Source organism: Triticum aestivum, chromosome 5B (assembly GCF_018294505.1).
Source record: "Triticum aestivum cultivar Chinese Spring chromosome 5B, IWGSC CS RefSeq v2.1, whole genome shotgun sequence".
Taxonomy (NCBI): domain Eukaryota; kingdom Viridiplantae; phylum Streptophyta; class Magnoliopsida; order Poales; family Poaceae; genus Triticum; species Triticum aestivum.
Window position 1 is genome coordinate 73,244,360 of NC_057807.1, and position 71,637 is coordinate 73,315,996.

Sequence of the window (71,637 nt, forward strand, 5' to 3'; positions counted from 1 at the left end):
TGTATCTCTAATTTGACCAAACTTATAGAAAAAATATAAACATTCACAATGCCTAATCAATATCCTTAGATTCATTATGAAATGCAATTTCATAGCATATATATTTGGTATTCTAGGTATTGATATTTTTTTAAATATAAATTTGGTTAAGCTTTGTAAAATTTGACTTGCCACAAATCTAATACGCGTAGTAAAATGTATTGGAGGGAGTACTTACCCATATATACAAGTACACCCGATTTGGTCTCGTACTGCCTATACACTTCTGTTTTCCTCATAAATTGGCATCCGATCACTCGATAGAGCGGCTAGAACCTGACAGGCGAGGTGGGACGTGTGGGTGGGAATATTTCGTATCGCGCATATTTTTTCGACCTCGTCGTCTCACCCTAGCGCACAAGATAGATTCGTGGTATGAGTCAAGACCAAGTGGTGTGGGAAAAGAAAGTCATCACAATGTTGATCTACCGAGAGCAAAACGTTCGCGCCTTCACGTGGCAGCGCGACCGGGGGATCCTCAATCCAAGCATTCCCGTCGCATGGTCGTCGGACCTAACGGACGACGGCACATCGTGCAGGAAATTTTTTATTGGGCAAGTGCTCGATCAATTGGTGTTGCATTTGAAATCTATCCGGAGGGCAAGAGTCGCATAGATAATCAATAATCTGGCATCAAACAGCCAGCGACCGGATATAGAAGGAGAGTGAACATTGGGTAGTTAACAACGGTGAAGAGGTCAGTTTAGGGCTGGAAAAAAAGCTCGAAGCTCGCGAACTAAACGAGTAGCTCGTGACTCAGCTCAAGTCGACTCGAACTCGAAGAATAACGAGTCGAGCCGAGCTTTAGTTTAAGATCGTTTATATACTGAGTTAAACGAGTCGATCTCACGAGTACTCGTGTAACTCGTTAGGCTCGGTACAAGAGATCAGCCATGCATCCCGTGTCCCAGGCGCACAACACAAGGCCCAGCCACACAAGGCACCTTAAGAATATGATAAAAAAGTATTACTTGCGAATGTAAATTGTACATATTAAATATGTACAATGTTCAGAAACAATGTTCATTTTTATCATATTTGTAAAGTTTTATGTTTATATCCTTAACGAGCTTAACAAGCTAAACGAGCCAGCTTGCGAGTTACACGAGTCGAGCCAATCTTGGATTTGAGATCGCTATAGTAACAAGTCGAGTCGAGCTAGCTCGTTAACGAAACGAGCTTTTGTGAGTCGAGCCGAGCTGGCTCGACTCGGCTCGAAGTCCAGCCCTAGGTCAGTTAGATCAAAGAAATGAAGCATATTGGTCTTCTGTGAAAAATAAATGAATCATAGTATGAGTGAACTACAAAGAAATTGCATATACGAGGGAGGTATTGATCCCAGGACCTTCTTCCACTACACAGGGATATGTAGAGTACACTGTTTTTGGTTTTTTCGTGGTGACACAACGACCAATGTAAAATGTATATTCTACCAGACCAGTTTCTTTACCCCAAAAGATTAACTACAAGACCATTTTCTTTACCCACAAAAACTAACTACAAGCTATACATGATCTTGATCAACTGTAACCGAAGAACACTCTGCTTTCGGAGGCATCCTCTTGCCGGCCAAGCCCGGCTCGTCTGATTAGCAAATCTTCTAGGCATCCTTGCCGGCCGTCTGCAAGAAAAGTAATATGAAACAAATAATAAGATTAGTAACGAAATACAGTAAACTAACAACAAGCGTGCAGTTGCTAATTGCTATTCGATCGAGGCGCGGTGCAGCCGCGGGTTAAGCAGCAGCAAGCTAGCAGAGCAAGAAAAGGCAGCGCCGCCGCCGCGCGGCACTGTGAGCGGCGAGCGCGGCGCACCGAGTCGCCCTCGCTGCCGCTCTTGTCGGCCCACCGTCGAAAACCTGCGCCGTTGTCCCCGAACGCCGCCGCAACGCCGAGGTGGCCGAACGTGGGGATGCCGTTCTTGTTCTTGGAGGAGCTCTTCCCGGCCATCCCCGTGAAGCTAAACGGAGATTCTAGAATGTTCGGGCCGAGGAAGCAAACGGAAGGATTCTTGGCTAGTTTCTTGGCGGCGGCGCGGCATACCAAAACCGTCCGGGACCGGGATCCGCCCTCCGCTCGTCCGCGACCTCCATTTTCCTACCCTGGCCGCGCGTTCTTGGGTTCTTGGACTTCTTTCTACGCAACAGGACGGAAGAGGAGGAAGAAGGAAGGAGGGGCGTACCAGGACAGGAGCTTTAGCGGGTGGGATCCGTCGATCAGCGCGCCAGTGAAGAGTAGTACCAATACACCACGGCGAAAATAAAAAGGCCGGCAATGGCGCCCGCGACGGAGAGGAAGACGAGGTAGAGGCGGCGAACTCCCCACGCACGGCCACCTGCTGCGGCATGTCCGCGTCCCGGTCGGCGTCGCCTGCGACTTCTGTGAGGGGGATGCACCTCTGCGCCCACGTCCTGCTCGATGTCCTCCTCGTGGCTGCTGTTGGACTCGGTGGCGGTGGCGGCGCCGACGTGCTCCCCGTCGACAACCTCGTCAGAGAGAGGACCGAACTTGTTGAGGATACCCGAGGGCATGAACCTCACATCCTCCCGTCCTACCGCTGGCCTGTTCCTCGCGTTGGGGGCGGTGAGATCGCCGGTGGGAGGAACAATGTACGCGGGCGCGGCCATGGATGCTGCGCCTGCGCGGTGGTGAGGAGGATTGCGAGAAAGAGAGAGAGGAGGAGAGGAGAGGGGCGATGCTATATAGCGCCCGCTGCGCTCGGGTGGCTCACACGCGCCTCTCCTGGGCCAGCCCAAGCAGCGCCGTTTCTTTCTTTTTCTTGTTTAGATTTTTTTCTTTTTGTATTTCACCTTTTTCAATAATATTTTCTCTGGGTTTTTAGGTAAAATAAACTAGTAATATTTTCTAGAGATGCATGAACAAATTTTTATATAATATTCTATACATAATCTATTTGTGTTACTAATCTATATAAAATTAATTTCAGAATAAAATTAAAAATTATTCATGTGTTATATAAGATTTCGCACATACAATAATTCAAAGATTTTTTGGCACGCCATTTAAAATTAAAACAACATTAATTATTAAAAAAACTATTTTTATAAAGTTAGACTGGACAAAAGAAGTTAATGTTTTTTTTGCCACATTGTAGTTCTAAAGTTTTGACAATCTGGAAAGTTTAAAGTCCATATGTTGTTTCATGCGTGAGAAACAGAAAAGAGAAACTTTCATCTAGTAATAAAGTTAGTTGGCTAGCACATATCTCAACACAATGATGGGCGGTGGATTATAGATTCTATGGGGATAATGTTTTTCCCCTTTCTAGGCTAATTCGTCGGGTTGTGTCTTGTATATGCCAGTATGGTTGTGGAGTAATCCCTCCATGCAGACATATAAGTTCTAATACATATTTTGAGATTTACTTTGACCATCACTTAAACCAATAATATATGATTTGTATGTCAAAAATTATATCGCCAGAGTTTGTATTTGAAAGGATTTTCTAGTGGTATGATTTTAGCATACATATCATTCATTATTAATTTTATCAATGGTCAACGGAATTCTCGAAATACATATATTGGGCCTATATATCCAAATAGAGGGAGTACATAATTTCATAAACGGGTACTTGAAAAATATATGAAATTAGAGTTTCAACTCGTTCGCCAAGTCGATGTCTATGTGTACATAGTATATTACATTATTAAAGACGAATGTGGTTATGACAAATTCCGACTAAAACAGATTGCAAATCATGTGGCATAGGATGCGACACACAATCGGATAGGTATCTGAGTCTAATTGATATGATACTATATAGGATACAATATTACTAGTATATAATGATGTAGGATAATTCAATTTTTCTAGTTGAATAATTCATCATTTCGAATATGTTTTCTAATGTATTGATAACATTTTAAGTACACCCAGGACCATTTTAGTCCAGGCATAGGCCTAGACCCACATATCAAGGAGGGAATTTTAGACTAGTTTGTCCTTGTTCGGGCAGGGAGGGCCGCAACGGTTTAAGCATGCAACCGATTTGAAGCGCTTTACTTGGTACATGTAATAGATTGGTTAAACACTGTCTATCCTTTCTCGTATACTAATTTTTATAGCTGGAGTTTACTCCCACGAGCGGGTCCTCGCATATGAAATCTGCATGGGACCCGAATAATTAGGGGCAGAATTTGAAGGCGACAAAGAAAGTGGCTAGTACGCAGACAGAAAGGGAGAAAAGAGAAAAGAAATGATACGCGAACTACAAAGGATCAGAGGGAGTATAACTAGTACTAGTTGATCCGTTGCGCCAAATGGCGCAGAGACCTGCTGAAGACATGCTGTCGATGAAAATAGTTTCATGCTGCAAGAACCTTCAACTAAATCATGCTATTTTTTAAACATGTTTATTACGTTGTTAAATAGTCTGGGAAGAGGGAAACTTTGCATAATATGAATATGTTAAGTTTGAAAATATGGCCACTGTGATGAGAGAGTAAAGTTGGCATGGTTGTATTTTTTTACCAAGTTTACTAAGAATATGGGCAGTTTGAATATGTAGTACTTTTCTGCTTTGTTTACTAGGAAGCATCTGGCGGATTTCATCACTACTCCGGTTGATGGGGTGAAGATCAAGCTATCATCTGGACGCTGTGTAAGGCGTGTTCGCCTTATTAATGGTGTGGACAACAGGGCTACCATAACACACAACTGGGGTGACTTTGTAGAGAAAGCAAAGCTGACAAAAGAGGATATCTGCGTTTTCTCCTTTCGAGCTCGCAAGGGGAAACCAGAATTCACCGTTCACAAGATCTAAAAAGGTTTGTATATGCACTGTGTTTTAATCTGTAGAAGGATTGCTGTTTTATTGCACCGTTGACAAAAACTGGCCCGTTACGCCAAATGGCGCAGAGACCCGCTAAAGCCATGTTGTCGATGAAAATAGTTTCATTTTGCAAGGACATTCGGTATTGATAGTAGAAAGCCCATGTGTTAAATCATGCTATATTGAAAATATGTTTATCACGGTGAAAAATGTGAGTTTAAAAAAATCATATTTGTATAACATGTACAGACCAATTAAGGAAGCATTTTTTTAGTTGAAAATATGGTTATCACGCTAAGAAATTTGAGCTTGAAAAAAACATATTTGTATAAGATGTATAAGCAGTTAAGGATGTATTTCAACTTTTCAGCAACTCTGTGCTTTAGAAACTACACTCGGCAAGAATTTAGATCTTAGTCACATTGGAAACCATATGGCCTTAGTTATGTTGTTTACAGAGACAAATGGTGTATGTAGCAAGGACTTTTAATAGACTCATCATCAGCAGCTCTCACAACCTAGGTAAGTCTTTCTATCAAAAAAAACATAGGTAAGCCTCAGTTATGTATCTACTCTAAACAGAAGGATAATAATAAACTGAGGCTAACCTATGTGGCTAAGGTAAACAAAAAAGGAGAAGAACACACCATAATTCTTAAAGTATCTATCCTAGGATGCATTTGACCGCGGTACCAACCTAAAAGTCCTTCCTGATGCTTCTTAGCTTCTTTCCTTAGCTAATCACCCTGTTTTTGAGTTTTCACTAATTTTAACAAGGTCCCTCTTACGCCCTTCACATAATAGGTAAGAAGGTAAGAGTTAATCAGGGACCATGTTAAAACTGCTCTTTAGTTTTTGTGACACCTTCTCAACCCGATAAGAGTTCCATTGATAAGCTGATCTATGGGTTTAATACCCATCAATGTCAAGAGAAAAAGATAATGTGATGCACCTCAACTGATTGATTGTTTCATCTCTGCTAAGTCTTCAGAAGGTTGTGGAGCTCTAAATTTCTCTGGAATAGCCGCAACAGAAAAGAATAAACCATACCATACTCAAGTTGACCGGTGCAAAGTTCATTATAAAATAGAAACTTCAAAGGCCATATCAGGTAATATGCTGATAGGATTTAGAAAACAATGGCTGGGAAAACAAAAATATTTCATAGTACGGAACAAGCTAACAAAAACATTTCAACACTAAAGTAAAACTGCAGCAAGCACAATGGTTACACTACACTGTTTAGATACCTAATTGCTAATTCAGGTTATGCGGCTGATGGAACCAAACAATATATAAAGAATCTATTTTCAAGTACTCCCTCTGTAAATGGTCCGGTCCTATGAGGACATTACACATCAGTCAGAGTTCCATGGAGACGGTCTCCTTTCCTATACCTAACCTATGTATATATACCTCCATGGAGATGGACGAAGACGACACGACCCACATCACGACAACACGATTCTAGTTTCCTTGGTCCATCCCCTTGCTTCTCTTCAGGTCTCTACCTTGGTGTTGTCATGATACTCCTGCATTCCAATCTAACATTTAGCTAATATAAACTCACTGCTCTTTGTACAACAGAGCAGTAATAGGGTAACGAAGAAAAACTGGAACTTCACTTACTCACTGAAGTGTGTAAAGCCCAGCTCTAAATCTTTGGTTGCACCGCTCATCATCATCCATCTCAGAGAATAGGCAAAATCTGCAACGATATAAATGGCCTTAGAATTAACTGTTGCGAGAATAAAGGATGTACATCTACAACTACAGTATGAAAATAGTGGCTTCACAGTTTGTATTCTCAGCAAAAAAAATTGTCAAGCCCGACCAAAACTCATACAAAAAATTATTTTTGTGGACATCAAGGCGATTATAAAAGAAGAAAACAACATTTGGTACATGTTGTTGGTGCTGCCTCCGGTGATATACGCCGAACAGCCTCCGGCGACAAACGTCGGGATGTGCCTCCGGTGACTCGAACACCAGATGGAAGAGACAATCAACACGAACTAGAGCTGTAATTCTTCACCAACTTATCAAAGATTCTTCTAAAAAACCAAAGCGACAAATCTTGTTATTGTACATATGAGATAGCTGAAGTCCAAAGACTACATCAGGCAGTGGCGCCTTTAGCATGTCATTGTCTAATGGAAGCGAAATTTCCAACGGTTCTACTAACTCATCATCAACTTCTTGAACATTATTCCAAAAAACCAAAGCAAATAATTTTTTCATTATTGAAAAAATGAGATAACTGGTGGCAATACAAATATAGACTATCCTAGGCGGCAAAGTGTTTGGCATGTCAACATCTAATGCCAGATGGCGCAAGCCATTTATTTTAAGTGGGTTATTTGCATATCAAGGCATTTTATGCACAACTATAAGTTTTATATAGCATTTAGTAGCACCGATCAACAGCAGGAACAAACCACACAAATATATGTAATTTCCTTAATCACAGTTGCTCACCTTCACGTCGCCTGCAAAAGACCCATTAAAATTTGGGTCCAGAAATCAACATGGGTCTACAGCAAAGGAAAATATGCATGTAATTTTGCACAAGATCTTGAATGAAAGATACGATAACATCAAGTTACAGATACTACTATGTATGGATTAACAACACTAACAACTATATGTCTGAGTGAAAAACTAAAACTAAATCCCACCAAATGCCGCATAGACCTGCTAAAGCCATGTTGTCGATGAAAATAGGCTCATTTTGCAAGGGCATATGGCGTAGAGACACTGAATCCATGTGCGCGCTGAAAAAAAACATGTTTTAGTTGGTTTAATTTTGGGCATTTGTTAGTAACTTCGGGTTTTAGCAAGCACTAGGGTAATTCTAAACCTTTTATAACAAGAAATATTTGCATTTGTTAGTAACTTCGGGTTTTAGCAAGCACTCGGGGTAATAATTGTAAAACTTTTACATGTGAAATACCTATATTCAAACTATATACTTTAGCATGTGACACTAATAAAAACCAAGAATTTGCATGATATGATATATAGGCATGGTTTACAGGTCTTTTGGGTTTTTGCTGTGCTGGATGCTCTATGATGAGTAAAAGAACTGAATTCTTTATCTCAGAACAAATGCTAAAGATCTCACACGGAGCTCATGCGGCCGACAGACGTTTGATGGGCTGGGCCTAACCAGTGAAAAGGGGCTATCAAGGAAAATATGATATATATATATATATATATATATATATATATATATATATATATATATATATATATATATATATATATATATATATATACCGAGTCATTTTTGTTTATGGCTTCGTCTTCTTCTCTTCCATATTGGCTGGTTAAAATGAACAGCGGTGTCTTCGATAGCGGTTAGAGAAGCTCCATCTGCAGTGTCACTGTCAACCTAACACAACAATAAGAAATTCAGGTACATCAAAGAAACATGAGTGCATACAGGAGACAAATGGCAGAAAAGGAGCCTAACCTTGGGATGTTCCTCGGCAGGAACTATAGGCTCAGCTGCCGCGTTTATCTTCTTGGTAGTAGTGGAATAAAACACGTCTGGCACCATGGGTATTGTAAGGCGATATACTATTAAGAGGGCAAAAGCATGAATCAAAGATTTAGTACAAAAAAGCAAGACGAATTGAAATCAAAAGCCAAGTCCAGACATAGTACCCTGCAGTTGCAGCTGCAGCTTAGCCTTGTTCATTTTTAAGTGGGTATGCATGACTACATACACAAATGAAGAGGGTGAGAGAATAAATAAGTTGGAGACCAGCAAGTTGTGTGGATCAGCACAGACGCAGAGCATCACAAGAGCATACCAGAAACAAGGAAGGGAGGAAACCTTGGTGAACAGACCAAAGAAGCAGTAGTCTTCGAGACCGTACAGACTAAAACAAGAAGGATATGTGGTCAGAACTAAAAAAATCATATAGCCTACTCCAACATGACTGAATTGATGTATCCCAAGCGAAAATTTGCAAATCTACAACAACACAGCCGGATATCAAGATTCTTAGAACCAATGCGTAGAATGAAAAACCCAAAAAGAATCATACCCTATTCCAAAATGACTGTATACACATATCAAAACTGTCAGGACAAACGCCTAAACATAAGACCAAATAAACATGGCTTACATAGATCATTCTTCCCCTGTCAGCCTTCTGGGATTTTCGTCGAACACCTTGTAGGGTATAGAAATAAAATCTGCACAAGCACAGATGATCCATGAAAGTTACTAACAAATGCAAACATAACTTCATCATCTAATAACAGGATATTACATAGATAAATAATTATAAAAGAGATTGATAAGAAATGCAAATCAATTAGTCTCTTTAGTTTTTCACAAAGCACACGTCGGCGCTCCTGCGGGCATGTCTCCTTCTCCGCCCACCCCCTTCTCCCCTTCACGCCCCTCCTCGTTCCTGGTTCTCCACTCGGCGGAGCATCGGAGCTGGCGATCAGCGGGAGGTAGGGACTGATTTAACCAGGCAATAAAGAACGCCACTCTTAGGCTTTCCGGTAATGAACTAAGCTAAACAGAATCCTTTGATTAATCCGACGCAGCCACCAGCCCACCAAGTTCCAAATAGCAACAGAATGATACACGGAGAGAAAGATATAGGCGGCATGTGTGTCCTCACCATGAACTGGTCGAGCTCGCGTCATTATCTCCAGCAGCACGGTGAGAGCACCGATCATCATTCTTACTACAGTATTCAAGATCAACAATGAGTCTGCACCTACACCTTGACTGTTGGTGAACGTAGTAATTTCAAAAAAAAATTCCTACGCACACGCAAGATCATGGTGATGTATAGCAACGAGAGGGGGAGTGTATCTTCATACCCTTGAAGATAGCTAAGCAGAAGCGTTTATCAACGTGGTTGATGTAGTCGTACGTCTTCACGATCCGACCGATCCAAGTACCGAACGCATGGAACCTCCGAGTTCTGCACACGTTCAGCTCGATGACGTCCTCGCCTTCTCGATCCAGCAAGACGGGCGAAGTAGTAGATGAGTTCCGGCAGCACGACGGCGTGGTGACGGTGTTGGTGAAGAACAATCTCCGCAGGGCTTCGCCTAAGCACTAAGGAAACTATGACAGAGGATAAACTAGAGGGGATGGGGTTGCCGGCACACGGCTTGGTTTTTCTTGATGTGTCTTTGGTGCTAGCCCTGCCCCTCTATTTATATGTTGAGCCTTGGGGTTGAAACTTGGAGTAAAAGCCTCCACAAAGTCGGTTTCACCCGAAAGGCAAGAGTCCTTCTCGGACACCAGGGCTAGACGCCAGGGTTCCCGGCGTCTGGACCCAGACGCCTGGGACCCTGGCGTCTGGCCCCTGGACTCCGCAAAACTTCCTTTTGCGCTTTCCAAAAACCTTGTGGGCTTTCCCCTTTGGCCCAAATAACGTGTTCTCGTACCCAAACATTTCGGGAAACATCCGAAAACCCTTCCGGTGAATTCCGGAACCCTTCCGGAGATCAAACACTATTATCCCATATATCAAACTTTATCTCCGGACCATTCTGGAGTTCCTCGTCATGTCCATGATCTCATCCGGGACTCCGAACAACATTCGGTTACCAACATACATAACTCATATAATACTATATCGTCAACGAAACGTTAAGCATGCGGACCCTACGGGTTCGAGAACTATGTAGACATGACCGAGACACATTTCCGGTCAATAACCAATAGCGGGACCTGGATGCCCATATTGGCTCCCACATATTCTACGAAGATCTTTATCGGTCAAACCGCATAACAACATACGTTGTTCCCTTTGTCATCGGTATGTTACTTGCCCGAGATTCGATCGTCGGTATCTCAATACCTAGTTCAATCTCGTTACCGGCAAGTCTCTTTACTCGTTCCATAATACATCATCCCGCAACTAACTCATTAGTTGCAATGATTGCAAGGCTTTAAGTGATGTGCATTACCGAGAGGGCCCAGAGATACCTCTCCGACAATCGGAGTGACAAATCCTAATCTCGAAATATGCCAACCCAACAAGTACCTTCGGAGACACCTGTAGAGCACCTTTATAATCACCCAGTTACGTTGTGACGTTTGGTAGCACACAAAGTGTTCCTCGGATAAACGGGAGTTGCATAATCTCATAGTCATAGGAACATGTATAAGTCATGAAGAAAGCAATAGCAACATACTAAACGATCGGGTGCTAAGCTAACGGAATGGGTCATGGCAATCACATCATTCTCCTAATGATGTGATCCCGTTAATCAAATGACAACTCATGTCTATGGCTAGGAAACATAACCATCTTTGATTAACGAGCTAGTCAAGTAGAGGCATACTAGTGACACTCTGTTTGTCTATGTATTCACACATGTATTATGTTTCCGGTTAATACAATTCTAGCATGAACAATAAACATTTATCATGATATAAGGAAATAAATAATAACTTTATTATTGCCTCTAGGGCATATTTCCTTCAGTCTCCCACTTGCACTAGAGTCAATAATCTAGATTACACAGTAATGATTCTAACACCCATGGAGCCTTGGTGCTGATCATGTTTTGCTCGTGGAAGAGGCTTAGTCAACGGGTCTGCAACATTCAGATCCATATGTATCTTGCAAATTTCTATGTCTCCCACCTGGACTAGATCCCGGATGGAGTTGAAGCGTCTCTTGATGTGCTTCTCTTGTGAAATCTGGATTCCTTCGCCAAGGCAATCGCTCCAGTATTGTCACAAAAGATTTTCATTGGACCCGATGCACTAGGTATGACACCTAGATCGGATATGAACTCCTTCATCCAGACTCCTTCATTTGCTGCTTCCGAAGCAGCTATGTACTCCGCTTCACACGTAGATCTCGCCACGATGCTTTGTTTAGAACTGCACCAACTGACAGCTCCACTGTTCAATGTAAACACGTATCCGGTTTACGATTTAGAATCGTCCGGATCAGTGTCAAAGCTTGCATCAACGTAACCATTTACGATGAGCTCTTTGTCACCTCCATAAATGAGAAACATATCCTTAGTCCTTTTCAGGTACTTCAGGATGTTCTTGACTGCTGTCCAGTGATCCACTCCTGGATTACTTTGGTACCTCCCTGCTAGACTTATAGCAAGGCACACATCAGGTCTGGTACACAGCATTGCATACATGATAGAGCCTATGGCTAAAGCATAGGGAACATCTTTCATTTTCTCTCTATCTTCTGCAGTGGTCGGGCATTGAGTCTTATTCAACTTCACACCTTGTAACACAGGCAAGAACCCTTTCTTTGCTTGATCCATTTTGAACTTCTTCAAAACTTTGTCAAGGTATGTGCTTTGTGAAAGTCCAATCAAGCGTCTTGATCTATCTCTATAGATCTTAATGCCCAATATGTAAGCAGCTTCACCGAGGTCTTTCATTGAAAAACTCTTATTCAAGTATCCCTTTATGCTATCCAGAAATTTTATATCATTTCCAATCAACAATATGTCATCCACATATAATATTAGAAATGCTACAGAGCTCCCACTCACTTTCTTGTAAATACAGGCTTCTCCAAAAGTCTGTACAAAACCAAATGCTTTGATCAGACTATCAAAGCGTTTATTCCAACTCCGAGAGGCTTGCACCAGACCATAAATGGATCGTTGGAGCTTGCACACTTTGTTAGCTCCCTTTGGATCGACAAAACCTTCCGGTTGCATCATATACAACTCTTCTTCTAGAAATCCACTCAGGAATGTAGTTTTGACATCCATCTGCGAAATTTCATAATAATAAAATGCGGCAATCGCTAACATGATTCGGACAGACTTAAGCATCGCTACGGGTGAGAAGGTCTCATCGTAGTCAATCCCTTGAACTTGTAGAAAACCTTTCGCAACAAGTCGAGCTTTGTAGACAGTAACATTACTGTCAGCGTCAGTCTTCTTCTTGAAGATCCATTTATTCTCAATGGCTTGCCGATCATCGGGCAAGTCAACCAAAGTCCACACTTTGTTCTCATACATGGATCCCATCTCAGATTTCATGGCCTCAAGCCATTTTGCGGAATCTGGGCTCACCATCGCTTCTTCATAGTTCGTAGGTTCATCATGATCTAGTAGCATGACTTCCAGAACAGGATTACCGTACCACTCTGGTGCAGATCTTACTCTGGTTGATCTACGAGGTTCAGTAACAACTTGATCTAAAATTTCATGATTATTATCATTAACTTCCTCACTAATTGGTGTAGGTGTCACAGAAACCGGTTTCTGTGATGAACTACTTTCCAATAAAGGAGCAAGTACAGTTACCTCATCAAATTCTACTTTCCTCCCACTCACTTCTTTCGAGAGAAACTCCTTATCTAGAAAGGATCCATTCTTAGCAACAAATGTCTTGCCTTCGGATCTGTGATAGAAGGTGTACCCAACAGTCTCCTTTGGGTATCCTATGAAGACACATTTCTCTGATTTGGGTTCGAGCTTATCAGGTTGAAGCTTTTTCACATAAGCATCGCAGCCCCAAACTTTCAGAAACGACAACTTTGGTTTCTTGCCAAACCACAGTCCATAAGGCGTCGTCTCAACGGATTTCGATGGTGCCCTATTTAACGTGAATGCAACCGTCTCTAAAGCATAACCCCAAAATGACAGCGGTAAATTAGTAGGAGACATCATAGGTCGCACCATATCTAGTAAAGTACGATTATGACATTCAGACACACCATTATGCTGTGGTGTTCCGGGTGGCGTGAGTTGCGAAACTATTCCGCATTGTTTCAAATGTAGACCAAACTCGTAACTCAAATATTCTCCTCCACGATCAGATCGTAGAAACTTTATTTTCTTGTTATGATGATTTTCAACTTCACTCTAAAATTCTTTGAACTTTTCAAATGTTTCAGACTTATGTTTCATCAAGTAGATATACCCATATTTGCTTAAATCATCTGTGAAGGTGAGAAACTAACGATATCCGCCACGAGCCTCAATATTCATCGGACCACATACATCTGTATGTATGATTTCCAACAAATCTGTTGCTCTCTCCATAGTACCGGAGAACGGCGTTTTAGTCATCCTGCCCATGAGGCACGGTTCGCAAGTACCAAGTGATTCATAATCAAGTGGTTCCAAAAGTCCATCAGTATGGAGTTTCTTCATGCGCTTTACACCGATATGACCTAAACGGCAGTGCCACAAATAAGTTGCACTATCATTATCAACTCTGCATCTTTTGGCTTCAACATTATGAATATGTGTATCACTACTATCGAGATTCATCAAAAATAGACCACTCTTCAAGGGTGCATGACCATAAAAGATATTACTCATATAAATAGAACAACCATTATTCTCTGATTTAAATGAATAACCGTCTCGCATCAAACAAGATCCAGATATAATGTTCATGCTCAACGCTGGCACCAAATAACAATTATTTAGGTCTAATACTAATCCCGAAGGTAGATGTAGAGGTAGCGTGCCGACCGCGATCACATCGACTTTGGAACCATTTCCCACGCGCATCGTCACCTCGTCCTTTGCTAGTGTTCTCTTAATCCGTAGTCCCTGTTTCGAGTTGCAAATATTAGCAACAGAACCAGTATCAAATACCCAGGTGCTACTGTGAGCTCTAGTAAGGTACACATCAATAACATGTATATCACATATACCTTTGTTCACCTTGCCATCCTTCTTATCCGCCAAATACTTGGGGCAGTTCCGCTTCTAGTGATCGGTCTGCTTGCAGTAGAAGCACTCAGTTTCAAGCTTAGGTCCAGACTTGGGTTTCTTCTCCTGAGCAGCAACTTGCTTGCTGTTCTTCTTGAAGTTCCCCTTCTTCTTCCATTTACCCTTTTTCTTGAAACTAGTGGTCTTGTTGACCATCAACACTTGATGCTCCTTCTTGATTTCTACCTCCGCAGCCTTTAGCATTGCGAAGAGCTCGGGAATCGTCTTATCCATCCCTTGCATGTTATAGTTCATCACGAAGCTCTTGTAGCTTGGTGGCAGTGATTTGAGAATTCTGTCAATGACGCTATCATCCGGAAGATTAACTGCCAGCTGAATCAAGTGATTATTATACCCAGACATCTTGAGTATATGTTCACTGATAGAACTATTCTCCTCCATCTTGCAGCTATAGAACTTATTGGAGACTTCATATCTCTCAATTTGGGCATTTACTTGAAATATTAACTTCAACTCCTGGAACATCTCATATGCTCCATGACGTTCAAAACGTCGTTGAAGTGCCGGTTCTAAGCCGTAAAGCATGGCACACTGAACTATTGAGTAGTCATCAGCTTTGCTCTGCCAGACGTTCATAACATCTGGTGTTGCTCCTGCAGCAGGCCTGGCACCTAGCAGTGCTCCCAGGACATAATTCTTCTGTGCAGCAATGAGGATAATCCTCAAGTTACGGACCTAGTCTGTGTAATTGCTACCATCATCTTTCAACTTTGCTTTCTCAAGGAACGCATTAAAATTCAACGGAACAACAGCACGGGCCATCTATCTACAATCAAACATAGACAAGCAAGATACTATCAGGTACTAAGTTTATGATAAATTTAAGTTCAATTAATCATATTACTTGAAATCACGTGATCCAAATCACAAAACATCCCTCCAATCCTCTAAGTGATCACGTGATCCAAATCAACTAAACCATAACCGATCATCACGTGAAATGGAGTAGCTTTCAATGGTGAACATCACTATGTTGATCATATCTACTATATGATTCACGCTCGACCTTTCGGTCTCAGTGTTCCGAGGCCATATCTGCATATGCTAGGCTCGTCAAGTTTAACCTGAGTATTCTGCGTGTGCAAAACTGGCTTGCACCCGTTGTAGATGGACGTAGAGCTTATCACACCCAATCATCACGTGGTGTCTGGGCACGACGAACTTTGGCAACGGTGCATACTCAGGGAGAACACTTTTATCTTGAAATTTAGTGAGAAATCATCTTATAATGCTACCGTCAATCAAAGCAAGATAAGATGCATAAAAGATAAACATCACATGCAATCAATATAAGTGATATGATATGGCCATCATCATCTTGTGCTTGTGATCTCCATCTCCGAAGCACCGTCATGATCACCATCGTCATCGGCGCGACACCTTGATCTCCATCGTAGCATCGTTGTCGTCTCGCCAACTATTGCTTCTACGACTATTGCTACCGCTTAGTGATAAAGTAAAGCAATTACAGGGCGATTGCATTGCATACAATAAAGCGACAACCATATGGCTCCTGCCAGTTGCCGATAACTCGGTTACAAAACATGATCATCTCATACAATAAAATATAGCATCACGTCTTGGCCATATCACATCACAACATGCCCTGCAAAAACAAGTTAGACGTCCTCTACTTTGTTGTTGCAAATTTTACGTGGCTGCTACGGGCTGAGCAAGAACCGTTCTTACCTACGCATCAAAACCACAACGATAGTTCGTCAAGTTAGTGCTGTTTTAACCTTCGCAAGGACCGGGCGTAGCCACACTTGGTTCAACTAAAGTTGGAGAAACAGACACCCGCCGGCCACCTGTGTGCAAAGCACGTCGGTAGAACCAGTCTCGCATAAGCGTACGCGTAATGTCGGTCCGGGCCACTTCATCCAACAATACCGCCGAACCAAAGTATGACATGCTGGTAAGCAGTATGCCTTGTATCGCCCACAACTCACTTGTGTTCTACTCGTGCATATAACATCTACGCATAAAACCAGGCTCGGATGCCATTGTTGGTGAACGTAGTAATTTCAAAAAAATTCCTACGCACACGCAAGATCATGGTGATGTATAGCAACGAGAGGGGGAGTGTATCTTCATACCCTTGAAGGTCGCTAAGCGGAAGCGTTTATCAACGCGGTTGATGTAGTCGTACGTCTTCACGATCCGACCGGTCCAAGTACCGAACGCACGGCATCTCCGAGTTCTGCACACGTTCAGCTCGATGACGTCCTCGCCTTCTCGATCCAGCAAGACGGGCGAAGTAGTAGATGAGTTCTGGAAGCACAACACCGTGGTGACGGTGTTGGTGAAGAACAATCTCCGCAGGGCTTCGCCTAAGCACTACGGAAACTATGACGAAGGATAAACTAGAGGGGATGGGGTTGCCGGCACACGGCTTGGTTTTTCTTGATGTGTCTTTGGTGCTAGCCCTGCCCCTCTATTTATATGTTGAACCTTGGGGTCAAAACTTGGAGTAAAAGCCTCCACAAAGTCGGTTTCACCCGAAAGGCAAGAGTCCTTCTCGGACACCAGGGCCAGACGCCAGGGTTCCCGGCGTCTGGCCCCAGACGCCAGGGACCCTGGCGTCTGGCCCCTGGACTCCGCAAAACTTCCTTTTGCGCTTTCCAAAAACCTTGTGGGCTTTCCCCTTTGGCCCAAATAACGTGTTCCCGTACCCAAACATTTCGGGAAACATCCGGAAACCCTTCCGGTGAATTCCGGAACCCTTCCGGAGATCAAACACTATTATCCCATATATCAAACTTCATCTCCGGACCATTCCGGAGTTCCTCGTCATGTCCATGATCTCATCCGGGACTTCAAACAACATTTGGTTACCAACATACATAACTCATATAATACTATATCGTCAACGAAACGTTAAGCGTGCGGACCCTACGGGTTCGAGAACTATGTAGACATGACCGAGACACGTTTCAGGTCAATAACCAATAGCGGGACCTGGATGCCCATATTGGCTCCCACATATTCTACGAAGATCTTTATCGGTCAAACCGCATAACAACATACGTTGTTCCCTTTGTCATCGGTATGTTACTTGCCCAAGATTCGATCGTCGGTATCTCAATACCTAGTTCAATCTCGTTACCGGCAAGTCTCTTTACTCGTTCCATAATACATCATCCCGCAACTAACTCATTAGTTGCAATGCTTGCAAGGCTTTAAGTGATGTGCATTACCGAGAGGGCCCAGAGATACCTCTCCGACAATCGGAGTGACAAATCCTAATCTCGAAATACGCCAACCCAACAAGTACCTTCGGAGACACCTGTAGAGCACCTTTATAATCACCCATTTATGCTATGAAGTTTGGTAGCACACAAAGTGTTCCTCCGGTAAACGGGAGTTGCATAATCTCATAGTCATAGGAACATGTATAAGTCATGAAGTAAGCAATAGCAACATACTAAATGATCGGGTGCTAAGCTAACGGAATGGGTCATGTCAATCACATCATTCTCCTAATGATGTGATCCCGTTAATCAAATGACAACTCATGTCTATGGCTAGGAAACATAACCATCTTTGATTAACGAGCTAGTCAAGTAGAGGCATACTAGTGACACTCTGTTTGTCTATGTATTCACACATGTATTATGTTTCCGGTTAATACAATTCTAGCATGAACAATAAACATTTATCATGATATGAGGAAATAAATAATAACTTTATTATTGCCTCTAGGGCATATTTCCTCCATTGACATACCCCTACAACAGAGTCATTTATCATGAACAATAAACATTTATCATGAAAGCAATCAACCTTAGCCCACTGCAACAGAGTCATAGCTCCATGAGCAGATAAATTAAGCACTGCAACTATATGTGTAGGAAAAAAGTAGAAGTAGAAATAAAGTAGGTGCAGAAATAATTTAAATTTAAGTACAGAAATACAGTAGAAGCAGAAGTAGAAGCAAAAATAAACTGTAGATGCAGTAATCAAACTAAGTACTCCCTCCATGCTAGGAAAGAAGACACACAAGTTTGTTGGATTAACTTGGTCAAACTTTACATTGTTTGACTTTGACCAAAACTGACATGCCTTCTTTTAAAGAAGGGAGGGGGTATTAAATTTAAATATGAAATGGTGTTGTGGTAATCAACAAAGTGAGCTGCAAGTACCCAGGACAAAATACCTTCCAACTCATTGGTGAGCAACCTCACTGAAGCTCCTACGAATAGGAAAATGCTAATTTCCGAAGGGGGAAATGACACCAATAACTACCAGGCATAACTTGTAAAGTGGCACCATTTCTACATTTAATTGTATTCCTCTGCTTGACAAATAGCTTCTTATTCAAGCGAAACACCAAACATCTAGCACAACAGGACACTAATGTAAAGAGTGGGCACATGATACTTTCCCTAAACACATGTTGTTAAACGCTGACACCAACCCTTGATCTGAAATAGCAACCTCCAGTCTTACATTAAGGTACTTCTCATCTCTAACAATTAAACTGTCCATAAACTGAAAGGAGGTTGAACTCTAGGAATTACCTAATCAACCAGGAAGCTTGTTTGCTAGTAAAGTAAGCACATCAAGCAACTGATACACGAATACCTGCCTATCTGCTAGTACCATGATGAACTGAAAGGAGGCGTCAAAAGGCATCAGACACACACGCACACACACACACAACCAAGAGATAGATGTTGAAGATTACCACAAGGTCAATGCTTTATGGAGCCAATCCATCTTAGTAGTTGGTTTACTGACCACCAGTATATGAGGTAACTTGACTCCAAAGAGCATTGTATTGTCCCTTCTGAATATAAGCCAAGCAAAATAACATGGGCTCTTTAACCTGCCCCACAAAAAATGCACTATAATTTTAACAGATTGGTTGAAAGAAGAAGCCAAGTAACCTGAAACACAAATATGAGGTCACCCACCAATTTTCTACAAAAGAGAGACGAACATTCACACGAGAGAGAGTTGGTCACCTTGTTCTTCACCAAATCTTCTATTGGATTCTTCTGTTCATCTTCTTTCTCAGACCTGGAAGATTGTGGTCTTTAGATAAATCGTATATCAGGAAATCAAGACCAATGACAAGAAATAAACAGGTAAAGAGAGAACCTAAAACTGTTCTTCCACACGAGCACCCCCTCTTTTCCGCCCCTTCAATAGGAGCTACAGGTCACCGCCTCCATCTCCCTCACCCCTGCATATCACCGCCTCTCGCCCTACCTCGACATCCGAGCCACGGAGTAAGGGATGAAGGATGGAGGCGTACCAGGGGTCGATGGTAAGTCGAGCAACGAAGGACAAGGCCAGCCGCATGGGGGAGGGATGAGGACCAACGAGCTCAGCGGGTGGGAAGCCATGAAGGAAAAGATCTCACCGCCTCCAACTCGAGCTCGTCGGCGAGCCGTCCTCTCCTACCCCGCCTTAGCACCTCCATCGTCTCGAGCTCAAGCTCCCGCCGGCCGCTGGCAGGTTCGCGAGGCCCCACCCTGCCCCTTCCCCACGCTAGGATCGCTCACCTGCTCATTCCCCGCTGTTGCTTGCCTTCCTCGCCACCGTCCGCATCCCACCCCTCCCCTACATCCCCACCCGCACAGCGAAGACCCTGCCGCCGCTCTGGATCGACAGCGATATGGAAGAGGACCGGAGGAGGCAAGCAGAGAAGAAGGCCGGCGGTGGGATCAACGACGACATGGTAGAGGAAAGGAGGAGGCGAGTGGAGAGACAAGGTCGGTGGCTGCGGGCTAGGAGAGGATCGTGGGGAACTGGGGATCGAGGGAGGGGTGCGGCGGCTCGTGGGGATCAAGGGGAAGGAGAAAGAGGGCTAGGGTTCATTTGGCGGCTGGGGTGGGAGTGGGGTGAGACACGAGTGATTGAGTGCGGGCGCGCGAAGCTGATTGGGCAAAACCAGTTGCACCTCAACACGGGTAACCCAGCCAACCAGCGTGCGGCGCGAGCCCACCCGTCATTGGACAACGAAAATGACCGCTAGGTGAAAATCAGTTTTAACCGCCGTGGAGATCCAACGGCTTGGACGCACTTGAAGAGCAGATCTGACGGCTAACGAGTGCCCAATCGGGGGAGCCTTCTGGAGGTGAGTTAGCTAGCCTCATTATTGTTTGAAATTGCCTATTGTGTGTGCTTGTTAGTGGGTCTTTTGGATTATTGTAGTACTTTGTCATTTCCATGTGCTTAGAGTGTATAAGTATTAATATTTGCCCATTATTTTTCTACAATTTCAGTCCATAGATGTGTATATTCCTCGTATATGCATTTTCTATATGCTCGTTACTAATCCAAGTCTGTTCCATTAACGTACCATGTCCAGATCTAACATAATGCGGTATTCAAATCCATATACCCACGCGTCGAGTATTTAACCAAAAACTACCACATTTGCCGGAAACGTGACAGAAAACTACCACTCTACGTTTTTGTGCGAAAAACTACCAAATTTTTCCTAAGCCGTGGCAAAAAACTACCAACTCGCGTAATCGCTCGCTTTGCCCGCGCTAACCCCTATTCTGACCGGTTGGGCCCGCCAACAGTTGCCACGCGGGCTAACTGACGCCCGGCGCGCGCGGACGGCCTTTAACGGCCCATCCCCTGTCGGAACGGCCGCTGTCGGTCGGGTCAATAAGTGAGAGCGAGCGAGCTCAGCCACTCGCTCATTCTCTTCCTCCTCGCTCGCTCTCACTCGTCCTCATCCTCTCCCCTCTCCCTGGTGCTCTGAGCTAGGTCAGGCTGTCGCCGTCGCCGCCGCGGCCATTGCTGCCGGTAGAAGTTGAGGATGCCATCCTGGAATGACGAGGAGAGCTCGGACGAGGACATCAACATGGTTTCAATGGATCCTCAGCTCTTTGTAAGTGCATAATGGTGGAACAGAGTTAGGGTTAGGGTTAGTTCATCCAAGTTGGAGATTCCAAGTTGCTTTAGGTTTGATTCGAAGTTTATGTCAGATGCTAAATATAGCTGTTAACTGAATTTATGTCTGATGCTAATTCAGAGAGCATATTGATGTAGGTGTGAACTTTGGTTATCTGTACTAAGTTTGTTACTAAGTGATTTGTGCTTAATTATAAATAATTGCTTCTGTAGGATGTAGGTGTGAACTGTGGGGTTGTGGAGTGGGTGGATGGTCCTTGGCCAAGGAGCAAAGGTGCATTCTTCAAAGCCAAGCAGATATCATTCAGAACATGAGGAAGGCCATGAAGGAAGTGGAGGGGGACAGGGACCTACTTAAGAAAGAGAAGAAGAAGCTGGAGTATCTGATTGCTGATCTGGTCAATGCTGGGCATGCCAGCAAAGATAAGCTGGAGAGGATCAAGGCAATTATGAATGAGTGAAGTGCTTGGTGTGTGGGTTAAGTAATTAGTAGGCCTATATATATAGCTGGCCTTGGAATGTCATGCATGTTAGGTGTATATTTTGGGAAAGTTTTATGTGCTTTCAGAATGGTATGAGGGAGGGAGGTACTCTTATGGTTTAAGAACTAGTTGGTTTTATCTATGATGTAATGACTTTTATGTTAAGACCTACTATGCTAAGTGAGTACTCATGCTAAGTTAATTAAGTAAGAATGTTTTATCTATGATGAGTCTGTTTTACTCTGCATATATCATGTGTGGATAACTGACAGTAGTGACATAGTTGGAAGTAGAAAGCAGCAAGTAACATATATAGCAGAGTGGAAGTAGCTTAGATAGTGTGACAAATAACTTAACATATGTAGCAAGTAGCAACTAACATATATAGATAATCTGACATAGATAGATAGTACTACCATTCATAGTCTGACATAGATAGCAACTAGTAGTAGATAGTGCCTGACATAGATAGCAAGTAGATAGTGCTGACGAAACTGAGCCTAGGAACTTACTGAACTTATGAAAGTCCAGGACTGACGAAACTGATTTTTTTTGCACTGAACTAACTGAAGGCAGCACTTCACTCCTCCTTCAGATCTTCAGGCGATGGGAGCGGCGCACTGCAGTCACGGCCGCCCTCTTCTTCTTGCCCGGCGCCGGCTCCACCACATCTTCCTCGCCGCCATCTTGTTCTTGCTTCACCACGACGCCTTCTGGGAGATCGACCTCCGGCAGCGCATCCACGTGGATTGGGAGGTTCCTGTCCCCCTCCACGGCGTCGAGGACGGGAGCCAGCAGCTGCACTTCAGGCTCATCGTCGGAGAGGACGACGACCTCATCCACCTCGTCAGATTCGTCAGACGACTCGTCCTCATCATCTTCACTGGACTCGTCGTCTGAAGACTCGCCGTCAGAGTCATCAGAGGGGCCAAGGACCCATGGATTGCGCCTGTCCCAGTAGGCGTTGTTGATTGGGGCTGGGAGCGCGAGGACGGCGTCGGTGAAGTGGTCCGCGGCGGCCGGCGGCGTGGTGGATGAGCGGTACATCCACCATCGGGCGCGTTGCCTGGGGTCGGGGGAGCGCTCCACCTCGCGCATCGCCCACAGCAAAAGGGACGGCGGCGGGATGGTGCGGCCGGCAGGGAAGGCGCGCTGCTTTTCAGCAGCTGTCATCACCTTCACGAGGCCGCGGGCGTGGTTCCTCATCATCGCTAGACTGGGGAACCAGCGCGCGATCTCCCTGTACTGCGCGCGTATCTCCTGGTTGTTGCCGGCGAGAGCTTCGATGGCCAGCTGCCAGTCCATGGCGACGGCGGTGGCGGTGGTTGTCGGCGGCGATTTCGACAGGAGAGAGGGGGAAGCGGAGTGGGCGGTGCGAGCGGCGAGTGGGCGAGTGAGCAGAGAGCATGGTGGGTGGACACGTAATAAACTCGTAGAATCCGAAACGGCTGGGTTTATTCCACGACGTGGTGGGCAACATATAATAAGTTTGGCCGATGTTATGCAAACAAATCACTAGCACTAGCCCATTGGTATTGAACGCATGGTTACAACCAACTGGTCCTGGGTTCGAGCCCAGGCCAGACATTTTTTGTGCATATTTTTTTTTCTAAAATGAATTTGGCAGTCACTTCTGAACTGTACAAAGGGCAAAGTAAAACAAAAAAACAAATTAAAACATGCACCTAAACTGCACAAATGGCAAAGTAAAACAAATAAAACAAACTTAACCCATACATTCAACATTGCACATTGCACACAAGTTCACATGTCTGAATTTAAGCAGTCTAGTAGCAGAGCACAAACTTAGTACCATACAATCAAACTAAGTAGCAGAACACATTGCCACAAATTTAAGCAGTCTAGTAGCAGAGTTTCAATGGTTTCCACTAGCACTAAAATATAGTGCAAACTTGCTAGGGGGTTTCCTCTTCCTCTTGCCTGCTAATATCCCTGATTCTGCAGTGGATGCTCTTGGTGCATTGAATGTTCTTGTTGATGCTGATCCTCTTGGAGCTCTTGTTGATGCTGATCCTGTTGGAGGTGCTGGTGAAGACCTGGCTGCTCCTGCAGAAATAGTTGATGCTGAAGCTCTCTTATCTGCTGCTGTTTTTCTGTTCCTCACTGCTTTAGGAGGTGGAGTAGATGAGGCTGGCCTCTGTGAAGTTTGGTGTTGATGTGGTGGTTCTGGAGGTGGGTGACTAGCACTAGAGGAACCCCTAAAAATTTTCTCTATTCTCCTGCATGACAGAATTAAGATAGTTAGTACATAATTAAACAACTATTAACTAAACAAAGAATGCAACATTTTTAAATGACCTGGTGTAAGTTCTTTCTCATCTGAAGACTTGGGTTTAGAGCTGTCCCACAGTAAGTAAATCTATGGCCCTGTAGACCACAATTGCTGCATGTAATTGTTCCCATCCTGCTTGTGTCTTTTGGTGCAGGCGCCTCAAACTGGCCCTTTCTCCTAGCTGTTTGTTTCTTCCCTGCTTTTTCTTTGAACACTGGTGGCTCAATATCCTGAGTATGGGTGTCAGGCCAGAATCCAGGACCAGGGACAGGGTACACTATGTCTTTGTATGCTTCAATATATAGTGGTTTTTTGAAAATTTCATGCACATAGTCCTCTGGGTGCATGTGAATCTTGCTCATTGCTGCTATTGCATGACTGCATGTCACACCTGTCATGTCCCACCTCCTGCAGTCACATGAGTTAGTAGCTAGGTTGACACAGTACTGATTTTCCTTACTAGACACTTGCCAAATGTCAGGACCAGCCTTATGTGCCTCACAAAATTTGGCATACTTCTTATTCTCCTCTAGTTTCTCTGAATAGTTGGGTGTGATCATCCACCTGCTGTTCTCTGTTTTTTCCCTGGTCTTCCGCCTTTTGATCATTTGCTTAGTCCTTATTCCTTCAAACATAGTTCTAATTGGTTTGGCCCTAACATCAAGGATCATTTTCACAGATAGTTGGGTGTGATTGTAGAGTAACAAAAGATATATCTGACTCATATATAACCCTTTTCACAGGGTTTCTTCCTTCTAAATGAAACCATATCTCCCACTTCTTGTCAGCAAAATTGCAGAAATAGGTGCTCATGAATTCAATTGAAAATGACAGAGCTACAAGTGCAATACAGTTTACTACACATGTCCAACAAGCTCTAACAAACACATATTACTAATTTGCCAGATTGAAGCAGCTAACCAATTCATGAGCAGCTAACCTGTTTGGCAGATTGAAGCAGCTAACCTAGCAGATGATATTTTCCATACCTGCAACCCATTGGCGATGACTGGGCGAGCTGTGCCTCCTGCTGCTGCGAGCTGGCCTGCGTCGAGAAGCTGGTGCTCCGCAACCAATTGTCGACTGAGCCCGCAGCGTCCAAACTTGTGCCACCGCCGCCTGCGTCGCCGCCCCCCCCGCCACTACCCATATCTCCGACGCCCCCCTCCGGAACCACCGCCGCCATCGTTCCGCCGCCGCCGCCACCTAGTTCAGAGAGAGGGAGAGGACGGAGAGAGTGCAGCGAGAGGGGAAAGGGTCAGATCTTGACCCGCAGCGACAGGGGACGGGCCGTTAACGGCCGTCCGCGCGCGCCGGGCGTCAGTTAGCCCGCGTGGCAACTGTTGGCGGGCCCAACCGGTCAGAATAGGGGTTAGCGCGGGCAAAGCGAGCGATTACACGAGTTGGTAGTTTTTTGCCACGGCTTAGGAAAAATTTGGTAGTTTTTCGCACAAAAACGTAGAGTGGTAGTTTTCTGTCACGTTTCCGGCAAATGTGGTAGTTTTTGGTTAAATACTCCACTGCGTCTCATCCCGCTTTTGAATTCGAATATGATATTGGCATCAATTCTCCTAATCTTGTTTCACCCCTACACAATAGTTGTATGTGCTCTAGCAGGCCATTCTTCGGCTCCAACAGGGAGCCTCATGTGGGGGTGGTTCCCAACGAGCCTCTTCTTGAACCCACAGAGTTGTTTGGGGTCCGGTTTTCACGGACGATATAGTTGATTAAGCGCACACACATCACGTAGTAAATACTGAGTGTATTGTAAGAAAACTCCACGAGCAGCTTACATGATCGCCAGAAAGCTCGTTGAGTACTTTACATGATTAACTAGTCCTATCCTTCTTGCAATGTTTGATCGAGCTCATATGCATCTCGTGACTTGATCTTTATACATGACCAACATCAATGGTTGCATAGATCTTAGTATGCGGTAAACCCAGATTTGGCTTGGTGGACACGTTAATCTGTTGGTTTGTTTGGCATTAATTCGAATTGCAGGGTCCATGCATATGGAAGGTTATGAGAGCGAGGAGCACTATTACAAGGTGGTCCCATCATATGGAAGTTAGATTTTCTAGATTATAAAATGTCTGGGCATGCCCCCCTTCCGTTTCGATGTATTGTCGGTAGCATGCAAAAGAATATCTAATTCAGGAATATTTTCACCAAGTCTTCGACAAGACATACGACTACAAAGGGCAAGTATGCAGAAAATTATGGGGATAGATGGGCCTTAGTTTATCAAGAAGAGCAAGAAGTTGAAAAACCATTTCTCGAGAAACTTGGAGAGTATGACCACTCGGGAACAACTATAATGCCCAAGCGATATCAAGACCTAAAATGAGAATTTGTTTAAGTGCAGGAATGAACAACTTTATGGTGACCATATGCCTCTATCAAGTTTATCCCATTGGCGAGAACCATACTCGGCTTACGTTGTCTATGCCGAGCTCACGTGGTTCTATACTCAGCAAAGATAAAGAAACTGGGCAACAACCAATTTTCCAGTAGTGTAGGGACTCATGTGTCTTAATATTTTATTTCACATTACATGGTTTATTTGGACCCTATATTATGTTGAAATTTTAATTTGAAATTTAGAATTATGAATCTATTTTTGTTAATTCTATTCAGTGGAAATATAAAAGTTTGGTGGCTAAACAATCTTGGTGCTGCTCCTTTGTATGGATTGCATTGCTAATATGTATTGAGCATGCTCAGCAAGCTAGCTATAATAGTATACATAAGTCAATGACTAGCTTTTTCTGTGGTAGGCAAGCCAACGACAGAGTAATTCGGGCTACAAAAATCCAGTACGACACTAGTTGAGATCTACATAAATATTTGGCATGCTATAATTCAGAAGATTATGTAAACTTATGAAAATAAGCATGTTCTCCTGCTAATTAAAGGACTTGACAAACGTTCAAAACTTTATGTAAAATAGAGAACACGCAGGTGCGATCTTCACAAAGGTAAAGTCATGTACAAACACAATAGACTGCTTTCCCCGATTGTTGTGCTTCACTTGTTTCAAACAATACTCTAAAATTTCCTTATGGTTAAAATTAGAATTTATAATCACCATGACCTTACAAATACATATGGATGGATGATACATGTTGAAATAATAGTTTGCTACTCCCACATGTGTCAAAAACGCTCTTATATTATGAGACGAAGGAGGTAATATATCTATAGTCAATTTGCCAACTCATATTCCAAGACATCGTGTATTTGCGAGCGGGAGAGGGTCCACCTATCCTTGACGAGTCCCTCTGTCGTTGCGACGAGACACCATGCACACAAGCAGAAGACCAGCAGCGGCAACAGAAGCAGCAAACTGAGGTAGAAACTCCCGACCATTATCCGCCGCGCCAAACTGCAGCAGCCCATGAAGACGACCCCAAACGCCAGGAAAGGGTAGACCATCCCGTGCTTGTATCGCGCCCTCAGGTACCGCTCCGTGGTGCTCGCCCTGAGCTCGTCCGGCGCGGCGTCCCAGTAGGCGTCCATGAGCACGTGCTTCCATCGCGCGATCTCTCTCCTGGCACGCTCGTCGTGCTCCGGCCAGTCGTTTAGCCCGAGCCTGTGCAGGGAGCGGTAGGCCTTGACGAGCGGAGCGAGATCTGCGGCCAGCGCGCGGTAGCTGTGGTGGCGCGTCTTGCGGATGTAGCGGCGAAGCGCCGTGGAGTAGACGCCGGAGCGGTCGACGATGAGCAGGCTCGGCCGGCTGCTGCCGCGGAAGCCGGTGAATCCTGCTCGCTCGCGGACCCCGAACCAGTACTCCAGTACGGTGCTCTCCGGCTCCATGGCTGGCCTGAATTAGTTTGTGTTGTTCTAGGCTTCTAGTTAGACTAGATTCCCGGTCCGCGCGCGCTAGATTCGAGCTTTGCACGTATAGGTAGAAAATCCCGTCACAGCGCGCGTGCACGTATATATAGATAGAAATCCTGTCCGGGTGCGCAGTTAGACATTGATTCGTTTTTCTCCGAGTCCGAACGCGCGCGCGATCCAGTCGATCGGTCGGTCATGACGTGACAACGCGCGACGTACGGTCCGTCCAGGAAACAAACCAGCTACTATACCCCGGCTGCAGAACCCAGCTCCCGTGCCGCTCCCTGGCGGCACCGGGGCGTCCAATCCTAGCCGCCAGAGGAGGGCCGTGTTTGTGCTCGCCCCGCGCCGCTGCCGCCGGCGATGGCCGCGGTGGCGGCGGGTTCCTGCTCCTAAGGTGCGAGGGCTCCCGCGCGCTGCTCTTAGCGGCGGTTCTGGTGGCTGGAGCGGCGGTTCCAGATCCGGTCGTGTCGGCGCTCTGGGGGGCGCATCGGTGGGCTGGTGGTGGTCTCCGTCGGCTGCGCGGGCGGGGACGAGGCTGCTGGTGTGCTAGGCATCCTGTGGCGGCGATGGGAGGTGCTGCCCGGCGAGATCCGGGTGCTACCCTCGTTCTACTGGCTGGGGCGGCCCGATGGTGCAGGACGGCGGGCGCGCCCAGGTTCCGGCTGCGCTGCGACTGCTGGCCTGGTGGTCGCGCAGGACGACCTCAGCGGGTGCGGGCGCGGACGGGAGGCTCTCCCCTTGCTGCTCTCCGGTGATTTGTGGGCGGTGGTTCGTGGCCGGCCGGTACCGACAGTCGGTGGTTGAACTTCACCGGGAGAAATCCTTTCTCCGTCGGATCCAGCGTCGGCGGCACTTGCTGGCGTCGCACACTTCCTTAGAAGCGTCGTTGTTGTGTGGTGCTCTTCCTCTCTCCCCATGGCCATGGCTCCTGAGGGAAACCCAGATCCGCGGGATCGGGCGATGAAGGCGTCCTCACATCTTCTTCCTTCTTGGGGGCATCGTCTCGGAGCTGGCTGCAATATCGAGACCAGTGGATGGCGGCACCTTTGCGCTTGGTTTTGCTGAGGCGGCCGTTTTAGGGCGCGGATTTCTGTTTGGCAACGATGCTAGCGTTGAGAGGAGCTCGGGTCGCGGCTCGGGCTTCGGTAGTCGGATCTTCCCGGTGTGTTTGAGGTGCTCTTCCGTGGTTGCCTCGTTGGTCTGAAGTCGAAGTTGGGTGGAGCGGGTCCAGGTGGTGACGATGACAGACTCTCGGTGGTCGTTTACGGAGGGCATGATCGGCACAAGTTCTACATATTTCCCTTGCAATGCTCGCCGTCAAAGTCGGAGTTGTCGTTGTTCGCGTGTATGGCTTTCGGTTGGCTTGGCCAGGGTAGCCGATGGTGCCCATGTTTGGGTTGAGACGTATTGGTTTTCGCCCGGTTTTCCGTTAATTAACCTGGACAATTCTTAGTTCTTCTTAATCAATGAAAATGACAAGTCTTTTGCCTTGTTTCAAAATAAATACCCCGGCTACAAAGAGAAAATAAGGCTGTCAAGTAAACATACGAGTCGACCTCCTGCGAGGCCTCAAGTACATTGTTTAGTACGTAAGTCATTAATCGGCTAGAGTTTGTTGCAAACAAATTACCGAGAAATGATGAAATGATACCAAAGCAGAACCTTATGGTAGTTTTCTACAATTCTCTCCAAAACCTGCTTACCTGGCAGTTTGTTGCAAACCCGGTTACCTGGCGGTAGCCTTTTCTCTAAAAACAAAATACCTAGTTACCTAGCAGTCTTAGAAGCAGAAGGTGGTGGGCGTATCAAAGCTGTGAAGCAAAGTACATCATTGCCACAACTGCGGCATGCCAAGGAGTGCGGCTGCTATTTGATCTGCTGGAAGGTGATGGTGGGGGCGGCGGAGTGGCCACAATTCTGGTGGACAACAAGTCTGCAACACATCTCTGCAATAATCTGGTTTTCCATGACCGGAGCAAGCACATTGAGGTCTGGTTCCATTTCATCCGCGAATGCATCGAAGACGGCAAGATCTTCATCGACTACATCACCACCGGTGATCAGCTCGCAGATATCCTCACCAAGCAACTCGCGCGTACACGGTTTCTTGAGTTGCGACCTCGCATTGGGATGGTTGAGATCTTAGGGGGGGGGGGGGGGAGGTTAATGTTGAAAAACAAACTAGCATGACAACAGTAATCTAGTTTCGCTGCTCTGGCAGCGATTTTGTGCATGAATGATTTTTTAAATTACATACTCCCTCAATTCCCTTATACAAGGTCACAAACTCAAATTACAGAAACCAAGGTAAAATTAATGATTGTTTTGCAGGCCAACTTTTCTTCTTGTTAACCGGGATCATTAATATGCCCGCATGCATGCAAGAAGGAATGGGAAAAAAGTAACATAGTGTCATTATGACTACATGCATGCAAGTATTAAACAAGTTGCTAGTATGAGAAAACATCATTAAATTTTGGCTTGATTACTGTTAGTGGCCTTGTATAGATGCAAAATGTATTTTTTATAGTGGCCTTGTATAAGGGAATGGAGGGAGTAACATTTTTTTAAGTCACAAACACATTTTAAATGACACAAAAAAATAGAACGTGTGAACAATTTTGTGTGCGCGTATTAGTTGTATTTGGAGTGTGATCAGGTTACACGTATGCACACCCAAATTTAATCTCAATGATGTAGCCGCATTAGAGCTTATTGACTGTGTTATATTTTTGCTCGGGAAAAAATGGAAGTACATCATTCAGAGCACAAGCTGCGAGGATTCGCCTTGCTTGGGAGTAAACCCAAAAAATGGAAGTACATACAGAAATAATTTTGTGTATAACCTAGTTGATGCTCGACATCTCTGAATCCTCGCTGTTATTTTATTACTGAAAGCTGCAGTGCTGCACCGATATAATATTTGATAACCTCTTTTTTTTGGTGTAGCCGCATTAGAGCTTATTGACTGTGTTATATTTGGTCTTTGTTGCGGATTCTTGTATTTGTTCTATGTTTGAAGCAATCATGCATCACAATTTTCATTGGAATGCTTTTTGTCTACAAACTCTGAGATATTTTGAGACCAAAAAATTATGAGAACTTTGATTCAGTTATTCCCTCTACTACAGATGGCTGATCAACCATTGATGGGGCGGGTTCATCCTTCTCAACCAAGACCCACACAAATGTCCTCAGAGAAATATGGGGCAGGGCATGGAAAAACCAAGAAACGTGACCGTGACGATGGGTTTGCTGCAATTGAGGAGAAGATGATGGAGGATCCATCCAGCATTACGAAGTGTATCAGAACAATCGAAAAGTTACAAGATCTGCAAGTAGATGATATTTTAGTGGCAGCAGATATCTTCAAAACTAAGGAGAACAGGGAAGTTTTCTTATCCTTCTCTAGAGATGATCTTCGCTTGGCTTGGATTAGAAGGGAGATTGCGCGCAGCCAGCCATACAATCGGAATTAGGTATGATTATATATTTTGTACCAAGAATTGTGGTGACACATTAGTGAAGCTTTTATTCAGTAGGTAGCATGTTATGGCGCTGCTAGAAGGAGGGCGCGAGAAGGCCGGCCGGGGGGCCTTTTTGCCCACGACCGGGCAAGAGGGAAGGGATTTCCTTCTTAATTCTTGCTTGATTAGATTGATACATCTCCTCTCTTTTTATAGAGAGGTTTACTTGACTCCCAAGTAAGGCTTATTTGACCCAAGCGACCCTTATCTCTAATTAACCCTAAAACTAACAGGCCCATTAGGCCCATTACGTACTCTAACATAGCAATACTTTTGGCTATTTTAATCAGTCGTATTACTAGCTTAGATGTCAAATATCTATTTTGAAAGTAACTAGGTGTCAGAACTTACATTTCGTTACCTTCATATCTAAGGCTCATATCATATCAAGGTGTGAGAACATTATATACATCAACGCATTATGTTTCGAGTACAAGAATGATAATGGAACTAGTGTCTCATATTACATTTCTGCCTGCATCTAACTTGCACCTGCCACATAGTGTTGCCAATGTGTTAACTAATTGATTGTGTGGCGCCGACCGCAGCTTAGAGTCCTCATCTGGGTTGGAGCAGCAGCATTGCTTTGTTCACTATGGCTAGGTAGAAATACTTTGTTTTTTAATAATGAAAACTCATCTGTACTGCAGGTCATCTGTTCACATTGCTCAATTCGTGACCTATTTTTCAGTGACTGGAATACCAACATCTGCTTATGATGGTGAGTGTGCGCTTGGAGCAGGTGCTAAGAAAGTGTATGCATTGGCTTAGCATGTCGGTGTAGTTTCCGGATTGGTTCCTCCACCCTCGGTAGGCATTGTATTAGTTGTGTGCGCTATGTACTTAGCCTACTTTTCTGTGCATGTGTGTCTGTTGGCTGTGTGGACCTTAACTATGCAGAGGCCATGTGTCAGGGTTTTGGATTTCGGACCGAAAAACCGAAAAGTGGCCGAAATCCGCCCATTTCGGTTGGGCCCGGTAAATGTTCAATCCGGTCAAAAAAATTCGGCCTCGTTTGAATTTCCAGCCCGGCCCATGGTCCAGTACAGCCCATAGATAGAACCTTATGCTATAAAAGCTCAAACTAAACCCTACCGTAGCCCTAATTTCATTTTCTCCACTCTCCACTCCTCTGTGCGGCGGCTGCAGACAACGAAGCCGAGTGAGGCGGGGGCGCGGCGCCGTCTCTGCCCATCTCCCTCCTCCCTGTCGCCTCGAGAGATCACCACTCCCTGTCCCTCCCCATAGTCCGTTCTCCCCTTCTTCCATCCGCGACCATGGATGAGGAAGGCTTTCTCGACAGCAGCCGTCCGGCCGGCGACCCAGTTGGCGGTGGCAGCCATAGAAGATCGAGGTCAGGGGGCGACTGGGTCGACAATGAGGGAGCCATGGGGCGTGGCCACGTCCGGCCGAATATGGGGCTGGACTTGGGCAGCGGCTTTGGAGCTGCCGATGCACAAGCTGGGCAAGGTGAGCCTTTCAGCCTTACTGTGCGTGCATGTTTATTTAGCATTTGCGTTAGCATATAGTTTGTAGATAGATTACGTAATACATGTGGTTGCTAGCTTTTGTAGCAGTTTTACTTTCCGGCCGGCCGTCCTAATTTGAATCAGTAGATCTTCTTGCGTAGTTTATGCTAGCTTATGCTACGTAGATGTTTAATTCTAGCTTATGTAAGCTATAGCTTGTAAAAGTTCTTCTTGATGAAAACTAACACCGGTATTTTATAGGCTCCTCTCGTAAGAGGGTAGGCATCGATGCTAGAAGGAGTGATACTGTCAACTTAGACGATGAAGATGATGGTCTGATCAGGAATGGTTCAGCAACAAGAGAGGCACCTTTTAAAGGTTGATACCGTGTTACTCTTGCTTTTTGTATTTCTCTTTGTTCCCTATGTTTTACCCCTGTAATTTGTGAAGCACCTAAATGATTTTAATTCTACCTGTTCTGTAATTTCTTACTAGCACTACTTGTACTTATTCTAGTTTTGTTTAGTTTTTTAATGCTGATTTTACCTACGCATATTTTGTGGAAATCTAATTCCATTTGCTTGCTTAGTTCTGTTTTTGCCAATGCATTTTTTACTTGTGCTTAATTCTGTTCTGTCTATTTTTGTTTAGTTGTTTAATTCTGTTTTTGCCTATGCAATGTATGCATTGTTTTTGCCTATTACAAGAGTGGTTTATTCGTTTCATTGTTAACATGGTGCTTTCATTTTGAAATGCAGGACTTAAGACCAACGACATACATCATGTGTGGAACCATGGCCCCAAGCACGGAGGAGGATTTCATTGTCGGTATTGCAACATGAAGAATTCTGGAGGAGGTGCAACCCGCTTCAAAGAGCATCTTGGCAAGATAGTAGGTGAAGTGAAGGAGTGCCCAAATGTTCCAAGAAATGTGCATGATATAATGAGGAAGGCCGTGCTTGAGATGAGGAAAAAGAAGAGGGAGAAGGAAAGTCGTAAGCTTAGATTTGAACGTGAGTTGATGGATGAGATGTACCAGAGAAATGGTGTGATAAATATTGATGATGATAAAGATGAAGAAATTCATATGGCACTACGGGAGTCACTAAGAGACAGGAATGTTCTGTTTTTACTTTATTTTGTCTTATTCTGGTTTTACTTTATATCATGATGCATTTAGAGTTCTTTGTATTATGCCTTACTCTTGCTTTACTTGATATCATCATACATATTGAGTTGAACTTTTTTTACTTATGTTTTACAGGAATGTATCTCGTGCAGTTGAGAGGAGGCGTGGTAGTGGCAGTGGTGTTCGCGTTTCCCTTGGGAAACAGAGTATCACAGCCTACTTTGACAAGCAATTGTCGAGCAACAAAGTATCAATGCAACCCAAGATCAGCACTGCTATGGATAGCAGCTCAAGGGATGCTGTTGGCCAAGCTTGGGCGAAGTTTTTTCATGCAAATGACATCGCTGGTCGAAAAGCTGACTGTCCATATTTTCAGGCTGCCATGAAGATCACTCAAAATCTTGGTGCTGCTCCTATTCCAACTGGAAAAGAGATTGATGGGAAGTATTTAGACAAAAATTATGAAGAGTCTCGAGAGTGGCTGAAGCTATTCAAGCAAGATTGGAAGAACTATGGTGTAACTGTTATGTGTGACTCCTGGACTGGGCCTACTGGCATGAGTCTTATCAATTTCATGGTCTATTGCAATACACGGATGTTCTTCCATAAATCCATTGATGCTTCTGGCCAGTCTCAAAATTCAGGTTAGATTTTTTGAGAAAGGGTTATTTCTGGTTAATTATGACTATTGCAATTCTTTCTACTATGATGCTCTATATTTCTGTTCTGTTATTAATTCTAGCATATTTGTTCTGTTTTTATTTGATATCATGATGCATTTCAAGTTGAGGAAGCCAAACGTTTATAATAGAGTACTTTGTCTACGTTGCAGAATTTCTCTATAGAGAGATTAAACAGGTTGTTGTTGAAGAGATAGGCCACGAAAATGTAGTTCAGATTGTTACTGATAATGGCTCAAATTACAAGAAAGCTTGTAAAACTCTTGTTGAACAACCAGAATTCAGTCATATTGTTTGGCAGCCATGTGCAGCCCACACGGTTAATCTAATGCTTAAAGACATAGGTAAGTTTCCTGAGGTTGATGTGATAGTCAAAAGTGCCAAGCAAATCTGTAGGTTTTTTTATAATCACAACAACCTACATGATAGCATGAGGAAGAACGTTGGTGGTGAGCTGATTAAACCGAATGCCACCCGGTTTGGAACTGTGTTTATGTTCCTTGAGAGTTATTTGGAGAAGAAAGATAAATTTAGGAAATGGATGGTGTCCGACGACTGGAAGAACAGTATTTGGAAGAATGATGCGGACCATGTGTTTGCTGAAGATTTGCTATCCAGTAACATGTGGTGGACAGCCTTAGAATGGGTTCTTGATTTGCTTGAGCCACTCTATGTAGCCCTCAGATATGCTGATACACAAAAGAAATGTACTCTATCTGGTTTCAAGAAGACTATGATGACAGCCATACAAAAGATGAGTTCTCATCTTGGTGGTGGGTCACAGATGTTAGATAGAGTCATGAGCAAGGTGTCCCCGAGGATGGAAGATATGCAAAATGAGACACTAATGGTTGCAGGTAGATACTAAGTTAATGAAACTGAAATTTTGTTGCTTTTTTTCTTATGGTTATTAACTTCTCTTGATTCTCCTTTTCTTATACAGCTGCTGTCCTTGATCCGTTCACACATTATCGGGTGAATTTGAGCAACCTTCCAGAATATGCTTCTGCACTAACGGATGCCATCGAGAAGATAGCAGACCCTGAGAGCGCTCTTTTGGCTATCAATGAAATCAGCACTTATAGGGAATGTCGTGGGAGGTTTAGGCATAGTTTGGCACGCTCTTCCGCAGAAAGAATGGCACCAAGTAAACCACGATACTTATCTCCATTGATTAGCTCTATTGCCTCATGTTGCAACTTCATTTCAGCATCTCTAACTTTGTTTTAACCATGCAGCTGAGTGGTGGTTCCAGTTTGGAGGGGAAGTTCCTAATTTGCAGAAGTGGGCATTGAGAATTGTTTCACAGTGTGTCTCTTCAAGTGGCTGTGAGAGGAATTGGACTGCTTTTGCCTTGGTCCACACGAAGCAAAGAAATCGCCTTCTATACTGCAAGCTTCACAAAAGTGTTTCTGTACGCTACAACCTGAAGGTATGTTTGCCATGGTCTATGCATAAAGTCTCAACTTAGCTATGCTACAAGTATTTACTTTGCTAAATCTTGGGTTCTGTTTTTATACATTGTAGTTACGTGCTGAAGAAGATGAAGATATTGTGAAGCTGAGTTATAGGGAGAAGGAAATTGATCCATGTGCAGTGATGATGGATACAGTTATGCATGACGAATCAAACCCAATGATGGAGTGGCTGAACGAGGATGAAGAGCATATAGTCCTTGATGGATCTGATGCTGCTACTGCTGTGTTGGAGGAAATACGTCGCCTTAACTCAAGGAGGAAAGCCTCTCATCTTGGAAGGAAGGAAATTAGCAGGAAAGGAAAGAGGGTACGTGAAGATGAGGAGGATGAGTTCATTAGCAGTGAGGATGATGATGAAGCGAATGGATCCATGGACATTGATGATGGTGATGATGGCCAAGAAGAGGATGATGAATCTGATGGAGAAGGTTTGCCAAGACAAGCTGAAAAAGATGCACGAAGCCAAGTGAATGATATTGAGGTAACAAGGGATGAAAATATGGTGAATCGTAGATCTGGACGGCAAGCCAAGAAGGTCAAGGACGTCAACTCCCTTTACTATTAGGTAACAAGTTACTTTTTCTTATATGAGCTAGCTTCTGGTTGTATATTTTTCTTCATACTGCACTCATGTTTTTGCGTTAGTAATAAATAACATGGTAGAAGCTTACTGCCTGGACATACTTTGCAATGCTAGCATCCATGCCGTTTATATAATTTGTAATGCTAGACATTTTTGTTTCATGTACACATAACTGATGTTTTGTATTGCAATATTTATGAAGCCTCTGACCATATTTGCATTTTTGTTTCATGCAAGACTGAAGACTGGAAGAAAATTGAAGTCTACCTGATGTGTTTTGGAGGCGCTGGTTTGAACTTCGATTACTTCTGCTCTATGACTTGTGGATTGTGAATCTGGACTATTGTGTGTGTATTTTGGACTCGTAGTAGGGATTGGTGTGTGGGTATTTTGGACTGTAATTTGAAGTTCTAATATGCACTGTTATGTGTGTACCTTGGGCTAATATGGACTGTTAACTAGCCTATTGAGTAGATCTGGACTACTGGATGTTATATCATGCTCTGAACCGATGTTTACCATTGAGATGGAGTTCTAATCTGGTATAACATGTAAATTGCTGCTTTGTGATTCTATATTTTGCTTGTACATGTTTTCTTGTGGCTATTTCAAATTTCTGGGCAAATTTCGGTCAATTTCGTTCAAATTTCGGTCATTTTTCGTCCCAAAATTCAAATTTTGGTTTGTGCTTTTCGTCCGAAGTTTCCCGAAATTTTTCTGAAAACCCGATTTTCGGCCATTTCGCCCTGGGGCGAAAAATTCTGCAAACCGAAATCCAAAACCACCCTGACGGCGACCCCGAACGCCAGGAAAGGGTAGACCATCCCGTGCTTGTATCGCGCCCTCAGGTACCGCTCCGTGGCGTTCGCCCTAAGCTCGTCCGGCGCGGCATCCCAGTAGGCGTCCATGAGCATGTGCTTCCACCGCGTGATCTCTCTCCTGGTACGCTCGTCGTGCTCCGGCCAGTCGTTTAGCCCGAGCCTGCGCAGGGAGCGGTAGGCCTTGACGAGCGGAGCGAGATCTGCGGCCAGCGCGCGGTAGGTGTGGTGGCGCGTCTTGCGGATGTAGCGGCGCTTCGCCGAGGAGTAGACGCCGGAGCGGTCGACGATGAGCAGGCTCGGCCGGCTGCTGCCGCGGAAGCCGGCGAATCCTGCTCGCTCGCGGACCCCGAACCAATACTCCAGTACGGTGCTCTCCGGCTCCATGGCTGGGCCTGAACTAGTTTGTGTTGGTCTAGCTAGACTAGATTTCCGGTCCGCGCGAGCTAGATTCTAGCTTTGCACTTGCACGTATAGGTACGGGGGTCACAGCGCGCGTGCATGTATATATAGACAGAAATTTCCTGTCCGGGGCGCAGTTCTGACATTGATTCGTTTTCTCCGAGTCCGAACGCGCGCGCGATCCCGTCGTTCGGTCGGTCATGACGTGACAACGCGCGATGCACGGTCCAGCAAAAAACCGAGCTATACACCCCGGCCGAAAGAAAACGGATTTGCTAATTCTCATCTAGGTAAGAATTAGCTATGTCACGTCTACGTTGTCCACCACATGATCTAGTTGCTGAAAAATTCGTGCAAAACTTTGATCCCGCGTCTCGCTGTGTCTTATTCCGTTTTCCGTCACGCGCTGTGTACCTTCCCTTGTCGGACTGTTTTCCCGTCGCGCGTTGCCGCGTTGGGGCCTGTGCCATCGTTTTTTCTGTTTGCGTTGTGTTTCTATGGCCCTGCGCCTTTTTATCGAGTTGTTGTTTTGCTCAACCTTTTTAAGAAAAACTTGTCTATTTATGTTCTATACTCAGATGTTGTTGATTTCGCTGACTTGTGTATTCGAGTCTTTGTGGCCCCGACTTGTAATTTAAAGCTTTACGTTTGTATTTATGTCTAGAGTTGTGTTGTGATATCTTTACATGAGTCTCTTATCTTTATTGTGTACATTTGCGTGTATGATTAGTGCACAATTGAGTTGGGGGCGTCACAGGACCAGACCGGTGGCGAGCAAGTTGACAAAGATGGGAACCGCGTCCTCATATGCTTCCTGGCCTCCCGCCGGCCACAGCTCCATGTGCCCCACTCGCTCCCACGGCCGCTAACCAAAAAGCGAAGCATCTTCGCGCTGTCGGTATCCACGAAATCCAACTCGTGCAAAGCCGGCTCCGGCGGTAGCGACGCCGCCTCCTCCTTGCCTTTCTTCCTCTTAACCGCGGAAGGTATGGATCTATGCGACTCCATGGAGAGAGATCCCGGATGGGGGCAGATGCGAGGAAAAGGAGAAGAGCTTGGGCGATGTCGGAGAGAATGGATGAGGGGTGAGAGCAACGGAACGGACTAGCATCACCCCGACACCCCTCCCTTATAAATCAAAGGGCAGAAGCAAGGGAAACCGCCCGCCTCTCGGCGATAACTGCCCATGCTCCCCGCTTTCCAAGAACGCGCCGCGAACATGGGCAGGAATTGAGGTGCTCCCCTGGTCTGACAAAAGTGCCCCTCAAGCTATCCTTCAATACAACGCAAAAAGTCTCCATCGTTTGTTCCTGTCATGTGTGGCCATTTGCCAAACGTTAAGGCTCTAGAAAAACATGGCCCCATCCCTCGTCTTGATCCCTGCAATCACCAAGACGGGTAACGGGCCTGGGGGCTACTGTCAGCGTCAGTAAAACCAGGGTATTACTAACCCGGTAAGAAGAGCCTTGGCGTCGAGGACATCGATGTTATTCATCCAGGGGAATATCGCCCAAGACCTCGATACATCCATTGGACCATGGTCTGGTTCGTCAGGAGACAGGTCACAAGGAAAGGGTGGACCGTTTCCTGGAAGCCCCTCACGGGACTTCCCGGGATGCCACAACGTCATGACGCCTACCCTTGCGGGGGAATGAGTCTTCTCTCCTTAAGGGAGTAGGTAGTATGTACCCCGAGACACTACAACTTGCATATGGATGGAGACAAAGGGCAAATGGCTAGCCCTTGCACATGGGCTCTGACAGGACCCGTGCGGCTCAAGCTATACACGGTGGTTACACTAATATTCACCTACTGCTTACACTGCTACAGTAGTGATACCTCATCACCGCCCAACGAATACCAAAGGGGAAGCGAGGTATTTAGAGGGTAACGCTTTGCCCCAGAAGGACGTTATCATCACACGTACAAGCATGCCATGAGCGACCATGCCACCGAAGTACAAATTGTGTTAGCCTACACCAATGTATATTCTGCCAATCAGAGCCCCCGGCAAGGCCTCTCCCTGCACTATAAAGAGGGGAGACCAAAACCTCACAAGGGGTCGAGCTTTTCATCTTGTAACAGACACATTGTAGCTCTCTCCATTGAATACAAACAAGGCAGGAGTAGGGTATTACACCAAGAAGGTGGCCCAAACCTGGGTAGTTCTTTGTGTTCATGTGTAGTTCATCCACATATCTCATCCATGACTTAGGATTGTTGGACGCGTTCAGTTCCTAGCCAAACTCTCAAAGAGTTGTTGCTCACAACTCATATGTAGGTTCTTACAAACCGACAGACTCAATTATGGATTCTATCAGCACCATTGGGATTTGATCAAAGATGGTGTTACAAACGCAGTTCTAGATTATCTAAACGGCGACCATTTGTTGAATATGTTAAAAAACAATAATTATCTTGATTCAGAAGGTAAAACACCCAAAGAATATCACCCAATACAAGCCTATTTCTTTATGCAATGTTATATACAAGCTATGTTCCAAGATTTTGGCTGGCCGATTTTGTAAGATTCTTGATGAGATCAGTGTTGAGGAACAAAGTGCTTTGTACCAGGGAGACTTATCATGGATAACGTGATTGCGGCATATGAGTGCATTCATTCAATGAAAAGAAAGAGGGGCAAGTAGTATTTGTGTGCGGTGAAATTATATATGATGAAAACATATGATCGCATGAGTGGCCCTATCTCCAAGGGATCATGCTTCACTTGGGATGGTTGAGATCTTAGGGCGGGGGGGGGGGGGTATGTTGACAAATAAACTAGCATGACAGCGTCAGTCTAATTTCGTTACCATGGCAGCGCTATTTAGTCGACATGGCAGCGGTCATCTAGTTAGCGTTATTCAGACTGTCTGTTAGTACCGCTTTAGGACGTGACTTGTATGAGCCCAAGGCTCGTTTGTAGGCCTATTAGACTTGTTCTCGGTTGTGGGATGGCACCATCCAGTAGGAGATCAAGCTAGCTCTACATCATGTTTGCTTTCTATTGAGAAATAACAGGAAGAAAGAAAAGCAACATTCAAGGTGCTACACAAAAATTCAGAGTTCTTCCCTATTCTTGTCAGAGTGACAAAAACAGAGAGAGGGATCAAGAGGAGAGAATTGTGAGTGCTAATAGATATGCCTTTTGCCAACACCATATCTCTTACCAATAATTTTATTTTTCAAGAAATTTGTTTTTGGAGGTTACTCAAAGACCTCCCCCCTCCCCTAGTTCTTGCATATGTGTGTATTGATTTCCATTCTGATCTAGATTTTCTAGTTCGCACAACTTTCATGACCTGCAACTAGAGACTGTTAAGCATAATGCTGGAATCTATAAAATCTAAATAGTTGACCCCCACAGACTCTATTCTCTCAACATGCATCCCTCCACATCACCAAATGTGCCACGTCATTATCCATTACACCTATTTTGTAGCACATGCATACCCCAAATTTAACTGTTCCATCCCCAATGGTCCAACGTACATGCATACTCTTTGTTCACACACAATTGCTTCCAAGAAAATAGCTTTTGATGTAGGTCATTTCATTCATACAAATTTTATCCAAAATTAATCTTTGAAATCCCGCAGCAACGCGCGGAGAAATCACCTAGTTTCTTAGACTCTGGACCCATATTGAATTACATGCACCAAATAGTTCACCCAAGCCTAAACTTATGGAGAATAGTGGTGTATATATTTCAACACGGGATACATGTGTTGCAAATGGCCAAAGACTACTAATTTATTCGAATGGAATCATTTTTCGATAGATGTATTCATTGTTCTAGAAATTTATTTCATTTGTCATTACAAATTTATTTCAAGAGTCATGAGTAATGACACATAGAACATATCCTAGCTTTTCAAGGAGATGTATCCATTGTTAATCATCCACTCCATACTCCAGTGGTTGTTCACATTCTTGAGAGTCCAATAGGACCATCCAAACGTTGCCCTCCCATACACATCCATCTGTGCATTTGCAAACATTTGGAACTCTTGCTTCGCTGCATTAGGCACCTTCCACTCAGCCACCCATTCTCCTGCGGAAAACATGTCACATGAGATATTTTTACTAAAGTCCCAAAGGATGGGGATAAAATCCATGTTCTAAAACCAAAAGGGAATAGTTACATTTACCTACAAAGGTGAGGGGACCATTTTCCCTCGTGACAATGCTAAGATCGCTTGAGTAGTTGGTCTTGATGAATTCAATATTTTGTTGCACGGTGAAAGTATCAAACATGTTGTTGAACAACGCGTAGTAATGCACATCGATGACGGATCCAGGTAACCCGCCAGCGAGCCCGAGGAGCTCTGTTGGGTCCGGGGATGACAACCGGTTGGACATGATCACATAGGCATCCGATGAGTGCTTCCTGACGGTGTTGTACCCGTCGCGGTAGTACGTTTTTAGGCTCTCCAGGGATACACCGGGTGCCAACGGCTCGTTCATTAGCTCAACTGCGAGGAGGCTTGGGCTTTTGGCGTACCTGGATGCGAGAAAATCTATCACTTGCACAGTTTGTGCGATGTTAGTGTCGGTGGTGCCCCAGTCCTGTGAGCCATCCTTGGAGGAGCTGTGCTCAAAGGGATTTTGCGACCCAGGAGCTGCATGTAGGTCAATGATGACGCCTAGATTGTACTTCCTGTTCATGCAAACAAATTGATACAAAGCCAAATGTTTCAAAAAAAATTAGAATAAAAAGGAGGATCACACCTAGGACAAAAGTTAATTAGATAACGGAAGCTTTAGTTTGCTCAAGATGATGCCAAGGTCAGCCCCCGGCCTATATATTCCGACAGTTGAGCCGATCTTTGATCTCATACATTTAGCAAAATTAGATTACAAGTTTCTGAAGGTTACTTACTCTGCCCATTTGAATGCCTTGTCTAAGGTTTTAAGTGAACCTCCAACGTAAGGTGTTGGAGGTCTGGGGTCGTTAGCGATCCACCATCCCACTGGTATTCTCACTGCGGTCAGCCCGCTTTCGGAGATGAACCTGAAGTCAGCTTCCACTATATATGTGCTCCAATGGTTCTGCCAAACATGCAACATTCCACAAAATTGAGGTGCCAAGAATGATACGTATTCCTAACTTGCAGAGTGAGAACAACGGTACCTATTTCTAGCTAAGTTATAAACTCTGCCAATCTACCTTGTCAAGACAAGAAAATCACACTTCTCGCAATAATAATAATACTAATGACGATGATGATGATGATGATGATGATGATGATGATGATGATGATGATGATGATGATAACGCACAATCAGTTAGATAATATTAGTATATCGTGAACACCAAAAACTTGGTGTATCTTTTTTCATATGAACAAATTACATTTTCAGTTGGTTTTTTATACACCAAAAACTAGGTATATCCGATCAAGTTATTCGCTGCACAATGATCGGCACTACTCTTTCTCGTTTCCTTGTGCAAGTGGACAAATATATACTAATAAACAAGAAGAAAATGAGGAGGGAAACCACTGAGGACAGTGATCTCCACATGATGCATGGTAAGCATAATGTACAAGTGTTGCTCACTATATATAGCTCTGAATTAAAACAGGGGTCAGCAAGTGGAGCAGTGGCCCCCGTGATGTTCAATGTATTTACCCTGAGAATAGGTGTAGCCTTTGCAGTCCCATAGCCGTTGCAGATCTGGTACTCCCCTTGTAGCCCCGTCACTCTGGTCACCGCGAACACCGACGGGTCGTCGTCGCCCCAGCTGGTGCTCTGGCCATAGTCCGCCGTCAGCGAGGCATCTTTGTTTGCCTGCACGCCGTCAACGGAATGTGACTAATATAGTTTGGAACATGAAAGAAAATGAGATTTCTTATAATTACTTATTGTTTGCGCTAGTCAAAATCCCTAGGCAAGCTAGTCAACATTGGAGGCTCATGTTGAATAATGGAGTGTCTGTTTTGAACGCACATGTGGCTTGCTAGCATACACTTGTTGTCCAGTTGGCAAACATAGTAGTACGAGTATTATCTTTACCTGCAAGAAGAGACCGTTGGGCGCCATGATCCGCATCCTGTACTGGTCGCCGGGGCTGCGGACCAGTCGGAACGTCTCTGGCCGCCCCGGCGACGCGGCCGTCGCGACCAGCGAGCCGTCGCTCTTGACGCCCACGAACTGGTTGCCGAACACTTTGAAGTTGAATGTCACCTCGTTGATCCGCCACAGCTTGAAGGTCTCCCAGCCAGACGCCTGAGGCCGGTTCGCCACCAGCCCCGCGCCGCCGCCATTCTCCGCGGCCACGTAGGCGTTCTGCGTTACCGACTTGAACTGCAGCTGCGTGCCGTCCTGTACGTACGTCCGCGTGCTTGTCAGTCAAGAAACTAAAAACAGGGAGCCATGGCGGCGGCCCGCGGCAACGGCACACGTGTGTTGGTATGTATGCATACGCAAATCTACGACGTTAATTACCAGGAGATCGTTGTTGGGGATGCCGTCGAAGAGGGACGGCAGGATCCAGCCCTCCGTGACCAGCCACCCTCCGAGGTTCACCGCTCGCACGGGGAGACGAGGAGCAGCCATAGCTGCCGAGCTTCGGGAGAGGAAGCACAGCACGAGGAGCAAGGAGTAGTGGAAGAGGCGGCTCCTCATTTCGCAGCTAATGCTTCTTCCGATCCACTGGGCTCGGTTCCTTGCAAGTTGCAACGCAATTGCTCGGTGTTGTGCTCTGCCCTACCGTGTTCTGCTCGCTTATATAGCTCACGGCTGATGATTAATTAAGATATGATCGACTTGTTGGATGCATGAACACCAGATTAGAACGGGAGGGTTTCCACTAACGATAACAATCCGGGGGTCAAAACTAATGGCTAACAGGAACGAAGGTGGTTTCGCACTTGGCTAGTATTCAAAGTTTTAGGTTTGCTTTAAGTGAAAACATTTTTTTTGAGCTATAAGCTTTAAGTGAAAACATGTTCCACTTACATTAACGTGGCCAAAACCATTCCCCTCGAGTAGGGCGTTTCGGTGCCCAGACTCATCTGCACCCGGTTAGAAAAGAATTCGTAAAAAAAAAATCAAAAAAAGTCCTTTTTTTGTGCGTTAGACAATTTGATGCGTGAGGCCCGCTTCAAATTTCAAGTCATTTGGATATTTTAGCAGCTCTCAGTAAAAAGGACAAATCGGTCCAAAACAGTACATGAACAGTAAACATTTTTACAGACCTTCAATTTGTCTTTTTTGCTGAGAGCTCATCAGATGTCCAAATGATTTAAAAATTGAAGCCGACCTCACGCATCAAATTTCTACCGTACAAAAAAACTTTGGAATTTTATAATTTTTTTCTCTTTTTGCTTTTCTCGATTTTCCTAATTTTATTTTTGATATTTTCTCTGCTGCTATTTATTTTTTCTCTTTCTTCTTTTTTTTTGCTTTTTCAGTTTCTTTCCTTTTTTGTTTATTTAATTTACTTTTTCAAAAAAAATAAAAACGCAAATTTCAAAATATTTTCAAATATTAAAAATTCGTTTACCTTTCAAAAAATCTGTTCGGATTTTTAAAAATGTTCTCAAAAAATTGTTTGAAATGGGCATAACTTTTGCATACGAACTCGAATGAAAAAGCTTTTTATATGAAAAACCATCTACTCGAAAAGTTACATCCTAATTTAACCAGAGGGAACCCGTTAAACATTTTCAAAATCCTCAAAAACCTAACAGAAAAAAGATACGGGGCTTTTAAGATTTGGAGAGGCAAAAAAATTCAAACTTACTAATGGCGCACCTGCCCATGGTGCGCCATTAGTATCTTCACGCCTTCAAAATTCAAAATAAATAAATAAATAGTAATGGCGCACCTGCCCACGATGCGCCATTACTATGCCGTATATATGGATGGGCGTGTCCTCTCCTCCTTACCTCTTCATTTTTCTCCTCCACTCCTCCACTCCATCTTCCCTTCTCTCCTCCACCATACTACCCTCCTCCTCTCCGGCGACCTCCTCCTCCTCCTCTCCGGCGACCTCCTCCTCCTCCTCTCCGGCGACCTCCTCCTCCTCTCCGGCGACCTTCTCCTCCTCTTTGGCGACCTCCTCCTCCCTCCTCTCCTCCCCTCCCCTCACGGTTTCTCCTCCCTTCCCTCACGGTTTCTCCTCCCTCCTCTCCGGTGAGCTCCTCCTCCCTCATCTCCGGTGAGCTCCTCCTCCCTCCTCTCCGGTGAGCTCCTCCTCCCTCCTCTCCTCCCATCCCCTCATGGTTTCTCCTTCCTCCTCTCTGATGCTCCGGTGAACTCCTCTCCGGCGACCTCCTCCTCCTCTCTGGCGATGTAGGCGAGCGCCTCTGCGGTCACCTCCTCCTCCTCCTCTCCAGCGAACTCCTCTCTGGCAAAAGAACACGGCAAAAGAACGTTAGTAGGATTCGCCCCCCTCTTTTTTTCCTTCTTATGGAGGTGGAAAGGGGGAAGGCGAGGGACTAGGAGAAGGAAAGGGGGGTGGCGGCCCCTTTCCCTAGTCCAATTCGGCCTCCTCCCTTGTGGGGGGGGGGGGTGCACCAGCCTCTTGTGGGCTTGGTAGCCTCCCTCCCATGGCCCATATGGCCCATATCTTCCGCTCAGGCTTCCGGTAACCCTTCCGGTACTCTGGTTTGTACCCGATACACTCCGGAACCCTTCCGGTGTCTGAATACTACCTTCCAATATATCAATCTTTACCTCTCGACCATTTATAGACTCCTCGTCATGTCCGTGATCTCACCCGGGACTCCAAACAAACTTTGGTCACCAAAACACATAACTCATAATACAAATCGTCATCGAACATTAAGCGTACGGACCCTACGGGTTCGAGAACTATGTAGACATGATCGAGACACATCTCCGATCAATAACCAATAGCAGAACATGGATGCTCATATTGGCTCCTACATATTCTACGAAGATCTTATTGGTCAAACCGCACAACAACATACGTTGTTCCCTTTGTCATCGGTATGTTACTTGCCCGAGATTCGATCGCCGGTATCTTCATACCTAGTTCAATCTCGTTACCAGCAACTCTCTTTACTCGTTTCGTAATGCTTCATCCCACAACTAACTCATTAGTCACATTGCTTGCAAGGCTTATAGTGATGAGCATTACCGAGAGGGCCCAGAGATACCTTTCCGATACACGGAGGGACAAATCCTAATCTCGATCTATGCCAAACCAACAAACACCTTCGGAGACACCTATAGAGCATCTTTATAATCACCCAGTTACGTTGTGATGTTTGATAGCACACAAGGCGTTCCTCCGGTATTCGGGAGTTGCATAATCTCATAGTCAGAGGAACATGTATAAGTCATGAAGAAAGCAATAGCAATAAAACTTATCGAACATTATGCTAAGCTAACAGATGGGTCTTGTCCATCACATCATTCTCTAATGATGTGATCCCGTTCATCAAATAACAACACATGTCTATGGTCAGGAAACATAACCATCTTTGATTAACGAGCTAGTCAAGTAGAGGCATACTAGGGACACTTTGTTTTGTCTATGTATTCACACATGTACTAAGTTTCTGATTAATACAATTCTAGCATGAATAATAAACATTTATCATGATATAAGAAACTATAAATAACAACTTTATTATTGCCTCTAGGGCATATTTCCTTCAGCTCCCCCTTCCGGCTTGGGCGAATCACAAGCTTAGCAAGGTTTCATGAAATTTCATCTGGTGCGTCGACAACTTCGAAAATATGCGACTGGGGGCCACTTCCTGTTGAATTGGAAGACGGTGTGCAGGCCTAAGACCATGGGTGGGCTCAGAATCATGGACCTGGAGAGGTTTGGTAGAGCTTTTCACCTGTGCTGGCCCTTCCTTGCGACGAGGCAGACATGACGCTGTTTAGGGCTTCCACCACCATCGTACTGGGTAACGGCCGGAAATCTTTGTTCTGGCACGACGACTGGATGGGAAAGGGTCCCCTGCGTCTGCTGCTCTCCCTCCCGGGCTCTTCAAAATCGCCAAAGAAAGCGAAGATCGGTGATGAAGGGGCTTTAGGATGAGAATTGAATTAGATCGGTCGCCCGTCTAGAGACACCCACACAGCGGCAAGAGTTCATTACACTTGCATCTCTGGCCTCGCAGATTATGTTGTCCCCAGACATGGAGGACTCCATCTCTTGGCGTTGGACCCCTAATGGAAGCTACTCCAGACCTCGGCTTATGCGGCCCGGTTCTATGGATCCTTCCCTAGGTACTCGCCGTCCAAGATTTGGGAGGCACACGCAGAGCCAAAAGGCAAGCTCTTCTCATGGCTAGTGCTCCACGGGAATATCCTCACGATGGACATTGGCCATTCGTGGTTGGCCGCTTGACCCTACGTGTCCTCTCTGCTTGAGGGCACCGAAAACAGCAAACCACCTGTGCAAGGACTGCCCATTTGCGGTCGCGGTTTGGTCGCATTTCCAGGTGTGGACTGGGGAAGCGCCCGTGGACACGATGTTGCTACGGCCTTGGATGGGGATCTCAGACTGGTGGGTTTCGCTCATCACTCCTCTATCCAAGGAGGACAAACGTTGTCGCAGTGGTCGCTTCCTCTACACCATCTTGAATATTTGGAAGGAGCGCAACCGTCATATTTTCAACGGAACCCGCCTAACCCATGTGGAGGTGGTGGCCCTCGCATTCAATGACATAAGGCATGTTGAATATATGAGCAAATTACTATGAATTTTAATTTGAATAAACAGATGAAAAATCATGATAGCACTAGCAGATATTAAATTAATCATGCGAACTAGCATAGTAGATGAACAGATCACATCTATGGCGCATACTAAAAACATGAATTCTACCACGATCTCGAACAAGAAGGATAGAATCACATACAGTGCAGCGGGAGCAGCACCGCCGGTGTTGATGTTGTCGACCATGTCGTTGAGGACGAGGTTGCCGAGGTCGGGAAAGAAGTCGTCGTTGGCGAAGTCGTCGCTGCCAGGGGCGGAGGCAGGGTTGGAGCTTAAACGGGGCCGAACATGGTGATTCTCACTTAGAGGGGGGGCAAGAAAGCTAATTTTGTTCTAACATCATGTCTAAACTAGCCTTAAGTACAAAATCATCCGTATTATATAATGTCATAGTGGGGGCCAGGGCCCCTGCTGGACCCTAGCTCCGCAACTGGTCGCTGCCAGCAGTCGCGCTAGTGCGCTCCTCAAAAATCTGATCGTCCCTCTCCCGTACAGGATCACGAGTGGCGGGGTTCCAGAGGCCTGTTGTCCCTTCTCGCGGTGCACGTCTGAAGGAGGGATGGAGAAGACTTGTGTGGCGGTGCAATGATCTGGAACGATGGTGCGAAACCATACGAAACGGCGGTGGCTAGGATAGACGTCTGCCTGACTATATAGTGCGGGCCAGGTAGGTCGTGGGAGTAAACCCCACGTCCGAGTCGCTATCCAAAAAAATCAGAAACGGTTCAGTAATTAACGCGTTCGTTAATTATTAATTATTGACTCATTAATTTTTTTCGAGCAGCGAAAATATAGACAACGTGCATAGCACTATCCTCGACTCGGCTCAATCCCTGCGTGGCGAGGAGGAGCGCGCGCGTAGGTCTCCTCTTCTCATGCTCATACATGTCGTAGAAGAGCTCACCTTATAAAGAGGTGCAAGTCTCATTCAATTTTCATGGTGGGACTAAACTTTAGTCTCACTCACTCCACTCACATGTGTGCATAAATGGGCCAAGTGAATTTCAGAATTTCAGTTAGGCTTTGGGCCAAAAGACTACTAGCAAAATTCCAATAAGGCAGAGGGCCACGACTTTCGGCAGGGTCCAAGTGGAGACTCGTACTGGCAGCTCTGTTTGGGCACTCCTCGTTAGTGCGGGTTTTGTAACGTTCCCAGATAATAACCTGACATCTCTGTACATATACTCTCTTTTTCGTCTGAAATGAATAGGCAGTGCTCCTGCCGGTTCCTCCGAGAAACGAATGAATTACCTAATGTAGGATTAACAGGGCAAGGGCGCAGCCAGCGTTGATGGGTTCGGTTTGAAGTTTGAACCCAGCAAAATTTGTCAAACTTATAATTCTTGATAGTCGCTAACTCTGACCCACGAGATTGTCAATGGAAACTGGAAACCCTCCCGTTCTGATCTTGTCTTCACCGAAGAAGTCAAATACCCTAAGCTAGGCGTTATCGGCTTATCGCCTATATAAGCTTGCAGAGCACAGCAGGGCAGGGCACAACACCGAGAGCTCTTGCGTTCCGAGTAACCGAGGCCGGTCGTTCGGAAGCAGCAGTACGTACGTAGCAGCCAAATGAGGAGCCGCCTCTCCCACTGCTTCTGGCTCCTCGTCGCGCTGTGCTTCCTCTCCCGGCGTGCGGCGGCTGCTCCTCGTCTACCCGTGCGAGCGGTGAACCTCGGCGGCTGGCTCGTCACGGAGGGCTGGATCCTGCCGTCCCTCTTCGACGGCATCCCCAACAAGGACCTCTTGGTACGTATACAGCCAACGCATGTGGGAGGTCGCCGCCGGCGTGTGCCCTGTCCTGCCATGGCCGGGCTCTCTGTTTAAATTTCTTGACTGATTAACGCGCGGTGTACGTACGTGTAGGATGGCACGCAGCTGCAGTTCAAGTCGGTGACGCAGAACGGCTATGTGGCCGCGGAGAAGGGCGGCGGCGCGGGGCTGGTGGCGAACCGGTCTCAGGCATCTGGCTGGGAGACCTTCAAGCTATGGCGGATCAACGAGACGACGTTCAATTTGAAGGTGTTCGGCAACCAGTTCGTGGGCGTCCAGAGCGACGGCTCGGTGGTGGCCACGGCCACGTCGCCGGGAAAGTCGGAGACGTTCCGGTTAGTGCGCAACGCCGGCCAGAACAGGATGCGGATTATGGCGGCAAACAGGCTCTTCTTGCAGGTAAGATTTAAACGAAATATATGTATGTCACTACTCATATTGGCCAAAGAGGCAACAAGTGTCGTTCTACAAACATGTAAGTGCTTTAGAGCTCTTATATATATTTCTTTAAGGAGGGAGGTCTCACTAATCACTACTTATATTTAAGTGGAAACCAATGAAACCAAGTGAAAACTACATTTCAAATGTTTTAAAAATTCTGAAAAAGGAAGTATGGCAGAGAGCTGACGTCCTACAAACATGTAAGTTTTAAATTTAGTGCTAATCTTCGAGCATATCTCAACAAAATTGCAACAACATACATGCATAGTAGTTATTAATCCACCCACAAAGAATGATCCAACGCCAGCATAAGAAAGGAACTATTCTATGATTTACGTACAATTGCTTAAACATTTAGTCAGCGTGTACTACGTCCAAAACCGGCACTGGACTCAACATGCGCCTCCAATGTTGACTTGTCTAGCCGTCTAAGATATTTGACTAGTACACCAACACTAGAAAGCTCATTCTCTTCCATATGAACTAGCAGTCAAATTCCATTGATGGCAGGCAAACAAAGACAGCACAGTGACAGCGGACTATGGCCAGAGCACCAGCTGGGGCGACGACGACCCGTCGGTGTTCGCGGTGACCAGAGTGACGGGGCTACAAGGGGAGTACCAAATCTGCAACGGATATGGGACGGCAAAGGCCACGCCAATTCTCAAGGTAAAGACATTATTGAACATGCATGTGCCCACTTGCTGATTGCTACTGTTTTAAATCAAAACAACGTGGTGAACAGCACTTGCAGATTATGCTTATCATGATGTGGATATAAAGACATTATTGAACATGCATGTGCCCACTTGCTGATTGCTACTGTTTTAAATCAAAACAACGTGGTGAACAGCACTTGCAGATTATGCTTATCATGATGTGGATATAAAGACATTATTGAACATGCATGTGCCCACTTGCTGATTGCTACTGTTTTAAATCAAAACAACGTGGTGAACAGCACTTGCAGATTATGCTTATCATGATGTGGATATAAAGACATTATTGAACATGCATGTGCCCACTTGCTGATTGCTACTGTTTTAAATCAAAACAACGTGGTGAACAGCACTTGCAGATTATGCTTATCATGATGTGGATATCACTGCCCTCGGTGGTTCCCCTCCTCACTTGTTTCTTGTGTACCATGTGACTCATGTCTATGCATGCCCACTTGCACAAGGAAACAAGAAAAGAGTAGTGGCCACGATAGTACAGCGAATGACTTCACCAGATATTTATACCTAGTTTGAAATAATTGTATAATAAACAATTTGGAAAGGAATTTATTCATTCATACGAAAAAAGAGATACAAAGGGTTTGGTGTTTGCAGTATAGTAACATTATAAATTGAATGTGGTTTTAGCTAGGAATAAGTACTACCATTTTTCTCTCTCTATAGAAGTCAGGAATAAGTATCATCACTTTGTGGAACTTTGTATGTTTGGCAGAACCACTGGAGCACATATATAGTGGAAGATGACTTCAGGTTCATATCCGAAAGCGGGCTGACTGCAGTGAGGATACCAGTGGGATGGTGGATCGCTAGCGACCCCAGTCCTCCAGCACCTTACATCGGAGGTTCGCTTCAAACCTTGGACAAGGCATTCAAATGGGCAGAGTAAGCATGCTTCATGTTTGATCTTGGCATAATCTTGAGCATAATCAGTAAAGACATTATCTAATTACTTCTGGAATAAATGCACAATTTTTCTGCATGGACAGGGAGTACAATCTGGGCGTCATCATCGACCTACACGCAGCTCCTGGGTCACAAAACCCCTTCGAGCACAGCGCCTCCAAGGATGGCTCACAGGACTGGGGCACCAAAGCAGCTAACATCGCGCAAACCGTACAAGTGATAGATTTCCTTGCATCTAGGTACGCTGCCAGCCCGAGCCTCCTCGCAATGGAGTTGTTGAACGAGCCGCTGGCGCCTGGCGCGTCCTTGGAGAGCCTGAAAACGTACTACCGCGACGGGTACAATGCCGTCAGGAAGCACTCATCGGAGGCCTATGTGATCATGTCTAACCGGCTGTCATCCCCAGACCCGACGGAGCTCCTCGAGTTCGCCGGGGGGTTGCCCAGGGCCGTCATCGACGTGCACTACTATGTGTTGTTCAATAGCATGTTTGATACTTTCACCGTGCAGCAGAACATTGATTTTATCAAGACCAATTACTCAAGCGCTCTCAGTACTGTCACCAAGCAGAACGGTCCTCTCACCTGTGTGGGTAAGTCTAACTAATATTTTGGTGCTTTTTGATTTTGGAGCATGGATTTTATTTTTGTTCCCATTCCTGTAAGACTTCAGTGAAAATGTCTGATGTGTCATGGATGACATTATTTTCCACAGGCGAATGGGTGGCTGAGTGGCAGGTGCCCAATGCAACGAAGGAAGAGCTTCAAATGTTTGCAAATGCACAGATGGATGTGTATGGGAAGGCAACATTTGGATGGGCTTATTGGACTCTCAAGAATGTAAACAACCACTGGAGTATGGAGTGGATGATCAAGAATGGGTACATCTCCTTAAAAAACTAGGATGTGCTTTCTACGTGTAATGACATGTGAAATAAGTTTGTGGAGCAATCAATTCATATCTACAAAAAATGATTGAAGGTGAATAAATGAATTTGTAGTATTTGACCATTTGCTACACATGTCTTCTTGATGACCCACAAGTATAGGGGATCTATCGTAGTTCTTTTGATAAGTAAGAGTGCCGAACCCAACGAGGAGCAGAAGGAAATGACAATCGGTTTTCAGAAAGGTATTCTCTGCAAGCACTGAAATTATCGGTAACAGATAGTTTTGTGATAAGATAATTCATAACGGGTAACAAGTAACAAAAGTAACTAAGGTGCAGCAAGGTGGCTCAATCCTTTTTGTCGCAAAGGACAAGTCTGGACGAACTCTTATATAAAGCAAAGAGCTCCCGAGGACACATGGGAATTACTGTCAAGCTAGTTTTCATCATGCTCATATGATTCGCGTTCGTTAGTTTGATAATTTGATATATGGGTGGACCGGTGTTTGGGTGTTGTCCTTCCTTGGACAAGCCTCCCACTTATGATTAACCCCTCTCGCAAGCATCCGCAACTACGAAAGAAGAATTAAGATAAATCTAACCATAGCATGAAACATATGGATCCAAATTAGTCCCTTACGAAGCAATGCATAAACTAGAGTTTAAGATTCTGCCACTCTAGCAACCCATCATCTATTTATTACTTCCCAACGCCTTCCCCTAGGCCCAAATCATGGTGAAGTGTCATGTAGTCGATGTTTACATAACACCACTAGAGGAGAGACAACATACATCTCATCAAAATATCGAACGAATACCAAATTCACATGATTACTTATAACAAGACTTCTCCCATGTCCTCAGGAACATACGTAACTACTCACAAAGCATATTCATGTTCATAATCAGAGGAATATTAATTATCATTAAGGATCTGAACATATGATCTTCCATCGAATAAACCAACTAGCATCAACTACAAGGAGTAATCAACACTACTAGCAACCCACAGGTATCAAACTGAGGTTTTGAGACAAAGATCGGATACAAGAGATGAACTAGGGTTTGGAGAGGAGATGGTGCTTGTGAAGATGTTGATGGAGATTGACACCCTCTCGAGGATTGTTGGTGATGACGACGGCTTCGATTTCCCCCTCCCGGAGGGAAGTTTCCCCGGCAGAACAACTCCGCCGGAGCCCTAGATTGGTTCTGCCCAGGTTCCGCCTCGAGACGGCGGTGCTTCTTCTCGAAAGCTTCCTTCTGATTTTTTCCAGGTCAAAACACACTATATAGCAGAAGATGGGCATCGGGGGCCTGCCAAGTGGCCCACAAGGCAGGGGGCGCACCCAGGGGGTAGGGCGCGCCCTCCACCCTTGTGGATGGAGGTGGCCCCCCTCTGGTGCTTTCTTCGCCCAATATTTTTTATTATTTCTAAAATGACTCTTCGTGAAGTTTCAGGACTTTTGGAGTTGTGCAGAATAGGTCTCTAATATTTGCTCCTTTCCAGCCCAGAATTCCAGCTGACGACATTCTCCCTCTTCATGTAAACCTTGTAGAATAAGAGAGAAAAGGTATAAGTATTGTGCTATAATGTGTAATAGCAGCTCATAATGCAATAAATATCGATATAAAAGCATGATGCAAAATGGACGTATTAACTCCCCCAAGCTTAGACCTCGCTTGTCCTCAAGCGGAAGACTAAATCGAAAAATATGTCCACATGTTTAGAGATAGAGGTGTCGATAAAATAAAATACGGACATGAGGGCATCATGATCATCTTTATAAAAAACATATAATGTCATATAATTTCTTATGCTAAAGTAACAATTCATTCACAAAGTAAAGTATGAATCAGAAACCTTATTGGAAACTAACAAACTATGATCTCAATCATTGAAGCAATTGCAGTTTATCATAACATCGGAAAGAGTCAATATAAGAGCTTTTGAGCAAGTCCACATACTCAACTATCATTTACTCTTTCATATTGCTAACACTCACGCGATACTTATGGGTTCAAAGCTTCAGTCGGACACAGAGAAAGATAGGGGCTTATAATTTCGCCTCCCAACCTTTTACCTCAAGGGTGATGTCAATAGTGTAATACTTTATGATAACCTACAACCGAGTGGATATATATATATATATATATATGGATCTCTCAACACACAGGGCTTGCCAAAAGAAAAAAGTGTAAAAGGAAAAGGTGAAGATCACCATGACTCTTGTATAAGGGTGGGAGATAAAAGTAAAAGATGGGCCCTTCGCAGAGGGAAGCAGAGGTTGTCATGAGCTTTTATGGTTGGATGCACAAAATCTTAATGCAAAAAAACGTCACTTTATATTGCTTCTTGTGATAAAGAACTTTATTGTGCAGTCCATCGCTTTTATTTCTTCCATATCACAAGTTCGTATAAAGCTTATTTTCTTCACACTAATAGATCATACATATTTAGAGAGGAATTTTTATTGCTTGCACCGATGACAACTTACTTGAAGGATCTTACTCAATCCATAGGTCGGTATGGTGGACTCTCATGGCAAAAACTGGGTTTAAGGGGTGTTTGGATGCACAAGTAGTATCTCTACTTGGTGCAAAGAATTTGGCTAGCATGAGAGGGAAAAGCAAGCTCAACATGTTGGAGGATCCATGACAATATAACTTCTATTCGGATATAAGAAAACATAACCCATTATATTGTCTTCCTTGTCCAACATCAACTTTTTAGCATGTCATATTTTAATGAGTGCGCACAATTACAAATGGTGTCCAAGATAGTATATTTATATGTGAAAATCTCTCTTTATTTATTACTTCCTATTAGTTGCAACAATGACCAAGACTATGTTTGTCAACTCTCAACAAATTTTATTCATCATACTTTTTATATGTGAAGTCATTACTCTCCATAAGATCAATATATGATCCTTTTTATTTATTTTTATTCTTTCTTTAATTCCCTCAAGATCATAGCAAGAAAGCAAAGCTCTCAACTCAAAACTACTCTTTATTATATAGCTCACGGACTCGATTACATAGATAGAGATCAAAACAAAACTCAAAGCTAGATCATACTAAAACTTTATTCTACTAGATCAAGATATAACCAAAAGGATCGAACTAAGAAAACGGTGAAAGTAAAGGTGTGATGGTGATACGATACCGGGGCACTTCCCCCAAGCTTGGTAGTTGCCAAGGGGAGTGCCCGTACCCATGTATTTATGTCTCTTTCTTTGGAGGTGGTGATGTGATATTCTTGGCGATGATGCCCCTTAGGATGTGATTCTCCTCCTCGAGCTTATTATTTTGCTGCTTAAGATCCATTATTTCCTTGTGAAGTTTACCCGTGACTACTAGAGCTCCAATCACCCATGAATGTTTCATAGCTGCGGGAGAAAAAGTAACACTCTTTTTCATATTTTCATAAGAGAGAAATTTAGCATTGGGAGGGATGACAAAATTTGGTATTGTTGAGCTCTTAAGTTCCTCCATCATGAATCTAGTTTGAAGATGAGAGGTAACTTCTTGATCCTCCTCCATGGCATCCACCCTTTTCAAGTCGGCCTTCATCTCTTCCTCTATTGATGGCCCAAAGTGGTCAGCTTCGTTGTTTGCTCTTGGGCCTGGCGATGGATGAGAGATATGACTCTCCTCAACTGACTCTTGCGAAGACATCTTGCTCCAAATCTGCTGTAGAAACAACTCAAAATGAAAACAAGAGATTTTGCCATGGTACAGTGGTCAAAACCTTCGGGAGATTATATAATGAATTTTTACCGACCAAAAGAAGTATTGTGCAAGAAAACGGAGTCCGGAGGGCACACGAGATGGCCACAAGGCAGGGGGGCGCGCCCAGGGGGTAGGGCGCGCCCTCCACCCTTGTGGTCTCCTCGTGTCTCTTTCGGACTACTTTTAATTTTCCTTTTTTTACATATTCCAGAATGGAGAAAAATTCTATTAGAACAATTTTGGAGTCGGTTTACTTATCGTACCACATACCTATTCCTTTTCGAAGTTTGAAACGTTCTGGAAAGTATCCCTTATGTACTCCTCCGGTGTTATGGTATTAATAATATTGGTCTCAACATTTATGGGAGTATCTGAAATATAATGTTTGATTATTTGACTGTTTACCACCTTCGCATTTGTGCCTTCGGCGTTGTTGATTTTGATGGCACCAGAACGATAGACCTCCTTGATAATGTAAGGTCCTTCCCATTTACAGAGAAGCTTTCCTGCAAAAAATCTTTAACTAGAGTTGTATAGCAAAACATGATCACCTACATTAAACTCATGCTTTTGTATCCTTTTGTCATGCCATCTTTTAACTTTTTCTTTAAACAAATTGGCATTCTCATAGGCTTGTGTTCTCCATTCATCAAGTGAGTTTATGTCAAATAACCTCTTCTCACCGGCAAGTTTGAAATCATAGTTGAGCTCTTTGATGGCCCAATAAGCTTTGTGTTCTAATTCAAGAGGTAAGCGGCAAGCCTTTCCATAAACCATTTTATATGGAGACATACCCATAGGGTTTTTATAAGCCGTTCTATAAGCTCATAATGCATCATCAAGTTTTTTATACCAATTCTTTCTAGATCTATTAAAAGTTTTTTGCAACATCAATTTAATCTCTCTATTGCTCAATTCTACTTGACCACTAGACTGAGGATGATATGGAGATGCGATTCTATGGTTAACATCATATTTAGCAAGCAATTTACGAAAAGCACCATGAATAAAATGTGAACCACCATCAGTCATTAAATATCTAGGGACTCCAAACCTCGGAAAAATAACTTCTTTAAGCATTTTAATAGAGGTGTTATGATCAGTACTACCAGTTGGAATAGCTTCTACCCACTTAGTAACGTAATCAACAGCAACTAAAATATGTGTATACCCATTAGAGGAAGGAAAAGGTCCCATATAACCAAAGCCCCAAACATCAAATGGTTCAATAAAAAGTGAATAGTTCATAGACATTTCCTGACGTACACTAATATTGCCAATTCTCTGGCACTCATCACAGGACAAGACAAACTTATGAGCATCCTTGAAGAGAGTAGGCCAATAAAAACCCCAGCATGGTGTCCTCCGTAAGCCTCAGAGTGGCACTTGCGTATGATATGTTCCTGTTCATGCTCAGGTAGACAACGTCTAATAACCATCTAATCCTTCTTTATAAAGGTGGGGGCCATCCCAAAAGTAATGTCTTAAATCATAGGAAAACTTTTTCTTTTGCTGGTATGTGAAACTAGGTGGTATAAATTTAGCAACAATGTAATTAGCATAATCAGCATACCATGGAGTATTACGAGAAGCATTTATGACAGCTAATTGCTAATCAAGAACATTTTCTAACCTAGACAAGTTGTCTGCAACGGGGTTCTCAGCTCCCTTTCTATCAATAATATGCAAATCAAGTTCTTGCAGCAAGAGAACCCATCTAATAACTCTAGGTTTAGCATCTTTCTTTTCCATAAGATATTTAATAGCAGTATGGTCAGTGTGAACAGTTACTTTGGAATCAACAATATAAGATCTGAAACTATCACAAGAAAAAACAACTGCTAAAAATTCGTTTTCAGTAGTAGCATAATTTCTCTAGGCACTGTCTAGAGTTTTACTAGCATAATGAATAACATTCAATTTCTTATCAACTCTTTGCCCTAGAACAGAACCAACAGAATAATCACTAGCATCGCACATAATTTCAAAGGGTAAATTCCAATCAGGTGGTTGAACAATAGGTGCAGAAATCAAGGCCTTCTAAGTATTTCAAATGCTTCTATACAATCATCATCAAAAACAAAAGGAACATCTTTTTGCAAGAGATTAGTGAGAGGCCTAGAAATTTTAGAGAAGTCTTTAATAAACCTCCTATAGAAACCAGCATGACCAAGGAAACTTCTTATACCTTTGATATCTTTAGGACACGACATCTTTTCAATATCATCTACTTTAGCTTTATCAAATTCAATACCTCTTTCAGAAATGTTATGCCCCAAGACAATGCCTTCATTAACCATAAAGTGCACTTAATTCTCCCAATTCAAGACGAGATTAGTTTCTTCACATCTCTACGTTCACATACAACAGGTGCAAGCCAGTTTTGCACATGCGGAATACCCGGGTTAAACTTGACGAGCCTAGCATATACAAATATGGCCACGGAATGCTAGAGACCGAAAGGTCGAACATGAATCATATAGTAGATATGATCAACATAGAGATGTTCAATATTGATGACTACTCCATCTCACGTGATGATTGGACATGGTTTAGTTGATTTGGATCACGTACCATTTAGATGACTTGAGGGATATCTATCTAAGTGGGAGTTCTTAAGTAATTTGATTAATTGAACTTAATTTATCATGAACTTAGTCCTAATAGTATTTTGCAAATTGTGTTGTAGATCAATAGCTCGTGTTGTAGCTCCCCTGTGTTTTTTGATATGTTCCTAGAGAAAACTAAGTTGAAAGATGATAGTAGCAATGATGCGGACTGGGTCCGTGATCTGAGTATTATCCTCATTGCTGCACAGATGAATTATGTCCTTAATGCATCGTAAGTGACAGACCTATTGCAGGAGCAGATACAGACGTTATGAACGTTTGGCAAGCTTGATATGATGACTACTTGATAGTTTAATGCACCATGCTTTACGACTTAGAATCGGGACTTCAAAGACGTTTTGAACGTCATGGACCATATGAGATGTTCCAGGAGTTGAAGTTAATATTTCAAGCAAATGCCCGAGTTGAGAGATATGAAGTCTCCAACAAGTTCTATAGCTACAAGATGGAGAAGAATAGCTCACCTAGTGAGCATGTGCTTAGAATGTCTGGGCACTACAATTGCTTGAATCAAGTGGGAGTTAATCTTCCAGATAAGATAGTGATTGACAAAGTTCTCTAGTCACTATCACCGAGCTATTAGAACTTCATGATGAACTATAATGTGAAAGGGATAATGAAAAGATTCCTGAGCTCTTCGTGATGCTAAAATCGGCAAAGTTGGAAATCAAAGAAAGAGCATCAAGTGTTGATGGTTAACAAGACCACTAGTTCCAAGAAAAAAGGCAAGGGAAAGAAAGGGAACTTCAAGAAGAATGGCAAGCAAGTTGCCACTCCCGTGAAGAAGCCCAAAGCTAGACTTAAGGCTGAAACTAAGTGCTTCTACTGCAAAGGAAATGGTCACTAGAAGCGAAGATACCCCAAATATATGGCGGATAAGAAGGATGGCAAAGTGAACAAAGGTATATTTAATATACATGTTATCGATGTGTACCTTACTAGTGCTCATAGTAGCCCCTGGGTATTTGATACCTGTTCGGTTGCTAAGATTAGTAACTCAAAAAGGAGTTACAGAATAAATAGAGACTAGTTGAGGGTGAAGTGACGGTGTGTGTTGGAAGTGGTTCCAACATTGATATGATCATCATCGCACACTCCCTATACTTTCGGGGTTAGTGTTGAACCTAAATAAATGTTATTTGGTGTTTGCGTTGAGCAAGAATACGATTAGATCATGTTTATTGCAATACGGTTATTCATTTAAGACAGAGAATAATTGTTATTCTATTTACGTGAATAAAACCTTCTATGGTCATACACCCAATGTTTATGGTTTATTGAATCTCGATCGTAGTGATACACAAATTCATAATATTGATGCCAAAAGATGCAAAGTTGATAATGATAATGCAACATATTTGTGGCACTGCCGTTTCGGTTATATCGGTGTAAAGCGCATGAAGAAACTACATGCAGATGGACTTTTGGAATCACTTGATTATGAATCATTTGATACTTGCAAACCGTGCCTTATGGGCAAGATGACTAAAACTTCATTCTCCGGAACAATGGAACGAGCTAACTATTTATTGGAAATAATACATACCTATGTATGCAGTCTAACGAGTGTTGAGGCTCGTGGCGGGCATCGTTTTCTTTTGACATTCACAGATGATTTGAGCAGATATGGGTATATCTACTTAATGAAACACAAGTCTGAAACATTTGAAAAGTTCAAAGAATTTCAGAGTGAAGTGGAGAATAATCGTAACAAGAAAATAAAGTTTCTACGATCTGATCGTGGAGGAGAATATTTGAATTACAAGTTTTTGCCTTCATTTAAAACAATGTGGAATAGTTTCACAGCTCACGCCACCTGGAACACCACAACGTAATGGTGTGTCCGAACGTTGTTACCGCATTTTATTAGATATGGTGCGATCTATGATGTCTCTAACCAATTTACCACTACCGTTTTGGGATTATGCAATAGAGGTAGCTGCATTCACGTTAAACAGCGCACCATCAAAATCCGTTGAGACGACACCGTATGAACTATGGTTTGGCAACGAACCTAAGCTGTCGTTTCTTAAAGTTTGGCGATGCGATGCTTATGTCAAAAGGCTTCAACCTGATAAGCTCAAACCTAAATCAGAGAAGTGTGTCTTCATAGGATACCCTAAGGAAACAATTGGGTACACCTTCTACCATAGATCCGAAGGCAAGATCTTTGTTGCTAAGAATGGAACCTTTCTAGAGAAGGAGCTTCTCTCGAAAGAAGTGAGTGGGAGGAAAGTAGAACTTGATGAGGTAGTTGTACCTTCTCTCAATTTGGAAAGTAGATCATCCGAGAAATCCGTTCCCGTGATGCCTACACCAACTGGAGAGGAAGATAATGATAATGATCATGAAACTTCAGATCAAGTTGCTACAGAACCTCGTAGGTTAACTAGAGCACGATCCGCACCAGAGTGGTACGGTAATCCTGTTATGGAAGTCTTGTTACCTGACCATGACGAACCTACAAACTATGATGAAGCTATGATGAGCCCAGATTTTGACAGATGGCTTCAGGCCATGAAATCTGAGATAGGATCCATGTATGAGAACAAAGTGTGGACTTGCCCGATGATCGGCAAGCCATTGAGAATAAATGGATATTCAAGAGGAAGACAGACGCTGATGGTAGTGTTACTAACTACAGAGCTTGACTTGTCGCAAAAAGGTTTTCGACGAGTTCAAGGTGTTGACTACAATGAGATTTTCTCAACCGTAGTGATGCTTAAGTCCGTCCGAATCATGGTAGCAATTGCCATATTTTATGAAATCTAGCAAATGGATGTCAAAATTGCATTCCTTAAATGGATATCTCTAAGAAGAGTTGTATATGATGCAATCAGAAGGTTTTGTCGATCCTAAAGGTGCTAACAAGGTGTGCAAGCTCCAGCAATCCATCTATGGATTGGTTCAAGCATCTCAGAGTTGGAATATACACTTTGATGAGTTGATCAAAGCATACATACTTGCGGTGAAGCCTGTATTTACAAGAAAGTGAGTGGGAGCATGATAAGTATATGTGAATGACATATTGTTGATGGGAAATGATGTAGAATTTTCTAGAAAGCATAAAGGAGAGTTTGAAAGGAGTTTTTCAAAGAAAGACCTCGGTGAAGCTGCTTACATATTGGGCATCAAGATCTATATAGATAGATCAAGATGCTTGATAAGATTTTTCAATGAGTACATACCTTGACAAGATTTTGAAGTAGTTCAAAATGGAACAGTCAAAGAAGGAGTTCTTGCCTGTGTTGCAAGGTGTAAAGTTGAGTAAAACTCAAAACCCGACCACAACAGAAAATAAAAAGAGAATGAAAGTCATTCCATATGCCTCAGCCATAGGTTCTATAAAGTATGTTATGCTATGTACCAGACCTATTGTGTACCTTATCATGAGTTTGGCAAGGGGGTACGATAGTGATCTAGGAGTGGATCACTCGACATCGGTCAAAGTTATCCTTAGTTACCTAAGAGGACTAAGGAAATATTTCTCGGTTATGGAGGTGATAAAGAGTTCGTCGTAAAGAGTTACGTCGATGCAAGCTTTTACACCGATCCGGATGACTCTGAGTCTCAATCTGGATACATATTGAAAGTGGGAACAATTAGCTACAGTAGCTCCATGCAGAGCATTGTAGACATAGAAAATTTACAAAATACATACGGCTCTATATATGGCAGACCCGTTGACTAAACTTCTCTCACAAGCAAACCATGATCACACCTTAGTACTCTTTGGTTGTTGATCACATAGCGATGTGAACTAGATTATTGACTCTAGTAAACCCTTTGGTTGTTGGTCACATGGCGATGTGAACTATGGGTGTTAATCACATACATATATGAACTTGATGTTAAATCACAAGACGATGTGAACTAGATTATTGACTCTAGTGCGAGTGGGAGACTGAAGGAAATATGCCCTAGAGGCAATATAAAGTTGTTATTTTATATTTCCTTATATCATGATAAATTTTTATTATTCATGCTAGAATTCTATTAACTGTAAACTTGATACATGTGTGAATACAAGGACAAAACACTATGTCCCTACTAAGCCTCTACTAGACTAGCTCGTTAATCAAAGATGGTTAAGTTTCCTAGGCATGGACATGTGTTTTCATTTGATGAATGTGATCACATCATTTGGAGAATGATGTGATGGACAAGACCCATCCGTTAGCTTAGCATAATGATCATTCAGTTTTATTGCTACTGCTTTCGTCATGTCATATATATATATATATATATATATATATATATATATAGAGAGAGAGAGAGAGAGACGGTCTATTCTGCTAATATTAGCAGAATAACTATTCTGCACACCACTTCCGCACTGCACGCTGAACGCAAGTGCACGTCATTCTTTTAACCAAGTGTGTTGCAGTACTCACACGAGTGAACTTCTCGTCGGAAAAAACTACATACGTTATTTTTTCGGTACTGTTTTCACTCTAATTTTTTAACCGTTTATCGGAATAAGGCGTGTAATATACCATTGAAAAGCTATGTATTAGGCGCCACTTCGACATGTCAAACACTTTTCGAGATTCCACACGGTTTAAGAGCAGTTTTGAAAATGGTGCGGCCCATGACGAGTGGCAGCGAGCGTTTTTTTGCGATTTCTTCTAGACCGCTCGTCGGAATGAAGCAAATGATGCACCGTCGGATAGATATCATCGAGGCGCATCTTTTTCATATATAAATTGTTCTCTAATTCCTTACGGTTTAAGAGCAGTTTCAAATTTACTAAATCACGGAATTCTGTTTTTCAAATTTTTTCAAATTTTCGGTACTGTTTTCGCTCCATTTTTTTAACCGTTTGTAGAAACGAGGCATGTAATATATCGTTGAAAAGCTATGGACGAGGCGCAACTTTCATATGTTGCAATGTTTTTGAGATTCCTTACGGTTTTAAGTTAATTTTGAATATCGTGTGGCGGACGACGAGTGGCAGCTGTTGTTTTTCGCGAAATTTTTACAAACGCTGCTCAGAATGATTCAAATGGTACGCCGTTGGAAAGGTATCGACGAGGCGCAACTTTTTCATGTAGAACACTCTCTCTAATTCGTTACGGTTTAAGAGCAGTTTTAAATTACTGAAATGCGGACACTCTGTTTTTCACGACACCAAAATCGACATGTGTATTGCATCAGACAGAACATCGCACTGCATCAAACAGTGAAGTGAGCGTCATGATTTCTTTGGTCATTTTCCTAACCTTTTTATGAAACACAAAACACCTTGTGGGATGAGTGCAGTGCACATCAAAGGTAAAGTGAAGCACAACACAAATCGGAGTGGGCTGCGTGGCTTTTTTGTCGTTGTCAAACTTTTGTTTTAAATATGTTCAAACTGAATTACCGAGGCTAGTGTACTGCATTTTTTTTCTTTTTTTCTTCTCACTTTTTTATGAATGCATCTCAAACAAGGCAAGTGTACTGCATCAACAATAGCATGTATCAAATTGAAGTACTAAGCGAGCTTTTTTATCGAGTATATACTGCAGGGACGAGGTGAGTCTACTGCATCAATTTTTCTTCCAATATTTTTCTACCACGGACAACAACAAAGTGAGCTGCATAAAAAATCAACATTTTCTAAAAAAAATTGCACTTGGCAACATAGTGAACCTCTGGGAGAAAGAAGATTACAAGGCACTCAAACAGGTGAGCTGCATTTCAGAAAATTACTATTGTTTTCTTTAGTGCATGTTTTTTCGAGAGAGTTGCGATTGGTACGTCCCTGGACTCGAGACAACTGCAATGCTACTCTTTATAATCCACAGTACAAACACATACAAGATGACAATGAGGAAGGACTTAAAAAAGAAATCAACATTTTGTCCGTGAAATGCAAGCCGGTCGCCGACGCACTGCTGTCCAACCCCCATAGCACTGCACCTGTGCGCCCATGGGACTGCAACCAAAACCTGAAAAATGCAAAAATGTCAACCGTGAGCAATATTGCCTTTTTTGTCTTCAGAGTGAACCGATGATTTCTTTTTTGTCAAAACAAACTGCACTGTCTTTCTTAGCATTTTTCCCAAAGGAATATAAAAGAGAACCTCTTGAACCCAAGAAAGTGAACCTCTCGACACATGTTAGCACACAGCCAGCTCGCATCATACACAAGTGTTTTCTCAAACAATAAAAGCGAACTTCAGAAAAACAATGATATCCTTTTTTCTCCCCTTCGCACATGTGCCACACTGCACGTCCATGCGAGCTGCACTGCAAAATATAGTATAAAGCAAAATAAAACTATGGCACAAATTTTTGGGGGAGGAATGGGATGGTCAACCGTCGTCGAGGGCGTACCTCCCGAACTACACGACAGCGCCAACCGAGCCGCACTGGGCGCGAAGCCGGTACAGGAAGGAGCTCACCAGTGGCTCAACCGAACTGCATTAGCCAGCAACCGAGCTGCACGGGGCGCCGCCCGAACACCACCGCTAGCCATGCGCCGTGCAGTCCACTTACCAACCCAAGGAGGTCCAGCACAAAGTTGACCTGCTCGTGAAGATCGCGCGAGGTGGCCACGGATGAACCACATCGGGGGGGTGCGGCGAACTGCTCGCGGGATCTGGCAGAACTGCATAAGCAAAATCTAGAATAAAACGAAAAAACTCTTCTAAACCGCACCCGCATGGTGAAGTGCACTGCACGCCGCGGATCAGAGACCACTGTGTGGAATACAGTGAGCAAGGAGTGTACTACAGCCATGCCGGCGATAGCAACCCGCAGAGATGGGAGTTGCTCGATGGGGCCGCCCTGCCGGAGAGGAAGGGAAAGACCTTGGCCCCCGGCGGTGTTGACATGGTGGAAGGTGGCGGGGCGGGTGGATCCAGCGGAGGAAGGGCCAGGAAGGTCGGTGATGCAGGGCTGCCGTGGATCCGAGGGCGCCGGCGCGGAACAGGTGAAGGTCGATGATGTAGGGCCGCTGCAGATCCAGGGGTGGGAAGGATGGATCCAGCCATGGCGGCTAGCAGGAGGTCACCAGGGATCCAGGGAGTCGGGAGCGGAGCCATGGCGTGGGGTGGACGACGGCCGGGCGCGTGGTGGTGCTCGCCAGGACCGGCGGCGCCTCCGGTTCCTGACCGACGATGGTTTGGGGCGGAGGGGCTGGCAACCACCAGGGATCCAGGAAGGGGTTGTGTCCCGTTCTGGTGCGAGAGGAAGGTGGCTAAGGGGCGGCGGGTCTGGATCCAGCCAGATCCATCAAAGTGTAGCCGCCGGGGAGTGGGGGTGGGGGATGGGCTGGTTGGAATCGGAGCGGCAGGGGGAGGTGGGAGAAGGTGGGTCGGGGTGGGGGGCTGTTGCCGGCAGAAGGAGGCAGGTGGGGCGGGGGCTTTTTTTTGTTTTTGTTTTGAGGCAGCTCGGGTCAGACGGGGGTGTTATCAGAATAAGCTAGTGTTATCAAAATAAGAGACTTAGAGGGTGTTATCATAATAGACCCACCCTATATATATATATATATATATGTGTGTGTGTGTGTGTGTGTGTGTGTGTGTGTGTGTGTGTGTGTGTGTGTGTATACAGACGGTCTATTCTGCTAATATTAGCAGAATAGCTATTCTGCACACCACTTCGGCACTGCACGCTCAACAGAAGCGCACTGCATCATTTTGACGACGAGCACTGCAACAGAGACTAGTGAACTTCGTGTCGAAAAAAATTGCACGCGGTGTTTTTTCGGTACTGTTTTCGCTCTAATTTTTTAACCGTTTATCGGAATGAGGCATGTAATATACCATTAAAAAGCTATGGATTAGGCGCAACTTCGACATCTTGAACATTTTTCGAGATTCCACACGGTTTAAGAGCAGTTTTGAAAATAGTGCGGCGGATGACGAGTGGCAGCGTGCGTGTTTTCGCGTTTTTTTTCTAAACCACTTGTCGGAATGAAGCAAATGATACGCCCTTTCAAATATATCATCGAGGCGCATCTTTTTCGTATATAAATCTTTCTCTAATTCATTACGGTTTAAGAGCAGTTTCAAATTTACTAAATCGCGGAATTCTGTTTTCAAATTTTTTCAAATTTTTGGTACTGTTTTCGCTCTAGTTTTTGTACCGTTTGTCGAAACGAGGCGTGTAATACGTTGTTGGAAAGCTATGGACAAGGCGCAACTATCATATGTAGGAATGGTTTTGAGATTGCTTACAGTTTTAAGTTAATTTTGAAAATCGTGCGGCGGAGGACGAGTGGCAGCGGCCGTTTTTTTTGAAATTTTTACAAACCGGTTGTCTAAATGATTCAAATGATATGCCGTTGGAAAGATATCGACGAGACGCAACTTTTTCATGTAGAACACACTCTCTAATTCCTTACGGTTTAAGAGCAGTTTTAAAATTAGCAAAAAGCGGACACTGTTTTTTTGTGACACCAAAATCGTCGTTGGACAAAAAAACGCACTGCTTCAAACTGAAAACCGCACTGCAACAAACAGTCAAGAGAACTTCATGATTTCTTTTGTCAAACATAAATTTTCTCGCACAAGTTTTTGTTGTCTTTTTTTCAACTTTTTTTCGAACGAGAGTGGACCACAACACTTCCGAAAGTGAACCGTAACACTACCAAAAGTGAACCACATGAGTACTTGTTGTCTTTTTTATACTTATTAATTTTTTATGCGCGTTGACCAAGCGAGTGGACCTTTCATCGGACAGAAGAACGCACTGCTTCAAACGGAAACCGCACTGCAGCAGGCAGCCAAGTGAACTTCATGATTTCTTTTTGTCGGACATAAACTTTCTCGCAAAAGTTTTTGTTGTCTTTTTTCAACTTTTTTTTGAACGAGTGTGGACCGCAACACTCGCGAAAATGAACCGCAACACTACCAAAAGTGAACCTCATGAATTTTGTTGTCTTTTTTCGTACTTATTAATTTTTACGCACGTTGACCAAGCAAGTGGACCTCAGGGATTGAGCGAGTAAACTACATCTAATATAGAAGCGAGCTTTTTTGTTGAGATCTTTTTTGTTTTGTGTTTACCAAGTGGACAACAAAGGATTTTTATAGCATATAGAATATGCACTCTCCACAAGCCAAATCACGGTAATAAACTGCAGTTTTTACAATAAACTAATGCAGTGCACTTTTTAACAACAACAAAATTGAGTACCAGGGCATCCAATAGAACTACATCACTTCATCCTTTGTGACCGCACGCGCAAGCCTGTGCACCGTTGAACTCCACAAATGCTTGTGAGCTGCACCCAAACCAGCAAAGAGCTGCATGCATTAACATGGTCAAACTGAAACATACAGCAAGATGACTACTAAAAAAAGACATAACAAGATGAACTACTTAAAAAAAGTATGATACCGGCCACCCCTAGTGCAGTGCACTTGTCCTCTGCTTCCCGCGAACAACAAGGAGTGGAGGAGGGAGCTGCAAGTGAGGTTCGTCGCCCAGACGCCTGGCAAGCTGCACGGCACAATCGCCTGCACTGCATGCCACGCTCGTCCACACTGCATGTAGTGCTCGCCGAAAAGGGGTGACCCATCAGTTGGTAGGACGGTAGGACCTGCAAGCACACACGCCGGCACCCGACAAGTTGCATGCCCTCTAGGGAGGGTGGAGAGGAGCAGGAAATAGGATGCATGCATGCAGCAGTGAGGCACCCACAAAACTACAGGAGATTGGCTACCTGTCAACAGCGAGCAAAACAGTTAAACACCTTCGATCCCCAATACATGCAGAATTCACCACCACGAGAACCAAATTCAACAAGAAAGACGGACACGAGATGCAAGATGACCAAGAACCTACTCGATTTTTTGCAGAAGAGAGGTGCTCGAAGGGGATGAAGGATCTCGCCAGAGGAAGGACGACAAGACACCGAACGACACACGCGCGTGCCTACGAGCTGCGTGTCATGCTTGCCCGGACTGCAAGCTGCTGTCGCCAGAACCTCGGCCCCAATGGACCTAGCTCCTTCACACCTACCGGTCATCTTTTCTGCATCATCTATCTTTTCTACAAAAAAAGAGTAAAATGAACCTCAAGAGCAAAACTACAGTGGACTGCATTTGCACTTTTATTTGTCTTTAGAAGAACACAAAAATGCAAATCTCATCGATGGGAACAGCAAACTGCAGTGCGCTGATTTTCCTCCAAAAAACAAAAAAGTGAACTGCAACAACCTCAAAACAATGGTGTGGTTTGTTGTTCGTCAGTGGGGAGAAAGCAGGGGAGGCCGGTGCATCGGGGAAATCTCTAGGCCAGGAGGGCGGGCTGCAGCGGAGCCGGTGGTGGACCTCATGTGGGTAGGTGAGGTGAGCCCCTGCCTTGATCTGGCATCTGCGGATGCAGATCCAAGCGTCGGCGTGGGCGTGGGGTTGGATCAGGTCGGCGTAGAGGTCAACGGCCGTCGGGGAGGCGGATCTAGGCGTGGGGGACGGGATCCTCCCGTGGCCGCCGGCGTCGATGCAAGGCAGGGTGGCACGAGCCCAGCACGCCGGTGATGCAGGGCAGGACAGCGCCAGCCCAGGCCGCCGATGGGTGGGTCGACGGCCGACTCGGGGTAGGGCGGCGCCCAGCAGATGTGGATCGGGGGACATGAGGGAGAGAGGTGCGGCGCCGCCATGGGGGGAGGTGGATCGGGGGAAGGAAGGTGCACAACAGAAGGTGTGGTGGGGAGGTGGCGCGGGATGGTGGCCGGCGTGGGGTGGTTCGTCGCCAGGGCGGGTGGCTCCGTGGTGGTTGGGGTCGGGGGGTGGGGGAAGCCCCGTTGACCAGGTGGAGAGTAGCGAGGTGGGGGTGTTTATTTTTTATTGCCTGCGCGGTTTGGTTCGGGTTTCGTCGTTGTGTGGAAGTGTTAGCAGAATAAGGCTAGTTGATGTGCAGAATAAGGTCTTAAGGGTGTTATCATAATAGACCCACCATATATATATATATATATATATATATATATATTCCTCCGACTATGAGATTATGCAACTCCCGGACACCGGAGGAATGCCTTGTGTGCTATCGAACGTCACAACGTAACTGGGTGATTATAAAGATGCTCTACAGTATCTCCGAAGGTGTTTTTTGGGTTGGGATAGATCGAGATTAGGATTTGTCACTCCGAGTACCGGAGATGTATCTCTGGGCCCTCTCGGTAATGCACATCATATGAAGCCTTGAAAGCAATGTGACTAATGAGTTAGTTACAGGATGATGCACTACGGAACGAGTAAAGAGACTTGCCAGTAACAAGATTGAACTAGGTATGAGGATACCGACGATCGAATCTCGGACTGGTAACATATTGATGACAAAGGAAATAACGTATGTTGACATTGCGGTTCGACTGATAAAGATCTTCATAGAATATGTGGCAACCAATATGAACATCCAGGTTCCACTATTGGTTATTGACCGGAGAAGTGTCTCGGTCATGTATACATAGTTCTCGAACCCGTAGGGTCCGCACGCTTAACGTTAAATGATGATATGTATAATATGAGTTAGGTTTTTTGGTGTCTAAAGGTTGTTTGGAGTCCCAGATGAGATCACGGACATGACGAGGAGTCTCGAAATGGTTGAGAGGTTAAGATTGATATATTGGAAGCTTATATTCGGACATCGGAGTTGTTCCAGAGAGGTTCGAATATTTTTTGGAGCACCGAGGGGTTACCGGAACCCCCCGGGAAGTAATAGGCTTTACTGGACCATAGGG

General features: G+C 44.3%; 3 protein-coding genes and 1 long non-coding RNA gene across 5 annotated transcripts; 2 read left to right on the top strand and 2 right to left on the bottom strand.

The window, feature by feature from the left end:
* Window positions 1-1,332: 1,332 nt before the first annotated feature.
* Window positions 1,333-2,693, bottom strand: LOC123115709 (uncharacterized). The gene is made up of 2 exons (XR_006456708.1): window positions 2,221-2,693; window positions 1,333-1,660 (listed from the first exon to the last, which is right to left on the bottom strand). It is a non-coding gene; the product is annotated as an uncharacterized lncRNA (long non-coding RNA).
* Window positions 2,694-32,744: 30,051 nt separating this feature from the next.
* Window positions 32,745-37,512, top strand: LOC123110480 (uncharacterized). 2 transcript variants are annotated; one of them, XM_044531009.1, is made up of 9 exons: window positions 32,745-33,053; window positions 33,314-33,430; window positions 33,811-34,168; window positions 34,317-34,825; window positions 35,014-35,718; window positions 35,805-36,008; window positions 36,100-36,293; window positions 36,389-36,904; window positions 37,160-37,512. In XM_044531009.1, exons 1-8 carry the CDS (start codon window positions 32,861-32,863, stop codon window positions 36,902-36,904), a joined length of 2,796 nt encoding a protein of 931 aa, XP_044386944.1. In that variant the 5' UTR covers window positions 32,745-32,860; the 3' UTR covers window positions 37,160-37,512. The 2 variants fall into 2 exon arrangements, with proteins under 2 accessions (XP_044386944.1, XP_044386945.1); XM_044531010.1 differs by having other exon boundaries at window positions 32,764-33,053; window positions 33,819-34,168.
* Window positions 37,513-41,894: 4,382 nt separating this feature from the next.
* LOC123110481 (probable glucan 1,3-beta-glucosidase A) lies at window positions 41,895-44,916 on the bottom strand. Its single transcript, XM_044531011.1, has 6 exons — window positions 44,593-44,916; window positions 44,161-44,469; window positions 43,777-43,935; window positions 43,025-43,194; window positions 42,294-42,802; window positions 41,895-42,196 (listed from the first exon to the last, which is right to left on the bottom strand). Exons 1-6 carry the CDS (start codon window positions 44,770-44,772, stop codon window positions 42,009-42,011), a joined length of 1,515 nt encoding a protein of 504 aa, XP_044386946.1. The 5' UTR covers window positions 44,773-44,916; the 3' UTR covers window positions 41,895-42,008.
* A 5,412-nt stretch (window positions 44,917-50,328) lies between these two features.
* On the top strand, window positions 50,329-53,720 carry LOC123110482 (probable glucan 1,3-beta-glucosidase A). The gene is made up of 6 exons (XM_044531012.1): window positions 50,329-50,602; window positions 50,720-51,025; window positions 51,578-51,736; window positions 52,520-52,689; window positions 52,794-53,302; window positions 53,425-53,720. The coding sequence occupies exons 1-6, from the start codon at window positions 50,426-50,428 to the stop codon at window positions 53,610-53,612; spliced, it is 1,509 nt and encodes a 502-aa protein (XP_044386947.1). The 5' UTR covers window positions 50,329-50,425; the 3' UTR covers window positions 53,613-53,720.
* The last annotated feature ends 17,917 nt before the right edge of the window (window positions 53,721-71,637 follow it).

What these genes read in the sequence shown, in the direction of transcription:
- LOC123110480 (XM_044531009.1), top strand. Translation starts at nt 32,861, where the DNA reads ATGGATGAGGAAGGCTTTCTCGACAGCAGCCGTCCGGCCGGCGACCCA. An exon ending in AAGAGAGGCACCTTTTAAAG is followed by an intron (nt 33,431 to 33,810) that starts GTTGATACCGTG and finishes TTTGAAATGCAG; the next exon opens with GACTTAAGACCAACGACATA. An exon ending in CTGTACGCTACAACCTGAAG is followed by an intron (nt 36,294 to 36,388) that starts GTATGTTTGCCA and finishes TATACATTGTAG; the next exon opens with TTACGTGCTGAAGAAGATGA.
- LOC123110481 (XM_044531011.1), bottom strand. Translation starts at nt 44,772, where the DNA reads ATGAGGAGCCGCCTCTTCCACTACTCCTTGCTCCTCGTGCTGTGCTTC. An exon ending in AGGCTACACCTATTCTCAGG is followed by an intron (nt 43,195 to 43,776) that starts GTAAATACATTG and finishes CATGTTTGGCAG; the next exon opens with AACCATTGGAGCACATATAT. An exon ending in TGGTCCCCTCACCTTTGTAG is followed by an intron (nt 42,197 to 42,293) that starts GTAAATGTAACT and finishes TGTTTTCCGCAG; the next exon opens with GAGAATGGGTGGCTGAGTGG.
- LOC123110482 (XM_044531012.1), top strand. Translation starts at nt 50,426, where the DNA reads ATGAGGAGCCGCCTCTCCCACTGCTTCTGGCTCCTCGTCGCGCTGTGC. An exon ending in AGGCCACGCCAATTCTCAAG is followed by an intron (nt 51,737 to 52,519) that starts GTAAAGACATTA and finishes TATGTTTGGCAG; the next exon opens with AACCACTGGAGCACATATAT. An exon ending in CGGTCCTCTCACCTGTGTGG is followed by an intron (nt 53,303 to 53,424) that starts GTAAGTCTAACT and finishes TATTTTCCACAG; the next exon opens with GCGAATGGGTGGCTGAGTGG.